We start from the raw sequence: 72,089 nt of genomic DNA on the forward strand, positions 1-72,089 counted from the left end.
CCATTGTCATTTTTATTATGGATGGACAGATAGAGAAAGTCACCGCACTTATCCACACACCACAACAAACTCTCGCACACCACAATAAACTTTTCCACTCAGTTAACTGTCGCACCACAAACTATCGCACACAGAGACAAACACAGACAGTAGCCATGTAACCATGAACTATCGTACGCCACAAACTGTTGCAGCACACCACAAACTGTCGCACACCACAAACTGTCGCACACCATAAACTGTCGCACCCCACAAACTGTAGCACATCTTCAATAAAACAGTTAACAGCGCGAGTGTTCCATATGGGACATTCCTCAGCAGCTTGACATTCTTCATATCTGGCTGGAATTTAATAAACTATTTCTGTGACAATTGGAATATGACTCATTTTTTTCATTCCGATTTAATATATATTTCTTACACGGCCTGAAATATATATTTTTGGTAATTTGAAATATTTTTTTTTATGATAATTTGAATTTATAGATTTTTTTTCTGTTTTAAATATAGTTTTCCCAGAAATTGAATATATTTTTCTGTGGGTTTAAATATATTTTGGTAGTCTTATACCGTTATATATGATTTAATAGTTTGAAATATATATATATATTTTTTTTAATGGATGTATGGACAATTAAAAATATATATTGTTTTTACCAAATGCTAAGCAACCATTCCCAGTGTTTTTATTCAGTAAACTCTATAATATAGAGTTTTCACACACCGGTACTGTATATTATACAGTAACGGTGAGTGAAAATTACTCCGCTTAAGGCATTATGCTTCGTTGATTGACGGTAAGAGGCTTCGTGTTCACTGATTCACTCATCAGAGTCAACGAAACAGTCAGCAATTGAGAATTTTTAAGTCTTTAAGCCTCAGTGAAGTTTAAATATAACCTAAATATCGAGTCTTACAAAATAATAACAACATAACATTTCAGAAAGAACAAACGAGATCCTGAGCAAGATGACGTCTTAGTGAGAGCTTCAGAACCCATACAAATGTTCGAACAGGATTTTGAAACATTTAACTCGTGGTTCGTCGTGGTCTGTTCACTAAAATTGAAACTCACGTTGCACTTTTAACACAACATCGGCAGGGGAAAGACGGTAGTGAAGACCCTATATAAGTTAACTTTATTATTGTTCATGTGTGCTGTATTTTGTGAAGGTGTAATGGACAACACGACATATGACACCACTGATGAGGTAAAGTCGTACAGTTCCTTTGATATTGACAATTGAGTTTATTTTTACGGGTATGTTCGTTCTGCTTCTCGTTGTCAGATGTCAACAAAGACTTAACCAGGACATGACTATGTGTTAAATCTTATTACAAGGAGAATTAAGTAGTATTGTTACTGTGGAGTACTAGGGATATATGTATAATTTCTTAGGCCTATTATTTTGATGATCTGGTATGTAAATAAATCATAGTTGGTTGTTTAAATATTTCGTTAGGTTGAGTTTACGTTGACTTGGATGGGGTTGTTTATGTGAATTTAAGTAAGGTTACGTTTGTAGAGGCCCTTGGTTAGTCTAGGTTATGTTTCGTTAGGTATGGTTTGGTTAGGTTAATCTAGGTTAGGTTTGGTTAGGTTATGCTAGGTTAGTCTAGGACTCTATGTTATGTTTGGTTAGGTTATGTTTGATTAGGTTTGGTTAGGTTATGCTCGGTTAGTCTAGGTTATGTTCGGTTAGTCTAGGTTAGATTAGTATGATGGGTCAGATCAAGCCCCCAAAACTATATTATCGACTTAAATTATAACATCACGGGGTCAAAGGTGTCTAGTAAAAATCTTCACTGAACTACGTCTTAAGAGGAAGGAACCACTGATTGCTGCCGGGCTGGGTATACATCCCCCAACTGTGTGTCTGCTAATTCAATGGTTCGTTTTTATTCCGCCCAGTTGGTGTAGGGGAAACAGTTGATAGTTTTTGTTTTGTCTTGTAACGTTTAACGAATTCCGATTTCTAAAACTATGTAGTACTAAATAACTTTGTATATAGTAACAATGCTGTAAAGTTAATAGAGTTAGGGGAGACCTTTAGAAGTTTTACTATTTATGACAGTCTCCATATCAAGCGTCACTAACCTCGTAAAAAAAAAATTAATGAGGAATGCGACGTAACTCATTTACTGCCGCACACCACACAAGCCAATTAAACGACATTTTCTTTAGTTAGCGTTTGTGTTGGACATAATGCATTATTTCCTCTCGCGGAACTCACCTTTGAAGAGTACAGATTGAACATTCTATCGGTATCCATTTGTTTTGTGTTCTGCTACCAATAACTAACCACAGTAAATCATTATCCTTAATTGTTGGTTATTTATAACTGTTTGCTGAATATTGCCATTCCAGTTCGGACTCTTCAATGTTATTATTTAAAGTGTCATTTATACTAGAGAGGTCAGTGAAACAATATTTCTTAAGCCTACCTTGAAACATATTCTATGATAGCTTTAGAGAAAATGTAAAACATTAAAGGATAAACTCATTTATAGTTCGACGCTATAGGAAGTTACAAGTGATCGCAGGCACGTTCGTGCCCTTGTGAAAGTTTGAACGCTCGTGACAGCGTGCAGCGAATGAGAGTGTGCCAAGTCCGTAGACTTGTATGGTTAATTAGGGTGCGCCAAGTCCGTAGACTTGCATCGTTTTCCATCGTAAATAAAATTGTTAACTAATGCCTTCCTAAAGAAACCATCGACATGGGACCAGGTTTGTTCCACTCTACGAATTTTTTGCGATTTTTCCGCTAAGTTTGATGAAAAAACGATTGTGCCGTTTCGGCTGCCCATAACAGACACACAAACAGACACATGCCTAGTCCTATAGAATATTAGATTATACAAGAAAGTTTAATTGATTTATTGGTCAGGATCCACCCAACTCTTTTTCACAGTAAAATTTGTATTTCCATGGTCTAAATCACACCATGACTACACACACACAGGATGCATACACACACACACACACACACACACACACACACATCCGTAAACACTGCTCTTGCACTGTCACTATGTTGAAATGAACTGTATTTTGAGCTGATCCCCATCTAAGTTACCATATGTCTTATTTGTGTCACTTATGTCACTTGTATATTATTTGTAATTCGTAACCCATTCCCCAAATATGTAACTGTATATTTTCAGCCTTCTGGCTGCCAAGCTCTTTCAATAAACCGTTAATTATTATTATTATTATTATTATTATTACACACACACACGCGCGCGCGCGCGCATTATTAAGTAGGGAGCGTAGGGGTGAGGTGCTGGGGTCGACGGCCAGAATGTACTTGTTAAGTTCACCATCATCAAGACAATGTGTGTTGTTGTGCCGCCAGTTGAAACTAAAACCTGATTATTTTTATCAAAAACACAATTATTATGTTTGAAGGTTTTTAATCTTATCGAAAACTTGGCAAAAATATTTAATTGTTCCAGCCGTGCGTACCGTGTGTGTTGGTGTACCGTGTGTGTTGGGGTACCGTGTGTGTTGGTGTACCGTGTGTGTTGGGGTACCGTGTGTGTTGGGGTACCGTGTGTGTTGGACTGTTGGGGTACCGTGTGTGTTGGGGTACCGTGTGTGTTGGAGTACCGTGTGTGGTGGGGTACTGTGTGTGTTGGGGTACCGTAGGTGGTGGGATACCGTGTGTGTTGGGGTACCATGTGTGGTGGGGTACCGTGTGTGTTGGGGTACCGTGTATGTGCGTGACTAAAAGCATCATATCATAAGTACATATAATGGAAACTCGAGGATAACACAATAGTAAAAAGACGAGAATAAACAACCAATTCTCACTGGATAAATGTTACTCTAAATTTAAATCATTATTAGTATTTTTTTATTTTTTTTTATTTTTAGCGTTAAATGTCATCTTTTTAGTAGAGACTTCAAAACAAAGTAGATTCCTGGTGGATCATCTCTAAATTGTGTTCAATGTTTTGGCAGGAGCTGACAGATGATGAGGGTCTGTCGCTGGTGTGGCGTCCTCTCGTGGCCAAGTTTTCCCGAAATCCTGAGTTAATCTATTGGGTCCCTCCTCTCTACTGTTCCTCACACCCCGCCACCTACCGTCTGTGAGTAACTTCTCTTGTGAGTTACTGCTCTTGTTCCTCACCAACCCTTCGTGAGTAACCTTTCTCGTTCCTCACACACCATAACCTGCCCTTTGTGAATAGCCTCTCTCGTGAGTAACCGTTCTTGTTACTCACACACCATTACCTACCCTCTGACTCGTCTACTCCCGAGCTGTGACTTGTCCCTTCACTAGATATTTTAAAGACATAATTTAACAATGGTGGTTTGTTTCAGGTCACAGCAGACTCCTGTGCAGACGACACAACAAACTACAAAGCGGATAACTCCTTCAGACAGAGTGAAGTATCGCAATGTTGACAGTAGACGGCCTCTCACACCTGCCTTAAGCCACGAGTCTCACATCGATACTTCCGTCCCAGTTTGTGATTTAAAACAAGAGGCCTTCCACTATGAGCGAGAAAAAACACCTGAAAGACACAGACGCGGGGACAGGGCTGGACCATCCACTAGCCCGACAAGAGACCCTCAAACATTCTTCATCCCTTACAGCGCCTCCGTAGCTCACGCCAGCACTGCTGATAATACCGTCAAGTATACAGTGTTTCAGGAGTATTCCGAGGAACAAAATATTCGTCAGCGGTCCGGGAGCTGCTCCTCAACTCCTAAACACCTGAGAAGCACACCCGAGGACCATAAGATATTGTCCTCCAGCAAGCGGACAGGAAAATACACCACAATGAACGACCTCCAGCTTCGCCCCTGTCTAAGTGTTGGCAGTCTAGCTTTAACCGACTCGCCACAGATAAAAAGGTAAATAGATAAATTAGAATAACTTTTCTTTTAGATAAAGCTGTGTAGTTTCCCCATGGCATGGAAACATAGTGATTGTTGACTAGTGTTGACTTTTTGCGTTCAAGCTGCAGTCTACAGTATGATTCTTCCTTAAATAGTACAACTTCCATTTCGTATATAACAGCGACATCAACCTTTCTTCGTCATTACCAAAGCAGAAAGCAAGACAAAGGCACTTAACACAGAGATAATATTTCCAGCAATTTAATTAATCTCTTTTACATTATACTCATTCAACACTTTTTTCTATGTGACGTAATTTCCAATCTCTTGACTTACAGAAAAGATGAGAAGACAGCGTTAAGACACAAGGACCCAAGGCTCTTGGAGGAGATGAGGACAGACCCACGCCCTCACGACAAAAGTGACTACGCGCGCTACAAACGTCTATGTTTCGTCTCCGTCTTCATCCTTCTGCTGCTCGGGGTGGTCGTTGTGATAGGTGAGTGTATATTGTTTGACCTGTGTGTGTGTGTGTGTGTGTGTGTGTGTGTGTTTTATGGCATCATGTGTATTTATTAACAGAGGAGTGGAGAAGGAGTGAAACATCTTTGAAAGGCTAAGCTGGGTGGAGTGCCTTCGCTGGGTGTGGTGGTTCATGGGTGGGATGGCTAAGCTGGGTGGGTGATTCATGGGTGGGGTGGTTCATGGATGGGATGGCCAAGCTGGGTGGGATGGTTAAGCTTGGCGGGTGGTTCATGGATGGAATGACTAAACTTGGTGATACTTTGTTATCGTTTCACTACAGGAATTGTTTAATGAGGCCTTATGGTGGTGGGAGTTACTGACTTGTTAAAAAAATGGGTAAAATTATATATATTGGGATATGTTTAATATAAGTGTGTGAAGGACTTCCAGGCAGCTAGCTCATTGTCATTCAGTTTGTTTTCAAAGTCGTCATCACGAAGTAACTTTCTTATCTGTGGGCCAACAAAGATACCCTCTTTGACTTTAGCATCACTGAACTGTGGTAATTTTCCCTTCAAGGACACGAACCCATCACCTTGTTTGTCCATAGCCTTCACAACATTCTTCATTAGTCACCAAGGGAGTATATTTAACGTAGCTTTTTCCTGGAACAAATTCTTCTCTCTAACCGAAAGAATTTCTATCACAGCAAATGTATTCACAACTGTGTGTACACGACTAGAGTGAGGTTAGGGACATCATTTCCTCCCACTAGCTGTTCAGTATTGCTAACCTTATATTTAATATATCCCTACCAACACAAGTACATATCCTATATTCCTACACTACATATACTCGTATATCATAAAAATGTTACGTGACTGACATTTTGTATTGCCATATTTGAAATCAGCACCATAAAATTAATAAAGTGCAGCGTATTTGATCCATGTTACCGAACCCTTGTCAACTAGTGTTATCTTCTGTTTTAGAAATAATTTGCATACCTGACTCAGTTTATTATTACCTTACTGAAGAAATCTTTAACCGGACTCCACAACCATCTGTTTCCCATGTATATTTGTCCATAAACAACGTAAGTGTTGCCTTTATATCTAACACAAAGGAAACTACACCAGTCTGGTGGATATTAATTAAATTTCTGATCAGATTTAACATGGTAATATAGTGTTTGCTTTTGTTACTCCTGGGGGGGGGTGTACCTGGCTGGGGGGACACCTGGCTGGGGACACCTGGCTGGGGGACACCTGGCTGGGGGGGACACCTGGCTGGAGGACACTGGTTAGAGGGCACCTGGCTAGAGGTCACTGCCCCTGGAGGTCTCGTGTTTATATGACTTGCAATTATTTAACCATTTCTAGGACAATCTACACACCTGTTAGACCAATTTACTCTCAGGTATATATATTAACGCCATATATTCGTCCATGAAGGTGTATACGATATAGGGTATTACGAAAAACAAATTGACTCGAGGAAAAAATCCGAAGGGGTATACAGTGTCCTCTGATATTTCCAGCTATTGCGTGTATCCAGTTCCTGTTACCTTGAGAATCGTAAGAATTGACGCCACCGCCTACCACCACACTCCACCCGCCATCTACCACTACCCACCACACACGTAACACCACACCCACCCACCCACCCCTCCACACAACACACACCCACCCACCCCACCACACCACACCACACACACCCACCCACCCACCCCACGCACATTCCTTCCTACTCTTAACACATCCCCTCCATCCTCCTTCCTCCCCCTCCCTCCTCCCTCCCTCTCGCCTCTCTCCCCTCCTCCCTCCTCTCCATCTCTCCCTTCCTCCCTCCTTATCTCTCCTTCCTCCCTCCTCCTCCTTCCTCCTCTCCTTCCTTCCTCCTCCCCCTCCCTCCTCCCTCCCTCCATCCCCTCCTCCTCCCCCCTCCCTCCATCCCCTCCCTCCTCCCCCCTCCCTCCATCCTCCCCCCTCCTTCCCCCTTCCTCCTTCTCCCGCCCTCCTTCTCCCCTTCCTCACCCTCCTTCTCCTTCCTTATCCCTGTATTCACCCTACAATACTCTGAGGTCCTGTGCAGTAAACATCAAGAATTTTTATAACATCCACATTTGTGTTAACTGAGAGTTACTGGCTTTAGGTGAGAGTTACTGGCTTTAGGTAAGAGTTACTGGCTTTAGCTAAGAGTTCCTGTCATTAACTAAGAGTTCCTGTCATTAGCTAAAAGTTCCTGTCATTAGCTAAAAGTGACTGGCTTTACCTACGACTTCACCTCTCCCATGTGCTATCAAGTCGTTCTCCAAGGTGTACCTAACTTATCTTTAAAAAAAATAATCACTATAATTTGACATAGTAATGATAACTGCGTCCATTGTATTCCACGTATCAAGTTATTAATATATTATAGAGTAAGGTTCTACTGTTTGTGTTCTTGTTGTAGTGTTATTTTGTTCTTGTTCTTTTTTGTTTGTGTTCTTGTTCTTGTATATTTGATCTTATGCCCTTTTATTTTGACGCTTTTGTTCTTGTATTTTTGTTCTTGTTCTTATGTTTTTGTTCGTGCTTTTGTTTTTGTTCTTGTTTTTGTTTTTTTTCTCTTTTTTTGCTCTTGTTTTTATGTTTTATTCTTGTTTTTGTTTTCTTGATTTTATGTTTTGTTCTTGTATTTATGTTTTGTTTTTGTTCTTGTTCTTTATTGTTCTTTTGTTCTTGTTGTGTCTTTTAACTTGTTCTCCTGTTCCTCTCTCTCTACGTGTTTTATCTTCCAGTAGTTGTCGTCTCCAGTTTGCGACATCAACAATAAAACGTGGATTTGCGCGCCTTCAGTGGGTCAATAACTCCAGTGGATTAAAACTGTGAATTAAAAGCAAAGGTGGATTAAAACTGTGGATTGAAGACTTCGGTGGATTACAAATTTCAGTGAATTGAAACTTACAGTGGATTAAGAACTCTCGGTGGATTAAAACTGTGGAATAAAAACTTCAGTGGATTAAAAATATGGCATAAAAACTTCAGTGGAATAAAAATATGGCATAAAAACTTCAGTGGAATAAAAATATGGTTTACAAATTTCAGTGGAATAAAAATATGGCTTACAAACACCTAACCCATACTGATAAAAATGTTACCTATCCATAAAAAAAAAATCCCCACCAAGCAATATCGCCCCATTACTATTTACTTGATCCTCAAACTTATAATATATGTGTCTAGGTTATTATCTCTCACCTACTAACACTATATAATACCTTAGTTAATGTAAATATATCTAAGGAGTTAACTGGTGCTATATAATGTGTCCTAGAAATTTGTCCCTCCCTCCCTCCCTCCCTCCCTGCCTGTCTGTCTGTCTGTCTGTCTGTCTGCTTCCTGGCTCCCTACCTGCTCCCTGCCTGCCTCCCTTCATCTGCACCCTCCCACCCTCCAATTCACAATGCCTCAGGTAGTAGGCAGGGGCATTTTTTTTCCGGGACAGCCTATAAACCCACACACTCTAATACCTAATATAATAATACTCCTCCTTGGTATAATAAACTGTTAACGAGTCTTATAGCCAACGAGTCTAATAGCCAGAGTGACACAGACCTTGAGGTGGAGTAGGAACTTGACTATTACGTGGTTGGGTGAGCTACAGTTCCAGTTGTTAGTTGCTAAGTGTGGGAAGTCTGGTCTTATTCACCCACCTTTCACCTTAATAGGAAAACTGCCTTTACGCACGAGTCAAGAAAATTACTGTATTAGTCTGCATGAATCAATATCGTACTTCAGGTTCATGTTGTGTGTGTCTTATGTCATGAGGGAGACTTGAAGAATGTGTCTGTAATGAAATAATTCTCTGAGAAACTTTTGTAATACACAGGCAGAAATAAATTTTTTAATTAAATTTTAGTATTGATGTGTAATCTTTCCTCTGTTCATGGATGCGAAAACAACGATTTTTTTTCATAGTATTATTGGTACTACAGTATAGTTCATCCTGTTTAATAATATAGTTCGTAATATAGTTCATCCTGTAGTCACTTCAACAGTTTTTCGCATGAGACAGAAATTACCTTCTTTATATTACTCATCATCGTCGTAAATTAATAAACTATCGTCTTCCCTAGACACTGAAGCTCCTCCAGACACAAGAGAGTTGATAACATTACTGTTCCATCTTCGCTCCTCGTCTCTACATTTCCCTATTTAAAACACGACTATTGATTCTTCGTCACTGTATCTACCTGTACACTCATCATAAACAGGTGGTCGCTGCTGGTGTGTGAGGTTAACAATGAAATACGAGAAATACTTAAGGTTTTGTCAGTTACAGGCAGGAAGGTACCGTAACTCCCTAGGGTACTGGAAGCTACAATTGGAAATACTATTAACACTCAGTGCCATAATATCCTTTTTGTTCTACCGCTCACAGGATGAGTATGGTGTACACAATAAACTAGCTGCTAAACTAGCTGCAAAATTAAAAAAAATTAAAAAATAAATAAATTAGCTGTGGTAGTGAGGGATGATCGAGCACCAGGCGGCATGTGTGACGCGACTTATTTAAGTACATTATCTCGTATGGAGAACATAACCAGTCGTTTCGTTAGAAAACACGAATATAAGCTTTCTGCAGCAGCCACCACCACCGCCAACACTACCTTCAAACTATCACTACTACAACAATCTTCATGCTGCTGCTTCTACCACCACTACTTAGCTGTGACTCGGATTCGAGTATGACGATCATCTAGCGATGACAGAATGGTGTCACCTTCGTTGGTGAGCTCTGAGGTGGCTCCAGAGACCCATATATATATATATTATATACGGGACTGGTAGGGTCGTCCTCAAAGTTGCACGTGTGGAGGGCTACAGTACACCTTATGCGGGAAGGGCGGCGACAGCGTCTTTTCAGCACTGGGATTTGTCTGCCTCGGCATGTAATCGAGTTGATTCGAAGGTATTAACACCTTCTCGTGAGGTGCGTCTCCAAACGTTACTGTTTCTCAGGTGCGGGAGTGGATCTAGCGCCTTTTTTACTCCACCATTCGTTCTTCATTTCCCAGAGTTTGTCCTGGACCATTGCCTTCTGCTGACGGAAAGTGCAGCTTTGGTCAGAGACTGAGGGATGTTTAACCAGACAATATAGGCATCAGGTTTACAAGAGAGGAGTATTGTACGTCGATTTCATAGCTATTTTTATCAAACCAACCCTGGTGTTTTCTTCTGATCTGACCGAGGGTCTCGCAGCAGGCTTTTGTTATGACAGCTTTAAGGGGACCCCATTCTGCAATCGGATTCAGGGTGTTGGTTGTTGAGCTGTTTATCATCCTCTCGTCGAGCTGCTCTCTGATAGCATGTTCCACCGCTTGATGCTCCAGTCGCTTGGTGTTGAAACTTCTTCTGGTCGCTTGTTTTTTTCGCCGTTTTGGGACGACGCGATGAAGCGATGATCTGTCTCACAGTGATCTGAGCCCCCAGGCATGGCTCTGGTGATGAGCACTTCTCGGTAGTGTCTTCACTGACAATAATGTAGTCAAGGAGATGCCAATGTTTGGATCGTGGGTGTTGTGAGGCTTCCTAAAAAAGGTATTAGTGATGGTAAGTTGTGTTTGGCACACTTTGCTGTTGGTAACTTGATATTACACTTACCCACTCCTCTTCTATCTCTGGTTCCCTGCCAAGTCAGCATATTTACCAATTCTGCTAGTCACCAACACTGCCCTCAGGCTGCCTCTACCACCACCATCTTCAGGTTATTACTGCCAACATGACCTCCATAAATCACACCGAATTATATTCTAGACGAGCCAGTATCCACCATCACGTCTCCTAAATATTTTATGGAGATCGTGTCCGGCAACTGAGTCAAACATACGACACAACATTTGGTTTATGGGCGTTTCCGGAATCCTTTTCATAAACGGGAAAAATAGAAATCATTTCACATTTCACATTTCAGTCAGTGAACAACGGACACCCGGGGAGCGTTATGTTGTATTGTGTTGACAGGATCGAGCTCTGTTGCCCCGATCAATAATGTTTCATCACTGTTCTGTAATGAATGATTTCAGTTTAAGAAATGTCCCCAACAGAGCGAACAAAAATCTCAATCTTGTAAATATACGAATTCTTTTGTTGTCATCTGCCACCGTCATAAAGATGGCCTTCCCTCAAGTGCATATCTGTCCTATGCGTCATAGGTGATCCCGTCACACCTGATGACGCCCTGCGGGTAATGTTGTGCGCTGTTATACACACGTATAGGATTATGCCTGCAGAAAATTATTAAAGATAGATAGATAGATAGATAGATAGGTGACTCGTAGCTGACAACTTGTGTATCCTAATTACTACTCAAAATCCTAGTTGACCGTAGATGGGGGCCCGAGGACGACTGTTTATTCTTGCCGGTGTTCCTGGCCCCAACATGACCACCACAATGGGTGTCGAACTAGGAAATATTCTTGTTTTATTAATACACCGGAAGGAACCTATTACATTGTCACGTCATCAATGTAACTCCCCTGAATATAGCAGCGGTGTGGCTTTGTGTTGAAGGTCTCTCTCTCTCTCTCTCTCTCTCTCTCTCTCTCATTTGTGTGTGTGTGTAAAAATAATATTATGTGGTTTATTAATAGAGTTGCAGCCGGTGGCTGAAAACATACAAACTTACATGTGATTTAGACATAATAATATACGTTGAATACATTTACAGGGCTGTACAGTACATAAATCAGGAGCTGTTTATTATTTTAACAATAGATGGGATGGTGCTGTTCTTATATCTATCGGTGCTGGCTCTTATGGGTTGAATTTTGTTGAAGTGGCGGACTGTGCGAGGTGGGCGGGGGACTGCCAGTGGCAGTAGGTGGCGATGACGAGGATGGTGCAGTAGTCCACTGCCAAACCTTGCTAGTGCGTGGTGGTGGAGGTCACTAAGGGATGGCATTTCCAGGGTGGAGAGAGCGTTGTTGTAGCTGGAGTAGTCTGCACCGAGCATGATTCTGCAGGCCCTGTTCTGTACCTTCTCTAGCTGACGTGTGTGTGTGTGTGTGTGTTAATGAAAATTTTGCTTGCATCAAATTAAGCTAATTTTTAAAACATTTTACAACCAAGTTTAATGATGTGTCAAATATTTTTTCATGCGTTCTCATTTTTGTTTTCATTCTACGTAATATTTTTGGATATAACACATCATCTTCAGTAGTAACAATAATGTCTTCTTATATAAAATGTCCCACAGGCCATCGACCCACAACGGGGCCTAGGGGGCGAAAAAAATAAGAGTAAAAAGGAATTAAAAATAGAAGAGAAAAAGATTATATTAATCAATACCACGAAGATGCCAGAAAACCAGCTTTTTAAAGTGAGACAGATTGTAAGAGTGGAAACACAGAAGAAGGCAGAGCATTCCACAGTTTGGCTGTGTGAGGAAAGAAGGATCTACTATAACGGGTTGTTCTAGTGTGACCGACATCCACAGAGAAACGGTGGGCACCGCGGGCAAGACGAGTATTACGAGCCCACGGCCTTGCCGGCGGTACACAGGATGCCAAATCCACCGAACATTGCCCGTTAAAGTACCTGTAAAAAAAAGAGTGAAGCAACATTGCGGCGAAGAGAAAGGGAAGAAAGATTATCAACTAAAGGAGGAGAGTCAATAAGACGAAATGCCTTTGATTCCACCCTATCTAATAGTTGGACAAAAGAAGAGCCACCCCAGATATGAGAGCAGCACTCCAAGTTAGGACGAATGAATCCTTTATAAACTTAAAGCAACTGCTCAGGACTGAAATAGTTACGGCATCTGTACATCATTCCCAGTTTTCGGGAGGCAGCTTTAGCAATGTTGTGGATGTGTGGCTTCCATGACATTATTAGAGGAAATGGTGAGGCCTAGCATATCTATTTTAGGTTAGGTTAGGTCAGGTCAGGTCAGATCAGGTCAGACTTAAGTTCTCAGGTTGTAGTTGGACTTCACTAATCTTACATGTCACACACACACACACACACACACACACACACACACACACACACACTACCAGCCATCACTCAAACCACCAATACGGTACAATGAAATAATTTAAGACAGGTTAAAGGTCTCTCGAATACAACAATTCTAACGTGCAAAAAAATGCTCCACCTTGCACCTCCTCCTCCCAGCCTGATGATAAGGCGACTCAGAACGATGATGACCACCTGCCATACAGTAAAACCTCCATATAACGAACTACTCTCTCCATAAAATCCGTCAGATGGGGATTTTCATATTTAATAGACCCTAAATATAACGGACTTTTATCTCTATATAGTTCGTTAGATGGACGTTTCATATTTTACAGATCCTCGATATAACGGACTTTCATTTCCATATAATCCGCTAAATAGAGGTTTTACTAGCCACCTGTCAGTACAGTCATCACTCTTGGTAATAATTGATGCCAAGTTGGTGACGCACTTGCAGCCTAAACACCAGGGAAACCCTCTAGGAAAAAAAAAAACAGGAATATCCAGAAAAATTTGTTGGACCATATTATTTGGGAAGTCCCCTATTGTGCACTGAGTGAGGTGCCGTGTGTGTGCGGGTGTATAAAGCCGGTGGCGCAGCTGATAATGTCACAACTTGCCTGACCATCGTAGCTGACACATCTACCACCACCACCACCACTACTAATATCACAACAACCTCTACTACCACCACTACTAGTATCATAACAACCTCTACTACCACCTCCCATCATGGCTCGTGTGAGTGATTCTTTCGTGATATATCGTCCTGCTTCGGTAACTAAAGTTAACACATATATTGTAGTGTTATAGATCTTTCCTGCGTTCGGATACATTAAGATGCATTTTGGCCACCTGATGAACACTGAGTAGAGGGTAAGGTGTACATGTAAGAGATGTTTACTGGCCTTACAACATCAACAACTCCACTAGTTCATGTGTATGAATGTTACAACATCCACACCATGCACATTCAGTTCGTGTGTCTATAGTCAATTGTTCATCTTGGCGTCGACGAAATATTCTCGTTTATTATTACTGTCATATTATTAGTTTCATTTGGCTTTGCTTTTACAACAATATCTTTGATTAGATGAGAGTTCACCTCCCATTGGTGTCAGAAAAACGTAGAAATATTAACCCAAACATGTTTATATTATGATCAATATTTCCCCTATTTTTTATCTCATTCTATATAATGTTAACTAGATGGGTTGACTGATGCTGTACCGTTGTTTACCATCAACAGGTATTGCTGACTGGTGGCTGTGGTCTACTGCTGCTGTTGTTGACACTCCACAGCTCCACACATATTGTGAGCGCCAAGAAAACGTGAGTTAATTGTGTTTGGTGTTTGTGATTGACTCTCTCTCTCTCTCTCTCTCTCTCAGGACATTTCAATCAAAGAAAAACTGAATCTTCCGACATCAATATCAATAAAAGACACCATTTAATGAAGCAATTCTTAACATGATTTTTTCATAAATAAGACTCATTCTGAATCATGTGAAGATTAGACACCCCAGCTTATTTTACCTGATAATCAAACACTCTAACACTAACCTAACCTAACTTAACGCTAACCTAACTTAACCTAACAATTAATAGGACATCCCTCATGCCACTGACGCCAGGTATTCATCATGCCTTCCCCAGGTGCTTCATGTCCGTGCGTCTGGCCACTAAGACGGCTGTGATTGAGAAGGATTTCAAAGACTATGTGATCAGGGGATTTCTGAAGGGCTGTGGCTCTGCTGGTCGTACCTGTCCAGGCAAGGTCATCCCGGTAAGAATTAACCTTTTGTGTCCCTGTTCAAGATTATTAACATCGTACTCAAAGGGGTTAGCATGGACTCGAGGGGTTAGCATCATACTCCAGGGGTTAGCATCATACTCCAGGGGTTAGCATCATACTCCAGGGGTTAGCATCATACTCCAGGGGTTAGCATCATACTCCAGGGGTTAGCATCATACTCCAGGGGTTATCATTATACTCCAGGGGTTAGCATCATACTCCAGGGGTTACCATTATACTTAAGAGGTTAGCATGGACTCAAGGGGTTAGCATCATACTCCAGGGGTTAGCATCATACTCCAGGGGTTAGCATCATACTCCAGGGGTTAGCATCATACTCCAGGGGTTACCATTATACTTAAGAGGTTAGCATGGACTCAAGGGGTTAGCATGGACTCAAAGGGTTAGCATGGTCTCAAAAGGTTAGCATGGACTCAAGGGGTTAGAACTTGATTTGTAAGGTTGATATTTGTATTTCATAGTGTTTTTGTCGTTGTTTTTGTTTGTTTTACATGAATTGACTTCTTTTTCTTCAGCATTTCGAGGGTACGCTGGGAGGAGGGGTGACACCCATCCGTGGCAAGGCGGCGGAACGTTTGTGTGAGATATTCAATAGAGAGATCACCCCTGAAGAGAATGGCGAGGTGTTCGGCAAGTGGCACACCGGTAGGAGTTGTGGAAAGAGCGGCTCAACAGTAAGTTATATTCTCTCTCTCTCTCATATTTGTAGCCTTATACATTAATAAAAAATGGTCATAATTATGTACCTCAGAAACATCTCCTGAATTTAGGGTCAGTAGAAACGTCAGTAAATATTATAATATCGAGTTGTTTACAGTATATCATATTAGTAACGTCTACCCACCTACCTACCTACCTACCTACCCACCTACCTACCTACCCACCCACCCACCCACCCACCCACCCACCCACCCACCCACCCACCACCCACCCACCCACCCACCCACCCACCCACCTACCAGACACTCACATGACAACCTTCTCCCCTCACAGTATCTAGGTCTGTTGTGTTGCTGGAAATATACCATAGGGAAATACGTATTCGTCGTGCCTAATGAGGGCTGTGTAGAAACCACCAAGCCTAGTGCTTAAGGCTAATGGGACCTGTCAAGTCATGTGTCATCTGTCAAGCCCTCTGTCATCTGCCAAGCCCTCTGCTATCGGTCAAATTATCTGTCAGGCCCCTGTCATCTGTTAAATCCTGTGTCACCTGCTGGATGACCCCTATTGGATGACTAGTGGATGACCTCTACTGGATGATTAGTGGATGACCTCTGCTGGGTGACCTCTACTGGATGACCTCTACTGGATGATCTCTACTGGGTATTCTCTACTGGATAACCTCTACTGGATGACCTCTACTGGATTATTTCTACTGGATGACCTCTGGTGGGTGACCTCTACTGGATTACCTCAGCCGTAAAGCAATGATCATCATTTTGATTCATATTTCTAAGTCATATTTACGTTTAGGAAATAAATTATTTAGACATATATATAAATATTCAGATATAAAAAAATATATACAGTATGATAATTATATAAGCAATTTAATTATATAACTAAGTTTTTTGTGATAATCAATAAAATATAAAATAATATAATTTATAGTGACCAAGTGAATCATTTTAATTAGACCTTTGAGAGAAAGAAAGAAAGAAAGAAAGCCAATCTTCTTCATTAGATTGACGTAAAATATATTACTGAGATGAAGGGTTCGCCAGACGCTAGTGATTGCTCATACTGGCAGCACTCACCCAACTCGATCTTTCATCAAAAAAAAATATGAAACTACTAAAGAAACTAGGATAATTTGTTGTTAGAAATAGCAATGGAAGGAGAATAGTAACAGATGTTGATGGGTAGGTGTGAAGGATAGAAGGACCAAGTGGAGGGTAGAAATTGAGATGGATGAATGATTGTTAAAAGCTATGGCCCTTGGAGAGATAAAACAGCTTGGAATGATTGGTAAAAAAATGGATAGGGAGGAGTTTAGATTCGCCAATCCTCACGACCAAAGATAAAATACCTTGATTGATTAATAAATCAATTTTATCCTTATACCGTTTATTAACTCATTCCTCTTACCGTCTATCATCACACTTACCGTCTATCATCACACTTTCCGTCCATCATCACACTTACCATCTATCATCACACTTACCGTCCATCATCACACTTACCGTCTATCATCACACTTACCGTCTATCATCACACTTACCGTCCATCATCACACTTACCGTCTGTCATCGATCATCTTACCGTCTGTCATCACACTTACCGTCTATCATCACACTTACCGTCTATCATCACACTTACCGTCAATCATCACACTTACCGTCTGTCATCGATCATCTTACCGTCTGTCATCGATCATCTTACCGTCTATCATCAACTCTATCCTCTTATTTCCGTCAGACTGGAACTATGTCGCGTGTGGTTCCCTGTATTACTCGGTCTGGTGCTGCCATTTATGAGTTGATACTACAATCAGAATCATCTCATGGTGTTATGAGTTTTTCTCGGTGTGATGTGACTGTGTGACGAGTTTCTTACCTGTATCTCTGTGGTGTTGTTTATGTCGTGAGATGATCAGGTGTTTATGGTATCGATTTAGTTAGGGTGTTATTCCTCGGTTTGTTTACGTCAGTTTAGGTGCCTCGTGTACATTTAGGTAAAAAATGTGTGGTAAATATTATTGCCTGGTGAATACTATTTCTGTGAGTGTCAGAGTGGTTACCGAATCAGTAGTTTTTATTCACGATAAAGTCAGGAACATGATGAATGAGTAAATCAATACAAGACGACTAGAGTATTAGGAAGAAAAAGTTAATATCATTGGTGTTCATCGCAAACATTGTCTCATTCGGTGTGTTATTTCAGATTCTCATCCATGGATATCCGTCAACAATTTAGTGTTCACACCGAGTCTCAACCCACCACCAACTATCTCTCGAAGAAGGAGTCAAATCTGCTAACCATTTTGTCTGAGGAGTGAGGCGACGTATACGGTTCAGGAAGGTGCAGAGGAATCCGTCTTGGTCATGGCCAAGGTAAGAGAACAAGACTTATGTTTGATTATGTTGTCTTAGCAACAAGTATATAAGTGTGGAAGGGGAGGAGGAGTAAGTATAATGAGTGTTACCTGTCCTGGGTGTTTGCCGCGTCAGGTAACAGTGCAGTCCTGAACGATTTACCTGTTTAATTGGATAAATAAACATACATTCAGTAAAATCGTCATGCAACTTTACAATGATTTAGCATGTATAGAGACAGTGCAAGTACGTATAATGTACATAGACTGTAGATATGTAATTTATGTAGACAGTACAGGTAGACAAACAATAGTAAACACTAAATCGGTTTGACCAACTGTTAGCCCAAGAAAAACTATTATATCCTTATTAACATGAAGGGTTAAACTCTCGTCCTTAAAGGGTTAAACTCTCGTCCTTCAAGGTTTAAACTCCCTTCCTTGAAGGGTTAAACTCTCGTCCTTGAAGGGTTAAACTCTCGTCCTTAAAGGATAAAACTCTTCCTTAAAGGGTTAAACTCTCGTTCTAAAGGTTTAAACTCTCGTCCTTAAAGGGTTAAACTCTCGTCCTTAAAGGTTTAAACTCTCGTCCTTAAAGGTTTAAACTCTCGTCCTTGAAGGGTTAAACTCTCGTCCTTAAAGGAGTTAAGCTCTTGTCCTTAAAGGGTTAAACTCTCGTTCTTAAAGGTTTAAACTCTCGTCCTTGAAGGGTTAAACTCTCGTCCTTAAAGGATAAAACTCTCTTCCTTAAAGGGTTAAACTCTCGTCCTTAAAGGTTTAAACTCTCGTCCTTGAAGGGTTAAACTCTCGTCCTTCAAGGATAAAACTCTCGTCCTTAAAGGGTTAAACTCTCGTCCTTGAAGGGTTAAACTCTCGTCCCCGTTTCTCACAGCCCCAGGTACTCGTGACAGCGGAAGTAACGTTACCAAACAAACACTCGGGTTTTTTTTATTCAAAGTCGTACTAAGAAAAGACACAAGTGAAAAGTTTAGTGAAGTTCATAAGGACATTATATTAGTCCCTGTGTAATGAGTTGCCGTGGGCGGCCGCACCAGCTGCCCACACAAGGTCGCTACATGTAATATCTCGCTCGTATTTGTAAGACTGTAAATAAATTATTTAAATTTAATTCTTTCCAAATACGAAGAAATACTTTGATTTTGAATTCCGAAAACAAAAATAAATGTGCACCTCCCCTTACATAAGAGCCCCCCGGAAACAAACACTGACCTGTGAGCAGCATCTTGGCCCAAAATATCTTCCACTATTTTTCAAGTCTGTAAACTTTACCTACCTGTTGAAGCTGACCTAATTATCAGACACCTAATACTCAATATTTACAATTGGAAACGAATTATTTTACGGAACATCAGTATATTTCACCTGGAGATTAACCACCCGAACGCTACCTAGGGGTTGGTTAGGATAGAATAGCTTTAGGGGGATTAACTCTCATTGAAATAAACTGGGGCGGGCAACGAATCTTCAACTGAGTCGTTTTAGAAAATAATATCACTCTACCTTAACTTTCACATATTTTTTCATACGCAGATAAACGATGCTGAAATGTTAGCGTCTGTCTTTACCCAGAGGCAAACATTTCTAAACTAAACGTCAGCTGCCAGATGCACAGTCTGTGTATATACTTTGGGTCTCAGACATAAACCAGAAGCTCACCCAAAGCGACTCTTAATAATATTGACATTTTATTAGCATTAACGTCTGATCATCCTGTTGTCAAAATATCTACAATAAATATCTTGTTACGAAAATGATCACAGTACAAAGCCAAACATTGATGGTGTGGTGGTGTATGTTTAGTGTTGACCATACCCACCCAACCACACCCAACCCAATCACACCCAACCACATCCAACCCACCACATGCGCCCAACCCAACACCACACCACATCAACACACTACACTACACCACACCAACCTAATACGTCACACCTACACACCACACAAACACACCACACCAACCTTACACATCACACCTACACACCACACCAACCTAACACATCACACCTACACACCACACTAACACACCATACCAACCTAACACGTCACACCTACACACACCAACCTTACACGTCACACCAACCTAATACGTCACACCTACACACCACACAAACACACCACACCAACCTTACACATCACACCTACACACCACACCAACCTAACACATCACACCTACACACCACACTAACACACCATACCAACCTAACACGTCACACCTACAATACACACCAACCCGGACATGTAAGTGCCCTAGGTCCTCTCAGGGGTGGTGAGGTCAAGGCTGAAATAAGCGGGAGTGGTGGGGGTGAAACACAAACTCTATGTTCAGGAAGCACTAAACACCTATAATCATTGAACCAACCTTGATCTTTCACCAGGTCACCAACCCAGAGAAAACAGAGGATACCAAGCAAGCCTAGTCACTATAAGAACATAAGAACATAAGGAGTCTGCAATAGGTCGGTTGGCCTGTGCATGGCAGCTCCTGTCGAGAGTTACTACCACTCTCTATCATCCATGAATCTATCTAGCCTCCTTTTGAAACTTTCCAGAGTTCCCGCACTTACTACAAAGTTGCTAAGCTTGTTCCACTCGTCCACCACCCTATTTGTGAACCAGTTTCTTCCTATCTCCCTCCTAAACCTAAACTTATCCAACTTGAATCCGTTGCTCCGAGTCCTATCCTGCTCGGATATTATAAGAACTTTATCTATATCCCTTTATTGATTCCTTTCACCCACTTAAATACTTCTATCATATCTCCCCGCACTCTTCGTCTTTCTAGGGAATGCAAGTTAAGTTTCTTTAACCTATCCTGATATGGAAGGTTTCTAAGTCCCGGAATCATTTTTGTCATTCTTCGCTGCACCGACTCTAGTGAATTTATATCCATTCTATAATAGGGGCACCAGAACTGAACCGCATAATCGAGGTGCGGCCTGACTAGCGCAAGATATAGCTGCAATAAGACCTCTGCACTCTTGTTACTTACACTTCTAGATATAAAACCCAATACTCTGTTTGCCTTATTTCGAACATTAACGCACTGTTTTCTAGGCCGTAGGTCCGGGCTTACAAGTACCCCTAGGTCTCTTTCACAAGTCGACTTCTCTAGGTTGATGTTGTTAAAGCTGTATACATTATAAGTATTTGTTCTTCCAATATTAAGTACGCTGCACTTGCTGGTGTTGAATTTCATTTGCCATTTTTCAGACCACCCCTGCAGTTTATTTAGATCCTCCTGCCTGTAATGCATTTGCATCCTGCCCTGAATTAATTTGCCGCCCTATGCATCCGCAAACTTGCTTATGTCACTGCTGATCCCAGTATCTAGATCGTTTATGTAGATTATGAACAAGAGTGGGCCTAGTACTGACCCCTGGGGAACCCCACTGGTTACACGGCCCCACTCAGATTTAACACCATCTACGCTGACCCTCTGCGTTCTGTCGGTGAGCCATGATTTTGTCCAATTTAAAACTTTCCCCTCGATATCATGAGCCTTAATTTTTCTCAGAAGCCTCTGATGCGGTACTCTGTCAAATGCTTTGCTAAAGTCTAAGTAAATAACATCGTAATTTTTGTCATTATCTACTACAGCGGCATGATGTGTGTGTTTAGTTGTTTCCTGTACATCTGGTGACTCGTAACAATAGGATAGGATAGAGTCAGCACCTAGAAGTTGGTTTAGTCATTATTTGTATATAGGTAGCTTATGAAATCTCGACTCATGTTTAATAATGTAGAGCTACAATTAAGTGTGTGTGTGTGTGTGTGTGTGTGTGTGTGTGTGTGTGTGTGTGTCATCCAGGTGTTGGTGGTGTAACTTGGTTAACTTAGATGTTACGAATTTCATAAGACAGATTTCATATGACCTGTAAATTCGCCCCCGCCCTACCTTACATAACTTGATGATTAAACACCTTAAAACTATCTAACCTAACGTAACTAGCCTAACTTACCCCAACTTAACCTAACTTAACCTAACCTACCCAACCCAACTCCCCAGATAGCATTTGAATATTTAACCAACAGATGAAATATCCTTAGGAAGTGACTAATCTTCAGCTAACCTCAATAACCCAAACTTTCCCGCTTCCGGTGATTGAAGAAAGAGGTGTGGACGCCGGTATCACATAACGTAGATTAATTTCATGTCAGCGAGTAGAAATTTCCGGCAACCAAAATAGGAACTTGCTCAAGGCTGGGGTGCGGCCTTAGGTAAACATCGATCCATCGTCAAACCTAAATACTTGTTATCAGTTTACTTAGTTGTTCTATGTGCTTCCCGGTAGAGAGAGAGATGAGACAGACGGAGACAATAGATAAATAGAGACAAGTGAATAGACAGACAGACAGACAGACAGATAGATAGATAGATATATAGATAGATAGACAGATAGATATAGAGAAAAAAGTGAATAGCTAGATAGATACAGACAAGTGAGTAGATAGACAGACAGACAGACAGACAGACAGACAGACAGACAAATAGATAGATTGAGAAAAGTGAATAGACAGATAGATAGATAGTGTATTTCAGGAACTTCAGTAATTGCAGTGAATGTGGGGGGGTTTTTCGTGTCAGGTATAAATATTAGGATTTGTCATGAACTTGTGAGAAAAAGTACAAATAAATATTATGAACAAGACGATTCAACATTTTAGTCTGTTATTCTCTGTGTTAAGAGTAGTACCACGACCGTGAGATTTCAATCGTTGCTCTGCTATTTCTGAGGATGTCAGGGTGTAAGGATGTCAGGGAGTGAAGGTATGAGGGTGTGTTAGAGAGTGAGGGGTGTGGGGGTAAGGGTGTGAGGGAGTGAGGGTGTGAGGGTGTGAAGGTATGAAGGTGTGTCAGGGGGTCAGGAAGTGAAGGTATGAGGGTGTGAGGGAGTGAAGGTATGAAGGTGTAGGGGTCAGGAAAGGTATGAGGGTGTGTTAGAGAGTGAGGGGTGTGGGGGGTAAGGTATGTGAGGTGAGGGTATGAAGGTGTGTCAGGGGTCAGGAGGAGGAGGGTGTGAGGGAGGAAGGTATGAAGGTGTGTCAGGGTGAGGTCAGGGTCTGTTAGAGTGTGAGGGGTGGGGGGTAGGGGTGAGGGAGTGGGGTGTGTCAGGGGGTCAGTGAAGGTATGAGGGTCAGGGTCAGGGAGTGAAGGTATGAGGGTCTGTTAGAGTGTGAGGGGTGTGGGGGTAGGGGTGTGAGGGAGTGAGGGTGTGAGGGAGTGAAGGTATGAAGGTGTGTCAGGGGGTCAGGAAGTGAAGGTATGAGGGTGTGTTAGGGTGTGAGGGGTGAGGATATCAGGAGGTGAGGGTGTCAGGGGGTCAGGAAGTGAAGGTATGAGGGTGTGTTAGGGTGTGAGGGGTGAGGATGTCAGGAGGTGAGGGTGTCAGAGGGTCAGGAAGTGAAGGTGTAAGAGGGGGATTGTGTAAAAAAAAAACCCTGTTTAAAACCTGTTTATCTCTGGTCAGTCTCGTATATAGTATAACATAACCACCAACAAACTAAGTATAGGTCAAAGTTGTGTGTATCTCCCTTACATAACCCTGATGTAACATAATACATCAGGGTGCGGTTTCCTTCCTTTGTTATGGTTTACAAGATCTCAGTGTCAACAAAGCAGTCCAGGTCCTTTGTGCAATCTGGTACACCCTCTAAAATATTCGGCACCCGTGTCATATTGTATCACGCTGTAAGGGTACCGAATAATTTTTTTAGTGGGTGTACATGTACTGTATGTATCGTGCATGTATACATATGTGTGTGTGTGTACAAGTATCATGTACAATCAAAGATAAAAGTCGTGTCATGCTTTTGTCCGAAGATTAAATATAACTCGTGAAACATTATGAGAGCCCTACCTCAAGGCAGAGCGCACATGTATACATGCACGATACATACAGTACATGTACACCCACTAAAAAATTATTCGGCACCCTTACAGAGTGATACAATATGACACGGGTGCCGAACAATTTTTTTTAGTGGGTGTACATCAGCCTCTTACTATGCGGGAAAACCAACCACACAACTACGTGATTTAAATGTACAGCTACGTGATTTAAATGTACAACTACGTGATTTAAATGTACAACTACGTGATTTAAATGTACAACTACGTGATTTAAATGTGATGCCCTGTTGTTATTTAACGGTATTTTTAGTATTTTTTTTTTAGCTATATAGGACAGCGAATATCCTCAGCAGAAATACTCGGCACGACAAGGTGTGGCTCACAGGATCTCAGTGTTAACATAATGGTTAGGTGTACATTAAGGACGTTAGTCAGTTTCAAGGGCAGTCAACCAGACGTTCAGAATTTCCCACACAAGGATGTCGAGTTTCTTAGTGATTACAGTTCATACTTTCTCCCTCTCTCCCTCATTCGCTGTTACATATTCTCTTTCCCTCATTCGTTGTGATACGTTCTCTCTCCCTCATTCGTTGTGATACGTTCTCTCTCCCCCATTCGTTGTGACACGTTCTCTCTCCCTCATTCCCTTGACACGTTCTCTCTCCCTCATTCCCTTGACACGTTCTCTCTCCCTCATTCCCTTGACACGTTCTCTCTCCCTCATTCCCTTGACACGTTCTCTCTCCCTCATTCGCTGTGATGTTTCCTATTTTTTCTCTCCATCATACAGACTTCACCCTTGAGAAACAGACGTGTGTGTGTGTGTGTGTGTGTGTGTGTGTGTGTGATGGTTAACAGTACTAAATTGATAAGTATAGCCAAAAATAATACGAATTTACATTCCTGAAATTTATTTATACATTTCAATCTCATTCAAAAGCACATGGATAAAACTTTATAATTATCATATAGTAATACATTATATATTTTGGGGGTTAATATAAACATCTGGTTACATCAAAATACCTAAATCACAGGACTTTACTTCTTGGCTGTATAATGAATGACTAATGGAAGCATGATAAGAGTACAGGTATGTGTAGTCTTGTATATATACAGGTTACATAACATATAACACAAGTAATCAAGACTTACCACGTCATGTCAAGGTAGTTAGTCAGTTAGTCAACCAGTCAGTCGAACAATAGGTAGTCAGTCAGCCAGTCAGTCAGTTAGTCAGTCAGCCAGTCAACCAGTTAGTCAAAACAGTTAGTCAGTTAGAATTACTATTTAAAGACCCTACCCAGGTAAAAATATAGCACTCCTCAAAGTAATACCATTATGTAACACACCAAATTGCATTACAAATTTTTCTTCATTACCACATAAATAAACAATAGTAACAAGAACACTGGCAACAGCTTACAGCCTTTTGACAACAGCTTACAGCCTTCTGACAACACTAACAACAGCTTAGTTGCACCATTGACTTCAGTTGAGTGTGGTTCATATTTTCCGTCTTTGGTGCATTCGGGTGACAGCAGAATTATCTAATATATTTCTTGAAGTCATGACATATCACATTCTTAAGCTTACTTATACATTTTAGTTAGTTTTCTTTACCTAACCTAACCTAACCTATTCTAAACACGAGGTAATTACTGTAGCTACATTCTTTCAACTAACTTAATCTAACTCCCTTGTTTTTAAAGAAAGCATACTTAAGAATCGAACATAAACAATTATTTTTTTCCCCAGTAATATATTTTCTTCTGTGATGATAATAGGAAAACATGTCAGGGCGAGAGGAAAAAAATAACAAAATTACAGATGAAAAATGACAAAAATATATATAAGATAAATACATTGTGGCAGTAAGAGAAATATTTATAACTTTGCACTAGAAGTATTTGTGTTTTTTGGTTATATTGTTTTCATTGTTTATATAATTATTAATAGGTAGAAGCTTGTTCAGTGTTTCATCTCTATTAGTAAACATTTGGACATGATTCACTTTGCTTCACACTGTTTCATCTCTTTTAATAAACATTTGGACATGATTCACTTTGCTTCACACTGTTTCATCTCTTTTAATAAACATTTGGACATGATTCACTTTGCTTCACACTGTTTCATCTCTTTTAATAAACATTTGGACATGATTCACTTTGCTTCACACTGTTTCATCTCTTTTAATAAACATTTGGACATGATTCACTTTGCTTTACACTGTTTCATCTCTTTTAATAAACATTTGGACATGATTCAGTTCACCTTTCAATTTTCTTTTGTTTTTATCTGTCTTCTCACCAAGGTTGTCTTTGACGTCTTGGACAGATGTAATTTGATATATCAAGAATGTAACGTTATCTTATCAGAACTTAATCACGATCGATGTTATCAGATGTAATCACACCGCTTTGATGACATTGAAAGGGTCCTTCCTGTAGTTTTCAATGGCACATGGGTTTAAAATTCAGAAGACAAACACAGACAGACACTCACATGGGTCTATTTACTTCAACTGAAAATTTCCTTCCCCACCTACGTGTTATTTCTAGTTCTTAGGCAAGCAATGTAGGTGTTGAACCCCAAGACTAAACTTGAGGTGTTTTAATGAGCGCCAACATATGGTAAACACACACGTCTCTTACATAATCCGACATCTCCATATATTTCCTCAAAATAAACTTGAAGCAGTGAGTTATGTGTTACGTGAGTGACTGTACTCCTTCCAGGGTTGTTTATAACCGTGAACTCTCTAAGAACACGTCACTAATGAGAGAATATCACAGCCAAATGAGCCAGGAACAATGACATGATCTATCACATTGATTACTTAACACTGTCGTTCCTGTACTCATGGTCCTGTTTAAAGTCGGAGCGAAATATTGTAACAGTCACAAGAACACAATATGCTTTCGTTGTTTTTCACGGCTTTACTTCAACACTTGTAGTAAAACCTCCAACACTTGCTTTCATTCACACTTGTAGTAAAACCCTCAACACTTGTACTAAAACCTCCAACACTTTATCTTTGGCTTCCAACACGCGAAAACAAACACTTCACTGTAACAGCTCTAAGGATTCCATAAAGAAATTAATACTGTCACGCTTTGTGGTGAGAAGGAAACTGTGGGTGACATTCACACTTACGATGAATATCTAGTTTCATCCGAGAATATTGTTTCTTATCGTCTTTAGAGTAATATACCTTGAATTGCTTCTTCTTAACAGTACCGTTCACTGGTAGGCAGCTCGAAGTCTCCTCGCCCAGAGTATCCCCACAGTAGCTGAAGGAGTTGACGCACCGCTTCACGGAAAAAACATTCGGGTATAGCTGGTAGTCGTGAAGCTTTGACTCAGGTCCTAACATATCCTTGACGTAGAACTTTTGTCGTATAGGTTGGCAACCCATCTCTTGCAGGTGTTTCACTTGCCTTTTGATGGATTTTTCTGCCAGGGTGTGGTCCTTGACTTCGAAATCCGGTACAATTGTGGCCAACGAAGCGGCCAGAACCAAAAGAAGAACCACCATGGAAGACGATGATCTCTTGACACGCATCTTGTAAGGAGTACTAATAGATAATTTTCCTTTCAACTTGTAAGAATGACAGCAAGAGAGGAGGAGCACCTTGCCCTTGATCAACTACCCCATTTTGAGGCAGGATACAGAATTCTGAGGTCGACGGTATACTGGAGCTGTCGAATCTCCTCCTCTAATGAGTGTATGCCGGAGCTGGCGTACGTGCTCCTCCAGCGACTCTCGATCAGTAACTGCGGGAAGACTAGGCCAACAGGCAGGACTCACCACGCGGAAACATTTGACGTCATGGTATCTAGACCGTAAGTGTTGACACCTTCCTTAAACTAGCATCTATTATAGGGAATAAAAACAGTTCATAGCTTTATCACACGTAACAGCCTTCGATTCAGTGAATAAAAGAACATTATGCATAGTCACGTGTTCATGAATATTTATCGCACTGTATACAAGATATTCTGAGAACGTTCTATCAAGCAAGGAAAGCTCGATGATGTCAGTGTCGGAGAATTTCCGTGTATTCGTTAAATTGTTTAGGTAATTAGCTCCAGTTTGAGTAGACAGACAGACAAACAGACAAGGACACAGATAGACACAGACAGACACAGATAGACACAGATAGACACAGACAGACAGACAGACAGACACAGATAGACAGACAGACAAAGATTGATACTTATTTATTCAGTACTTACCATACAAGTTTAGTATTAAAAACTGTTCATCAACAATAAAAGAAAATCAAGATAGATTCACTTCCTAGATGTTCAGAATTAATCTTCTGTGTAAATTATCTGAACTGGGAAATACTGGTGACATACAAAAACGTGTCATGATTGGGAACAAATGCTCGAGCGTGTTTATTCAATGACGTAATCCCTGGCAATAAATCATGATTTATCTTACTCAGTAACATTATAACAATTGTAAATTTGGTTAACTTAGGTTCGATTTAATGGTGGATTCTAAAATAGTCGTCTCGTTTAAGTTACTATTAGGGCAGTGGTTCTCAACCTGGGAGCCATGGCCCCCAAGGGAGCCACGGCAAGAATTTAGGGGAGCCACGGCGAGCTGTTATAAATTGTATATTTCCAAATAATGTTGGGACTCTGAATTAAACAAAACCTGTTACTTATTTTGACTTGGCAGAAGAGAATTTTCATTCTTTTTCTTGTCATTTTGTTTAATCATAACGACAATACAATTTTAATATTTACAAACTCTGGTGCCATTTTTTTTTTTTTTGCGGATTATTTAAGATTTCACAGGTCCAGTCCCTGTCTGTGTGACAGGCGCTGGACCGAGCTGCTGAAATGACTTGTTCAGTAGTGTCCGTGTGTCATCCCTTTGCTAGTGGTGATAGGACCGAATTATCTCAGTCTGGCCTGGGATACCATCACGAAAACAGTGGCGTGTATTGTCTCTGAACCGTATATTGTGTTTGAGCTTGACTCAAGCATAAGGTACTCCGTAATTGGTGTTACTTATTTTGTTTCATAATTCATGTGGTCGCTGCTTTACGTGGGTGAAATATTTGTACACTTCCTTTATTAATTATTTCCTTATTTATTGGTGCCATTGTTGTTCATACTCGTTCTTTACTTATATAATCCTACCATTTTTAGTGCTAAATTGGTATGACTCACTATTCTTCTCATTCTTCCAAGTTGGGCAGTGCTTGTCAAAGGAGGCGTGTTCTTGCATACAGGAAGTACACTTCAGCTTGCCAGCTTGAGTGTGAATGTTTACTTGTGTGCATGTTTGTGTATGGCTGTGTGTGTGCTTTATGTGTGAGTGCATGGGCGTGTTATGTATGTGAATGTGTGTGTGTGTGTTTGCCATTCTAACTCTTGTCCTATTTATCTGTCCTTCTTTATCATTCTTTAGTCTTTATCACTTGTCTGTTTGTCTGTTCTGGGAGAAACATGAAGGAGGCCACGAGGATGTTGAAAATTCCTCAAGGGGGGAAAGGAGTGAAAAAGGTTTAGAACCTCCAATGCGTGTATTTGGCCCTGGAACTGCCCGTCCCTGTGTCCATTTATTCAAGATTCTGTACGTCAGTGCGTCTGTCTACTGATATGATTTATGTACTGTACAGCCCTGTAAATGTATTCAACGCATATTATATCATTATGTCTAAATCAAATGTAAGTCTGTATATTTTCAGCCACCGGCTGTAACTCTATTAATAAACCGTTTATTATTATTATTAATATTATTATTATTATTAATATTATTATTATTATTATTATTATTATTATTATTATTATTATTATGTTGGATATATCAATTTAAGATGTGTGTGTGTGTGTGTGTTAATAATTTAAGACACCACAAAATAGGAATAATCGCCTAATTGAACCTTGAAACGCAACACGTTTAAGACATTTTTTTAATTACATCGTATATGGCTATATTTGATGTCCCATTTAAGGCATTGCTTACTACCATTAGCTAACCAAAGTATACCTGAATTAGGTTAGGTTAGGTAACTTAACGAGGACAAAGAATGGTAGCTAGTGATTTGTTTTGAAACTTATCATATAGAAGACAGCTAAGAGTCCCACTTGAGGTGAAGGACAAAGATGAGAGCTAGGGGTCCCACTTGAAGGTGAGTGGCAGAGAGAAAAGTGGATCATTTAATTTCGGATTTTTTATCCAGATCGTCCACGTCTTCTTCAGCAGGTCAAACAACCCTGTGTGAGAAGAAGGAAAACACGCCATGAAACATTACACACACACACACACACACACACACACACACACACACACACACACACACACACACACACACACACACACACACACACACACACACACACACTGAAACCCTAAACTTCCCTCATAACCTTGGGATCTTTCTTACCAAGGGCAATTGTCATGAAACTCTTGTCTGACGTCCTGAAGATTGGATGAGTGGGATCGTGAGTGTCTGAGAGCAAGTCTATCAGTAACTGTTGGGTGCGGGGAGCAGGACACTCTCTCTCCCTGGCGTGGCGTTGTTTACTGCTCTCTAACACAAGGGATCCCTCCTGTTCCGGAATGTCTAGGTGAAGGTATCTGTAAAAATAATGCGTTTATGGTTATTGTTGGTGGTGGTGATGATGACAGTGGTAGTGAAGGTAATGATGCTGGTAATGTTAATAATGATAATAATAATAGTAGTGAGTATTAAAAATGATTATCTTCACATTATTATTATCATTATCACAATTTAAAAACATTAAATTCACTACATTGTTTATACGACCCCGAGATGCACACAAGCTAGGAAGCGATCTTACGTGTTTGTGTGGAGGAGGTGATCCCCAGTGTTGAGGACCTGCACAGAGAACTGACTGCATCTGTCGCCGCGCCCCGTTGTTCCTACCTCCAGATTATGAAACGTGTGGCTTCCGTCTTCACTCATCATAGCTACATTAACACTGAACCCGTCAGCAGCACCCACACCCTCGTCCTTCAGGATAGTGTGGAGGGCAGCCATGTTCTCAGCAGACAGTAGTGCCCGGCACAGGAAGTGGCGGGCTGTTGGGTGATACAGTAGCGAGTGAATCATTATACTCTGAACAGTGTCGCTAAAAATGAAGTGAATCTCTCGATACCAGTGATTCATTTACTATCTAAACGCAGTGTAAACAAATGTTTCTCTCGTAGTCACTCGGCCACCAACCTATAGTCACTTCCCCATCTCGTTTACGTTCCAGAAAACTGAAAAAATTGGTAGTAACCTGACCGTGCAGACACAACATTATCAAGTAGCTACTACCCGCAGTGAACTTAACATGTCAATCCTCAGTACAATAGGTCGGTGGAAAGTAAACCTTTTCACATATCCGTTGAGACATTGTTACATAACTATTTGACAAATTTCATAACCGAATGACAGAACACATATCGAATGACAATCTAATATAACTGTTCGTTCATGCTAACGGAAGTGAGTGACATAAGTTATGAAGTTGACAGACGTGAACAATAAACCGACAGTCTACATATAGTTTGAGAATGTAACAATTGGAGAATGACATACCACCAACAGTTATTTTAGATTGTCATTCGATATGTGTTCTGTCATTCGGTTATGAAATTTGTCAAATAGTTATGTAACAATGTCTCAACGGATATGTGAAAAGGTGTATTATCTCTCATAGACTCACGTGTCTTGCCACTAAAGATATGTTGTGGGATGAGCACGTTGACGGAATAGACGATGCCGTGATGGTTGAAGCCCATACAGTACCCGGGGAGGTGGCCGGCGTAGCAGAAGGCGGTGAAGTGTTCCTCTCGGGTACCCCATCGCCCTTGCCCCTCCTCCTCCCTCACCTGAGCGCTCACAATGTAGCTGTGGTTCAATAACTCACCTGACGCGTCTTCTGTGTGACCCAGCAACACCTGATTATGTAAAGTTAATTTTATTACTCTGAATTAAAATCTTTCTGCTATCATCATCATCATCATCATCATCATCATTATCATCTGTCTTGCATTAAGGGAAGAAGGTATGGCAGCATGACATACTGTATACATCTTCAGTCGGGAACATTCTATTAAATTCTTCCTATATATCTCACACACTAAAACTTTCTTCCTGTATTTGTCCCAGACACCTTCACTACCACTGTATAGTCCTCTAATCTAATAATAATAATAATAATAATTAACGGTTTATTGAAAGAGCTTGGCAGCCAGAAGGCTGAAAATATACAGTTACATATTTGGGGAATGGGTTTCGAATTACAAATAATATACAAGTAACATAAGTGATACAAATAAGATATATAATAACTAGATGGGGAAAAACTCAAACTACAGTGCATTTCAACATAGTGACAGTGCAAGAAGTAGTATTTACTGGGAGCGAATACACTAGTTTATTACAAGTTATTGATAATTTTTACAATGGTTGGGACTGGGCTGTTCTTATAGCGATCAGTTCGTGCACGTATGGGCTCGATGCGGTTGTGGTGTCGAACAGCAATTCTCGGGCTAGGGATCTCAGGTGGTAGTAGGAGCCGGTGTCGAGGATGGTGTAGAAGCTTCTTACCAAATTTGCAGATGAGGTCGTGGTGATGGTCAGTGAGAGTCGAAAGGGTCAGTGTGTTGAGCGCTTCTTGATATGTGGAGTAGGAAGGGGAGAGAATAATCTTGCATGCCCTCTTTTGCACTTTTTCTAGGTGTTTACGTTGTGTGGCATTTAGGGAGGAAGACCAGGTAGGGGAGGCATAGGTGAGCTTGGGAAGTATGAATGTTGAGTAAACACTGAGGAGCTTGGGTGCAGGAACTCCGAGGGACTTGAGTCGGCGGAGGAGGTGGAGACGGAAACTGGAGGATTTGACAACTTCACTGACGTGTGGTTTCCAATTTAGTTTGTTGTCTATGGTGACGCCGAGGAGCTTCGTGGAATCTACAACCTGGAGTGTGTTCGGACCTAAAGTAATGGAAGGAGGTGGGACAATGTCGGAGGAGAGGTTGATGTGCATAACCATGGTCTTGGTATGGTTGATGGTGACATGGTTGTTGGTGGCCCAGTTTTGGAGACTGTTCAATAAATCCTGAAGGGCGGTATAGTCGGGAGCAGAATTGTTGACGCTGATCCCAATGGTGGAGTCGTCGACATATTTCCAGCGAGCAGGGGTTTCTCTTAGGGCATCATTGATGAGCATAAGGAAGCAGAGTGGTCCCATCTTGGTGCCTTGGGGGACGCCACAGGTGAGTGACTGAAAGGTGGAGACAGCCCCTCGGAAGCGTACAGCTTGGCGTCGGTCACTGAGGAAGTCTGTAAGCCATGGTATAAGACTTCTCCGAAGCCCGAGGTCAATAGCTTTGTTGATGATTATATTGTGGTCGACTAGGTCGAATGCTTTAGTGAAATCAATGAAGGCGACAGCTACAGACGTTTTTCGTTTCTCGAGATGGCGGTATATGTAATCGAGAAAGCTGACAAGACAGTGAGTGGTGGAGGAAGTTTTCATATTGCCAAATTGCTGAGGGTCTACGACTCCTGCAATATCAGCATAAGCCCAGTCGAACACAAAACTTTCACAGATTAGGCTGGGTATTGGGGTGATTGCAATAGGTCGTAGCTGATTTAAGGATTGTGGGCTGGTTGACTTGGGCACTGGTGATACATAAGAGGTCTTCCAGTCAGCTGGGCATCTGGCTTGACTGAGAGAAGCATTGATGATGGAGCATAGGGGTTTAGCAAGCTCTGGGGAGAACTCCTTGAAGAATTTCATTGGTAAGTCAATGGGGGTGGTAGAGCGTTTTAATTTTAGTTTGTCCAGGCGTTTTGCTACTTCAAATTCTTCTACTAAGTCAGTGGGAAGGGGGGCTGGTAGGTAAGCAGGGAGCGTCTGGCATATAGTAGCGAAATGGTTATTTGATTGCTCAGCTGCGTCACCATTAGTGAGATGGCTAAGGAAGGGGAGGGGGTGTGTCTTATTGTTTAGTCCACAGAGTTCTTTAAGCTTACCATACCATTGACTAATGTTGGTCTGCTTCAGGTGTTGTAACTTGGTTGGGTAGTGGGGCTTCTTTGCAGTGCGTATTTCGCGGATGACTCGGTTGCGAAGGGACTTGTCGCGGATGTGGTCATTGAGATGAAAGGCTCTGTCTCTCTGTTGCATAAGTCTTTTGATCCGAGGTGTGATCCAGGGCAAGTCAGCTGGGTGAGATCTGACGGACTTCTCGGGGAAGAAGTGGTGGTGAGCTTCCGTGGTGGTGTTGGTATAATTTATCCATTTGGTTTCCACGTCATCCACGCTAAGTACTTCTGTGTATATAAATGTGTGTGTGTGTATATTACTCAGTGTGTATACGTGTCTGCGTGTGTGTATACGTGTGTCTGTGTGTGTATAACTCAATGTGTATACGTGTGTGTGTATATACACGAGGTGTGTGTGTGTATAAGTACCTCATCCTCTAGATTTAAGCTGACGGAGGAGCAGCCGAAATCCACACCACCAGCAGGAGGAGAAGGTGGGTAGTCCTGATCACCCCTTCCCAAATCGATCAAACCGGAGGCACGATTCCGCTGAGGCATATGTAGGACCATTAGCTGTTGGGACGATGTTGACGAATAATAATAGAACAATGAATAAGGAAAAAATAAATGAAACTAATAAGGCCAATTATTATGTTAGAAGTGGAATTAATTGAATATTTTAAGGAAATTGGTGTAATTTATATGAGGAGAAAGGAAATTACTGTTTTTAGGGATGTAAAGAGTAAAGGACTATCAATTATATTATAGTTGATGTTTAATGAAATATAGATAAACTTTATATTACTGGTGAATTATAGACCAAGAAAGAACTCTCTATAATCTGGAGTGTACTAAATTCTAAACATTATTTGATGAACACTCTTGACTGGTGGTAAATTATACGGATTTAGTTATAGGCTTTGATTCACTTTCAAGAAATATTAAGTTAGAGATCACAATAGACACTTCATAAATTATAATCCTGTCCAAACACCCACCCATCCTCACTCCCTCCCTCACTCACTCAGGAAAGGCATTCATAGGTCTAACTAACGCAGCTGAGTGTACTACGCAATAAACTATCCCCAAGGCTATAAAATAAATAATAAATACAGACATAAAGAACTCACGTCATAGAAGGGAAGACGCGCGCCATCAGCTGTTCCTTGAAGTTCACGGATGTAGTGTGGAAAGTTTATCTGGAGGAGGGGGAGGGCATGGTTAGTTAGGTGTAAATATACAAGGGGGGCGTGGTGGAACCAGATGTAAACATTCAATACTTGATCATACTCACAAGGAGGCGTGGGAGGGCGTGGTGGAGCCAGATGTAAACATATTCACTATTTGATTTTACTAACAAGAGGGCGTGGTGGAGCCTGATGTAAACATATTCACTATTTGATTTTACTAACAAGAGGGCGTGGTGGAGCCTGATGTAAAGATATCCACTACTTTATAATAATTACAATCTATTCCTGATATGTATAATTCACTCGCCAACAATAACCACATAATATTGAACAGTGATGTAAAGCCAATTTCACCTGATGATTAAACACCCAAACGCTACTTGAGGGGGGGGGTAGATTAGGTTAACGTTAAAGTGGTTAAATTTTAGGTGAAATAAACTAGGGGATAATCTTCTAGTGATCCAGAATTTTGTATCCGATTTAAAATTCATCTCGAATGCCTAGTCAGTCACCCTGCGTATTTATTTTTTCTTGGGGGAAATTCTCACGCTTGCTCACTCGGGTTTGTTTGCATGATTTGTCGATTTAAACTGTTTACAACACCTGAATCAGAGTAATTTACCATATATTACATTACACCTTATAAGCAGGTTCGGTCATTACGCACGCTCACAGATCTCCATGAGCCTGTACTTACCGGAGTCACCTGTACATCTTGACTCAGTATATACCTGTAGCATGGCGAGAGTAGCGTTATAAGCTGCCTTGCCCTCCCCGCTACTGAACTTAGCCAGGAGAGCTGAGTGACTCTCCTTGATGGCAGAGAGGTAGTCCTCGATCAAGCAGCGAAAAGTATGACCCTGTAATGTTTTTGTTTTTAGTTTATAAGAGAGAAGAGCACAGTAAGATACGCCTCTTGCTTAGTACAGTATATAAACCAGGGTCGAATCCACAATAAAAGATCTAAGATGTGTCTCTCCTTAGATAGATAGATAGATAGATAGATAGACAGATAGATAGATATTCATATTATTGTGAATTGTGAATCTTTCCCAGTAATGAGTCACTATTTATGGTGGTTCTTAATATTTTGAGTTGACAATACACAAGAATCATGTAAGTGAAGGTACAGTACAGTACGCCCCTATTATGTAACATCGAACTATAAATTATAATACTGTTTACAATACAAAAATCAAGTTAGGATTTGTACGTTCCCTCAATCAAATGAAAAACTAAGAGTTAATGATGACCCTCATATGCGACGTGTATACCATAGCATAATGTGTACCTGTTCCTCTCTGAGCTGAATAAAATCGTCGGCCTTAGACATAATTATAATGTACCGAAAGTGGCCATAGGGCAGTTAACGTAAATAAAATCCATTGTTATAACCCCACATCACAAAGGACAAACAAATTATTAAAGTAAACATTTTGTACCTGTTTGTGTCTTAAACCTACGTAGTATCAGTAAATACGTGTGTATACTTACCACATCGTAACCCACTTGGTAATAGGTACCCCGGGTATGAATGATGGGTAGAGTGTTACGGCGTTCTCTGCTTATATTGGTCGCCATATTGGTTTTATTTGTTGTAATAGCCGTCTTGGTGGTGCTGGTGTTGATGGACTCTGTCTTTGCCGCTCGTGGTGTTGTATTGATTCAACGCTTACACGAGATCCAGGTTTAAGTGTCTCAGTTGGTCCAAAGTTCACACAAGGGCCAGTTTCAAGTTCTATCTCAGTCGGTTAAGTTGTAACTCAGATGGTTAAAGGTTTATACAATTGCCAATTTTAAGTTGTATCTCGGTTCAAAGCTCACACAGGGGCCAGGTTCAAGTTGTATCTCAAAGAGTTTAAGGCTTACACAATGGCCAGGTTTATGTTGTAACTCAGTAGGTTCACAGGTCACAAGAAATAACCATAGGCGCGACGACACTATACTTAATGGCAGTGCACATCACCTGTCGACGAAATAAATAAAATTAGAAAACAAATATTGTCAGGTTGAGGTTCTACATATTTCCTCAGTGTGAAATTTTGTTGGCATGGGTGATGTGACTGAGGTATGGGTGATGTGACTGAGGTATGGGTGATGTGACTGAGGTATGGGTGATGTGACTGAGGTATGGGTGATGTGACTGAGGTATGGGTGATGTGACTGAGGTATGGGTGATGTGAATGAAGTATGGGTGATGTGACTGAGGCATGGGTGGTGTGAATGAAGTATGGGTGATGTGACTGAGGCATGGGTGGTGTTAATGAAGTATGGGTGATGTGACTGAGGCATGGGTGGTGTGAATGAAGTATGGGTGATGTGACTGAGGCATGGGTGGTGTGAATGAAGTATGGGTGATGTGACTGAGGCATGGGTGGTGTGAATGAAGTATGGGTGATGTGACTGAGGCATGGGTGGTGTGAATGAAGTATGGGTGATGTGACTGAGGCATGGGTGGTGTTAATGAAGTATGGGTGGTATGATTGAGGCATGGGTGGTGTAACCGCCAATCAGACGGTTAGAGGGTGAATAATACTTCTCACGTCGTACACGAACATTATAATTCGGTCAAACCTGTTGAATACAATTCATTTAGTATTTCAAATAAGTCATACATAGGCACTCTTACATTGTAATAAACATGACATGAGTTACAGCCTAACATAACATTTGTTTATGTCATCATAATTATGTACCGCTTGCGGTAACAGGTGGTATGATTGAGGCATGGGTGGTGTGACTGAGACATGGGTGGTGTGAGGCATGGGTGGTGTGATTGAGGCATGGGTGGTGTGATTGAGGCATGGGTGGTGTGATTGAGGCATGGGTGGTGTGACACAAAGGACTAAGGAGAGGGACACACAGGACTAGATAGGGGGCGTCCCAGACCTCCTGACTCCCTGGGGGCGCCTGCCGCACCCTAGACTGCCCCAAACTTCGGACGACGTCGCCCCCTTTCTCTTAAGCTCCTCGTGTGTGTTGGTGTGGGGATTAGTGGATGACATCATTATGGCCTGACCTCATGTTTAATAAGGTCACCCTGTATATTTAAGCCTCTCTCTGTCCATGTAATCCAGTTGCCTCTGAAGATGTCTTGAATAAAGACGAAAGCTAAGGTGCTCCGTTGTTTCCCTGTTCCCCCGTGTGATTTTATCTTTTTTTACTTTTACTTTTATCCTCTTCGCCACTGATCGGCTTGTTAGCCGCTTGGGCGATCGGTCACGTCTCTGATTACTTTTCCTTTCCATTTATCTTTTTCACCAAAAGATCGGCTCGCGAGCCGCCCGGGCGATCGGTCACGTCTGTCACGCACTGTTGGCAAATACTGGGCATGCACCGGCTCCTGAATGTACCTGAACCCGCTCCAGTGTTGGTCAAGTCTTGTCTTGAAAGAGCTCACACTCGGTGCCGTCACAACACTCTCTGGTAGATTGTTCCAAGAGTTTACAACTCTCACTCCGAAAAAGTTTGCCCTCACGGTTTTCTGGACTTGCGGCTTCTTCAATCTTGAGCTGTGACCCCTTGTCTTATCCACGTTTTCATTGTGGAGCTACTGTACATGGAAGAAAAAAAAAAAAAAAAAAAAAAATATATATATATATATATATATATGAATCGGCTGCTTGTCCAATTAACCAGTCCGTTCACACATATTTATATTTGGGTTTTAAGTAACGAAACCCAAACGGTAGTTCCTTTGTTTTATTATAAAAGGTTACCTATGTTATGAACAATGTTGAATTTGGATGATACTGCCCGGTAATAACAGAACAGGAACATTATTGCCAGAATTAACAGAATAGAGGGAATCGTAAGACTTGGTAGAGCAAATTCCCGTGACAGGTAAAATGGCAAGTTATTATTCAAATCAGCAAAATGTGTCTCGTTCAAGAAGCTAACACTTTTAATTTCTCTGATACTATTTGAATATCCTTGATAGTGAAATTCATTATAGGAAGTGGAATTAAAGCAGACTTGAGTTTTCGATTTAACGCAAAATGCTGAGTAGGCAAGGTCCGTAATGTACTACAAGTGATTTCACAGTAATCAGGAGCCTTGTAATGCCCTTTCACAACTAGCTGCTTAATACCATTTTGGCATTTTAAAATTACAGTAGTGAGATTTGGAAAGAACAAATACTGCACATTGTGAAGGTGAGCGTGGAACACAGTCTTTAGACTAACTGGCCTATAACTGCATTGCGCTAACGCTGTGCGTACATTTGGTTGTATGACTGCCAATTCACATATTCCATCTGCAGCAGGAATAAATGCAAACAATGTAGGCTGGACATACGTGTAGGTGTAGATAAGACGACTTACACCGTGACAGTACCTCAGAATCCTCTATTGATAACAATGAATATTCTTCATCTACTAAGAAAAGTTCTTTAGGCCTATCTAGGGTATACAGTGTGTCGATCACAAACCAGGGGAAGGGTTCTAAATGCCATGCATTAAACTCATGTTGCCCTCGCATAGGAATGTGGATCAGAATTGCATTGTGCGTGAGGGTTGACTCCAACAGTGGGTAATGATATTGAACCTCATTGTCATTGAAAATAGGAGTTAAATGATACTGCAACTTGGCTATTTTTAAAGCTTCAAGAAGCGTCTGCACAGGCACAAGCTTCGCGTCCACACGTCCTATCCCGGCATCTACAATGCTGTCTATTAGTTCATTTTTAGAGGTTACTATTTTATGAACTGAAATTTCAGCAGCATGCAAATATTCTGTGAAGTAAAGGAGCCATTCTAACGTCGGGATTGCTTTCTGTAACTTAGTAACAATCCTCGAAACTTGGTTAGACTCCATTATGATTGCATTAACCTTTGATTCTAGAGCAGTAATCGCGTGAAAGGTTTGAGAAATAACACGATTCTGTTGAGATACAGCTTGAACGACAACGTTCATGAAACTATTGTCGAATTCATCGAAGCTGTGCTGAGACCATGAAGAATGTCCAATGCTGATTGTAGTTGGCCGTCGACGTTTTCCATCTGACGCGAAAGTACGAGTTAACTTCTACTCGCAGAACGTAGTTTCATACAATAGTCATTTGGGACATTTTGCTTCTGAACAGTCTGTAAGGATGTATCAATCACATTATCATCAACTTGAGGTAAGACATTTATCTGGGTCTTCTTCAGACGATCCGCGTGCACGACATCTGCGATCTGTGCATTAGGCTTCCATATTTTGAATTTGTTGCCTGCTTCTTTTGAGATTATGCGGAATGGACCAGAAAATTTCGCCGAAAGTTTGGAGTTCCTTTCAGGTACCTGTAACATAACAGCGTCCCCAACGTTCAGTGCGATAGGTTTAGCATGTTTATGTTGTTTGATGATCATTTCGGCGCGTGACGCCGCTAGCTGTGATCGTACTTGGTTATGAATTTCTGTAAAGACATGAATTTGTTTTGCCGCAAAATCATCCGTATTATATACCGGGTATGGCGCCTCTGTAAGGATGTCGTAAGGCAGACGTTTATATGTGCCATAGACAATATAGTAGGGTGTTTTGCCCGTAGAGCTATTAACTGACCCATTAATCGACGCTGCAACCTGCGGTAACCAATCCTCCCATGCGTATTGAAAACCATTAACGATTGGACGCAGTATTTCTAGGATTTTACGATTGGTTCTTCAACAAGGCCATTAGCCTGTGGATGATAAGCTGTCACAAAAGTTTGTGTAATTCCATATTGTAAACATATATGCTCTATTAGCTCATTCTTGAACTCTGTTCCATTATCAGAGAGTAGAACTTTAGGCGTAGTATATGGACATATGAGATTCATCACTAATGCATAGGCTACTGCTTCGGCCGTTTTGCTTTTTAGTGGGACCAAGACCACGAACCTGGAAAAATGATCCACACACACTAAGACGTATCCTGATCCCTGATGACTCATTGGGAGTTGTAACACATCAACAGCGACTGTGTCAAACGGACGGTCTGGTGTAGGATATTGTAGAATCGGGGCAGGTGATCCTGTCGATCTTTTATGTTGAGCACATGCCAAACAATTAGCTATGTGTAATTCTATGTCTTTCTTCATAGTGTTCCAGAAATACTTCTTTCGTAAATCCGCTAAGCATTTATCACGACCTTGGTGACCTGCTTGTGGGACATCGTGGAACAATGTCATTACTGCTTTGCACAACGTGTCAGGTACGACTATTTGAGACACATTACCCTCAGGAGATTTTCTCGTCCTATTGAGTATGTTATGTCGTAATTCAAACTGACTTAAGGGAAGAAATAACTTGGGGAGTTTAACATCCTCGCCCGATTCGAGAGCAAAAATAACAGCTGACCAATATGGGTCGCGTCGTTGCTCATCTTCCAGCTGCGAAAGAGTGAATGTTGATACAGGCATAACTGGTGCTATATTTCTTGACAGAGCGTCGGCGACAACATTCGCCCTCCCAGGTAAATACCTAAATTCGGGGTCAAACTCTTGAATTGTCAGATACCAGCGTGCTAATCTGCCTGATAAGTTTCTGCCATGGAACAGTTCGGTGACTGCCGCATGATCAGTAAAAACAGTTATCTTGTAGCCAAAGATAATGTCTTTGAACTTCTTAAGTGCCCACACAACGGCTAACGTTTCTAAATGCGTCACCGAATAACGTGTTTCAGCATCGATTAGTTTGCGATTTGCAAATGCTATCACTCTAAACTTCCCACGCGTGTCCTCTTGCATGAGCACTGCTCCGACTCCAATTCCGGGAGCGTCAGTACAGAGAGTGAAAGGTTGAGTGTAGTCTGGGAATGCTAGAACCGGGGCATTGGTTAGCGCTGTCTTCAATGCCGTAATACTTTCCTCGTGTTCAGCATCCTATATAAACACTGCATCTTTTTTGAGCAACCTCGTTCGGGGCGATGCTAATGTTGCATAGTCCTTGATAAAGGAACGATTATAACCAGATAATCCGAGAAGGCTACGCACATGATCATTTGAGGTAGGACGCGGGAACTGAGATACAGCTTTGACTTTATCATTAACTGTGTGTATGCCCTCACCGTCAACTACATGACCAAGGAAATGGATTCTGGATTTTAAAAACTCGCACTTTGAGAGTTTTATTTTGAGTCCTGCTGTGGAAAGTTTGGCCAAAACTTCACGCAGTTTTATCAGATGGGAATCGACGTCCTTACTGACTACTATTAGATCATCCAAATAAGCGCAGACTGTGTTACCAATTAGTCCGGCAAACAGGGTGTTGATCATTCTTTGAAATGTTAGTGGGGCATTTCTGAGACCAAATGGCATTCGTAGAAACTCAAAGTGGCCTAGAGGCGTGCTAAATGCCGTGATTTCTCGTGATTTTTCATCGAGTGGTATTTGCCAATACCCACTAAGCAAATCTAAGTTGCTAAATACCGCATTATCCTTGCCTAAGGATTGCAATATGTTACTCAAGATAGGCATTGGGTACCTATCAGGGATTGTTTGATTATTTACGCGCCTGAAATCTATGACAGGGCGCCATCCACCATCCTTTTTCGGGACGAGGAATAATGGGCTATTAAAGGGGGATTTTGAGTGTCTAATGACATTCTCATCTAACATACCCTGTACCATATCTTGCACTACAGCGCGCTGGCTATGAGGTAGTCTATAAGCTGGTACGTAAATAGGGTTGGTTCCTTCCTTTAACGCTATATGATGGGATGTTAAATCTGTCTGACCTAGCGTTTCCCCTGGCAAGGCTACTATTTCTGTAGTCGGCAAGCAGCTCTAACAGGCGTGTCTTGCCCTGAGGATGATCGATCACCTTAACATGTGGCGCTATTTGATCTATCCTGGCCAGTCGAGTCTGTTGGCAATTCGCAACAATACCTCGAATTAGGAATTTATTTGGTTGCACTTCGACATTGCTGTGATATCTAGAAAATCACACACATAACATCCTTTCTTTAATTTCTTGATAATGTGAAATTGCTCCCGCAATCCCGTAGACTTGTGTGTGTGTGTCACAGTAGACACAGCTGATTCCAAGGTCCGGTGATTGGGTCAATGCTCACAAAAATCCTGAGTACAGCAAACCGCCGCTAATTGTTACACAACGTCATCCACAACACCATACCTCAGAATGCTGAGACCATCTCTCAGACCGGATGTGTCATCATCACTAGGGTGGGTGCTGGGTGCTGGTAACTGGGGGTTGTTCACGCCATACGAAAGAATTTTGTTGACAGGATGTTGATTGATGAACAGTCACAACAACTGCAGTCACGTCCTGTCACACCCTGGGCAGTGAACGAATCATTTGCAGAAACTAATGTTCACTTTAGCTCACAGGATTTTTGTTTTTGGTGAATTCCTCATTCTGGTAATGGAGAGTACTCTTCAACATTACAGGTACTATCTTCCAACTCTTGCTGCTGTAATCACGCTGGGAAGGTGTGTGGTTGAGGTCGAGATATATCTCTGACGCATGATCCGCCTTCCTCTTAATAGGATTGGTAGACAACACTTTCGTCCTAGCGGTGAGCATAGGTTCAGAATGACTCATTGCTGTGTAGGAAACACCTTTAAACGTAACACTATTATTACGTGGATGAACATCTATCATGTTCTTTCGAAGAGTTGGTAGACCAAGTAACCCGTCAGCTGGCAAATTGAACTGCTGAACTATATAAAAGTCCGCGTAGAAGGGCGTACCACGTCTTGAGAATCTGAGTGGTAACGTCACCATTCCTTTGATGCTCAGCTGAGTACCTGAAACTCCTTCGAGCTCAGCGTTACTAGGCCTCCATTTGAATTTGCGGTGAGGGAATTTACGTTGTAACTCGTGATATGATGTCAAGGCCAATACATTAGCGCAAGCACCTGTGTCTATATCAAGAGCCAATCTGGTATTATCCACTCTCACCGGTACTGACAACACTTCCACTTTTCTAAGCGCCGCTATAGAAGTGCTGTAAGGAGGGGCGGGAATTTCCCTATCTATCCCTCTCCTTGGTGTAGTGTGCGCTGGTCTTCCCCCGATGACTTGTCCTGGGGACGTTTCTGCTTGCGCCTATACGACACCTCCGTTTCACTTAGGTCCACTCCCCTAGCTTTTATTAGTATATCGCACTCATGTGAACTATGAGATGTCGATTTGTGAAGAGCGCACCATTTGCGCGCTGTCTGGGTAGGAGGAGGAGGTGCTGCTTTAGCTACCTCTCTGTTTGACCTTGAGAATGGCTTTGCACCGGGTGTGGCTTTATTTGCACTATTACCTCGGAGCTGAAAACAATCTTCCATTACGTGGCCACGTTTATTACAATGTGCGCATCGTAACGATGTTTTCTGTTTATATGTTAGGCGGGGAGGAGCGATCGGAGCTAAGTGTGTCGCATAAGGAGTCTGGGAGTGAGGCATCTGTGGCATCTGAGACTGCTGGGGTTGTGGTGACGTCACTGAGGGTTGCGCCAGTAAGGGGCCCGTAGCCTGGGGACAGAGCTTGTTTGCGTATTCCACCATATCCAAGGGTGGTTCATACTGTACTTCCTGTGCCCGGCTATATAAGGGAACACGGACGGAAAGAAGAAAACTTATTAGTTCTATCAATATTTCCACATTTTCTGGCGGCATATCACCCTATGAGTTGTACCAGCCTGATGACCGGAAGGTCGCTTGCATGTCCTGGCGAACCTCGCCCGCGATGTCAACAGCGTCAACGGGTGTTTCGTTTCGTATACCTGGAATACAGCGATCCAACCATCTGAAGATCCATTGCAGTTGGCCCAGCTGTGACCTACCCCCAAAAATCCCAATTAGCGTTCTCTTGAACTTTTCATAGTCAGGGCTTTGTAAACCAAACGCATTTAAACGACTGCCTGCATAGGAACCCTGCGTTATATGGGAACGTACATATGCTTTCTTATCTTCGTCAGTCGTTATGTGACTATTGCGCATGCTATCTTCACATGCACGAATAAAATGTGCGACCCTATAATCGTCTTGTCCCGTGAAATTTCGAACATAATCACCGCGCTGCATGATATTAATGACATTATCAGCTTTAGGTGTGGTATTAGTAATGGTGTGAGGGTTAGACGAAGCCATTTTAGTGTTAGTATTAAGCAAATTAGTATTCTTACTCTTAACAGAAGGCTGGGTTAATAAGGTTGTTACCGATTTAGCAACAGACACACCATCACCTGTAACAGGGGTAACTGCTTTAGTATACTTAGGTGAGGTACTATAGTGATTACCAGACCGTAGGGTACGACGGTTTAAGTCGTCAAATGATTCGTCTATAACTTTCTCACTACTTCCTACCGACTCATTTAACTGTGTTCCATACTCAAAATCTATGTCAGTCTGGGCTTGATCATCGATGAGTTGGTTATCAGCAAATAGTTGCGCTAGGCGTTCGATTTCATCTACATTAGACATGGGAAACTTAGAAATTATCTATTAGCCCCCTTGGGTCAATGAATACTTAACAGTAAGTAGATCACTTGCCTCTCATTTACAAGACAAATGAATATGTTTTGTAGTTAATTATTAAACTATCAATAAGTAGACAGACACTTACAAACTACTGTAAATTATAGGATTTCAATACATTAATCTTACATTCGACACTTTATCATTGAAATAATCCTATCCGACGAACCTATTGGTGTGAAGATATCTCTCGAACGTGTTCATGTGTGTAAAACTATGTAATTTAAATACCTATTTATACAGAGTAGTACGTCTGTATAGAAAATGTGATCCTTCAAGAGTTCTGAGTGGAGTGGTGGGTGTTGCCTCTTCCTAGGATGCGTGCGCCGCTGCTGGTTTCCTTGGCAACGAGATGACGCTTCTGCTTTGGTGAGAGACGAGTCCACTTGATTTAGGTGAGTTCCTCCTCCGGTGATCAGAAAACAGATGATTGGTTATCACACTGGTCGTTCGCTGGCGAAAACTGCCGTGTGCCAATTCTTCACAGACCACGTATATATGGAGATCTGTATGATGACACCGGAATTCGTAATTCGCGCTGACGACACAACAATACTGCTCAGCTGCTAGTGAAATACCAATTGAATTCCAGGTTACGAAACTGTTGTTCAACACTGCAACACTGTAATGTCTAGGGAATGCTGAGTGGAGTCTATCTCAACCGGCTCAATCTGGATATGTACCAACAGGCTGTAATATTTGTATATTACGAATTCTGCACGTATTTGTATGTGACAGAGATAAGGAGCGCTCACTACATATCGTCTCAATACGGGATATAGTTTTAAACACTCGGATTATGTAACGCGTCACTGCTGTGTGGTTTCTTGTTTTTCACAAGACACAGACGGATGATACGACTACCAGTTTGAAGAATCCGTACACACCGCTTGCCACCTATATGAATCGGCTGCTTGTCCAATTAACCAGTCCGTTCACACATATTTATATTTGGGTTTTAAGTAACGAAACCCAAACGGTAGTTCCTTTGTTTTATTATAAAAGGTTGTATATATAATTCCTGAGTGTATATCAACCGTAAGTCTCACTGTCTAGGAGTGAATGAGAAAGGGACGGCGTTTATGTATGATAAACGTTTGGTCACGTCCTTTCGATATGAGTTGAGGTGAGCTACTGAAGCTAAGGGGCATCGCAGTGCGTGCTTACAGATATGCTGAGCTGTGGGTCTCGCCCTCTTGGGTAAGTTGCCCGCTCACGTGTCAATCTCATGTCTTACTCATAGACAGTGGAAAGTTACAGGGTGGTGAATCTGAATATAATATCAGATGTATTGACCCATTTATATAATACGTTCTGTTGATGAGACAGGGGCCTATTACATATATATATATATTATATATATATATATATATATATATATATAATATATATATATATATATATATATATATATATATATATATATGTGTGTGTGTGTGTGTGTGTGTGGAAAATGGATTTGGGGAATTTTGATTCAATCTAGGAAATTTTCAACCTTAGTCCAGGGAATTCTTCATCTGAACTTGTGGGAACACTGGGGAGGGAGCAGACACTGCCATTTAATCACAGTGAGGATTAAGGAGTGCAGTTGGGTTGGTTGTCGCTTGCGCCCACTATTCTTCATATTAACGGTGTTTTACTTCCGATTCAGACCGTCAGCGGTTCGGTAATTGTGGAGGAGGGGTGTTTTTAGACAGTTTTGTACGCTGATTACTTTCGGTTCTATTATTTTCTTGGGCAAATGCTTAGTTTTCTATATATAGAGTTAACGTTCACATTCCCACAGTCGCGTCATCGTGTGGTGGCAGATGTAAACAATGCGGTCCGACTAATTACCCAAATGTAGCCAAATATAGCCTTAATGAAGTCAAATAATGGTCCTAGATGAATAAGTCGGACTGCTAATCACTTCTCGACTAGTATTTGGTGTCAGAAAGTCACAAAAAATTGGTAAACTTAATTTAATCTGAGTTAATAGATCGAGTGCATGTACCTAACCCAACCTAACCTCGACTAGTATTTGGTGTCACGAAGTCACAAAAAGTTGGTAAACTTAAATTTAATCAGAGTTAATAGATCAAGTGCATGTACCTAACCTAATCTAATCTAATCTAATCTAATCTAACCTAATCTAACCTAACCTAACCCAACCTAACCTAACCGATCGAGGTGTATAAATGGAAGTCAGGGCTAAACAAAGGTGATACAACAAAGGTACTCAAACCATCCAACCAGGAGCAAACTTGTAGCTATGGTTTTAAATTAGAAAAATTTAGATTTAGGCACGAGATAGGTAAACATTGGTTTGGAAATAGATGAGTGGAACAAGTTACCAAACATCATTAACTCCTCCATTCTTATTCTTTTTCTTGTTCTCTCTATGATATTTGTAACCATTGTGTGTCACATGCTAATTTTTGCTTCCCCAAGTGCAAAAATTATGAGATCAACACAGAAATGTTAACCCTTAAATTATCAGAATATGAGCAAGATAGTTTAAATACTAAAGAACTGTAGTGACTCGAAGCATCTATGTCCGCCAGCCAATCTGCCCTCATTTGCAAAGTTGAACAGGCTACAGTACAGAAGGTAACTTATCCCAGAATCATTATTAAAACTTCAAAATATTCATTGCAATTATTTTAGTGGCTCCATTTGAATTTAATTTTTATTTCATGCAATAATTCAGTACAAAATCAGTTTGTGTACTATCTACGTAACTTTTCTCTGTACATAAGCAGCTTTATTTTTCATTTGACAGGGTATGGCACAAGTCTTTGCTATCTAAACTTCCCTCTTATGGTTTCTCTCCCCCACTTTGTTCTCTAATTTCTAGCTTCCTTGAGAACCGATCCATGGCAGTTGTTGTCGAGGGATCGATATCTCGCTCTTTTTCTACCAATAGTGGTGTCCCACAGGGTTCTGTTTTTTCACCTTCTCTCATCCTTCTTTTTATCAATGGTTTACTGCACACTACTACTAATTCTATCCATTCTTATGCTGATGATTCTACTCTTCACTCTTCTTCACATTTTCCCCTTATCCCTAATTCTTAAACTAGATCTGTTTCTAGAGCTGATATCATTACAGCTATCAATGCGGATCTGTGCAGCATCTCTGAATGGGGAGGTAGAAACTTGGTTAAATTCAATAGTAATAAAACTCGGTACTGTATTTACCAATTACACTTTCCAAATTAGATGATCTTCCACTAATCACATTTCAGGATGCAATCATTCTGCCAAATTCTAAAATGAGACAGTGCTAGGCTTCACCATTTCCTCTAATATGTCATGGAAGCCACACATCTTCAACATTGCTAAAGCTGCCTCCCGAAAGCTAGGAATGCTGTACAGATGCCGTATTGATTTCACTCCTGAGCAGTTGCTTCAAGTATACATTAGAAGGGATTCATTCGTCCTAACTCGGAGTACAGTACTGTTCTCATATCTGGGGTGGCTCTTCTTCTGTCCAACTGTTAGATAGGGTGGAAACAAAGGGATTTCATCTTATTGACTCTCCTCCTTTAGTTGATAATCTTTCTTTCCTTTCTCTTTGCTGCAATGTTGCTTCACTCTCTCTTTTATAGGTATGTTCGATGGATTTGGCATCCTGTGTACCACCGACAAGGCCGTGGGCTCGTAACACTCGTCTTACCCGCGGTGCCCTCCGTTTCTCTCTGGATTTCGGTCACACTAGAATAACCCGTTATAGTAGATCCTTCTTTCCTCACACAGCTAAACTGTGGAATGCTCTGCCTTATTCTGTGTTTCCATACTCCTATGATCTGTCTCACTTCAAAAGCTGGTTTTCCGGCATCTTTGTGGTGTAGATTAATATAATCTTTTTCTTTTTACTCTTATTTTTTCACCCTCTAGGCCCAGTTGTGGGTCGATGACCTGTGCGCGGGTGGGCTATTCCCCATAAAAAAGAAAAAAAGAAAAAAGGCTCAAGGTTTTATATGTAACCCGACCATTGATCTAAGTACTGAACACGTGTTATAAAACTCTATTACTATTTTGTTTACAGCTGATGAATAATCTTGCATGCCCTCTTGAGCACCTCCATATGGCTGAATGAAGTGAATTAAAACAGGAAACAGCTTGATGTTCACATAGTTGTTTTTTGTTACAAAATGAGCATCCTTCAACTGTTTTATAATTTGTGACAGCAATGGTAGCAAATACATTTTTAACAATTGCTTCACACTTTGTTCTAGCGCACCTAATTTTCGTTTAAAGCATGTTTGAAATTTTTTTATACAGTTAGTATGTATATAAAAAACTTTGGTTCTCCCTGACTGTATGGTAAGCAACCACGTCTAAATCCTTATTGCTAGGCATCACACTTTTAAAAGAATCCATACTGTAGGTACTTTATGTCTGTAAATGGAGCACTGACATCCGCAGACTTATGTCTCTTTGAGCTGAGGTTCTTAGTAATGTCACTAATCCCACCATTTGCAATGTTGAAGTCTCACACCGTATGTCACTTTCAGTTGTTTCTGTAATAAATGGGTATTTAGACTGCAGATGTGCATTAAATGTATGCTTTCTTTTAGATAATTTTGTGATCACTTCCTTCACATGTGTACACACAGCACTGCCTATACTGCCTCAGCACTAAGGCTACTAAACCAGCACTTTCAATGTGCTATCCATACTTTAGATGCCATTTTACCAAATTTTCTGCCTCCAATAGTGTGAATTTTTGTTGCTTAAAAGAATGTTACCAAGAATTAGAATCACTTGTGAAGGTTTTTGTGCACAAAAACCAACCAAATATATTCTAATTGTCAATATTTTCAATGGCAACTATGGCTGCTGTCTCTGCGGCCAGTGTGTACATGTACAGTCCCAGTATGGACTGGTTATCAGACAGACAGTCAGACTCCATCTAGGGAGATCTACATTCAGTGCCAAACAATTGTTCAAGAACATAACATACCAAAAAACAAAATAAAGAAAACAAAATGTGACTGTACATAATGGCAGCAATTGTAATAAAGAGGAACATTTATAAAAGTATGCTCCAAAGGCAGGACATTGTCGTGATTACTTGACAAAACCGGACACATATCTGAAAAGCAGGACTGTCCCTCCGAAAATCTGGACGTCGTTCAGTTTATCAGTACAAAACCTTCATTGCATTAGTCAGAATCACTTGCATATAAGGACTAAGGCTACGATATAGTGGGATTTTAAACATTGTTCTGTCAGTACGGTATGCACATACACTATAGAGTATGTAGTTAGACTTCAGTATATTTTCGACTGAAGAATGTCCCTAGGAACGGAACTTGTACGTAACCTGGAGACTGCCTGCACAAATAGATCCTCAAGCCAGGGACAAAGACCAAACCAATTTAGAGAATTTTAAAATTTCCTGGGTCTTAAGGTCTCTCAAGTTACTCTATACAGTACTACATTGTTTTGCTTTAACACTTTTACTAACTTTAATGATTTTTATGCACAGTTCTTTAAAATTTAAATAAGGCCTATGTCAGATGGTCTATTTAGAGGTGATACCCTAAGAGCGAAATGTGTTTTGAAATTATTGGTTAAATTAAACTAAAGATTCAAGATACCATAACTTATGCCAAATGCTACTTACTGTGATTCCAACTAGCAGCAGCAATAATTTATGAACTCATTACTTCTGTAATGTAAACACCCACTTAATTCTTTTTTAAAACTTTGTATATACAGTACGTACTTGTAAATGAAGTAGATTTGGTGTGTGACCACCTTAGTTAAGGGCGGTCGGGTGACGGGCAAGTCGAAGGGAATGATTGAAACCCGCCTGTGACGCACTCGATATTATTGATATGGTCAAAAACCTGCAGAGAACAAAGCGTTCATTAGTATTACATGGTGATCCATCTGATATATAATTTGTTAGTCTCACACAGGGTCATAAGGTCAATCATGTGACCACTAGGTCTGCTTACTCTTAGAAGGGCATTAGGCATAAACTATTATATGTGACCTATCATATGAATTATCATAACAAGACAAAAGTGATTATAATGTTGCTAACGATCTAAACTGAAGAGACCTTGAGCAATGACCAGAGTCATGATTAAAAAAAATGCGTTGTTGCTGCAAAAAATAACACCCGTACTGTAATAATAATAATAATATGGGCGACATATAAAAATGTGTTTATAATGTTTTTATTGAACTTTGAAATGAACAAATGATGCATGTTACCACTGAATCATCTCCTGATCTTCTACTTATAATAGTAATACTGCCATAATAACCATTCAGGTACAAACCACAGCTCAGTGACATCATTACACCAATTGCTGGAAATTATTAGGAATTTATACGTAACACATTTCATGGAAAAAAAATTTTGCTCAAACACACAAGGCTTTCATGAGGTAGTGGTCCTCATTTATTGCAGGAGAAAGTGCACAAATGAATGCAGGTGCTGGAGCTACATGGTTTTTTAACATCAACACTGCTGGGGTGGTGCATGAGGTGACCGGGATATCCACTGGGGGCTCCATGAGGTGACTGGGATATCCACCGGGGGCTCCACGAGGAGGTGTTTGAGTCTTTCCCTCTGTAATCTTCTGGTGATGGCATCTTCAGTAGAGGAGTGTCACTTCTGGCCTAGATGAAAGCTTGATATGGGACTCTGTTTGAATGGAGGAGTATAGCATCTGCTGTTGGTGGAAGGCACTTCACTTTTTGAGATTTGTGGCAGAACAGTGCTTTCTGTAGGAGATTGACTTATACAGTTGGCATGGGAGCCATTGAAGAATTTTAAAGCTTTCATCCATTGCACTGATAGGGGAGAGGCCCATCATTGGGAGACTGCTCATTGTCTGCATTAATTCTTTACCAAAGTTCTGCCATGTGTTTCAAGCCATGACACTTCTTTGGAGGACCCCTGAGCTTGGGATTGTGTAATATGGTTCAGGCAATCTTGTTCCTCTTTGTATACCTTTTCAAAGACTGGCAGATTCTCTGGAATGGTGATTGGAAGCATGGGTGGTATTGCACCTCTTGTGATATCTACATCCAGCTGACAGACAAATGTATATGACTTCCGCAAACCTTCAGTCTCAACCTCCTCACATGATCCTTTCTCACAAGGAGCTCCTGGTTCATGTATTGACTTGGCCTGAAACAGGCTCATGGCTGTCCCGTGGAAAGCTTCTTTCGTTGTAGTGGACATTGGATTATGAGTGATATTATTGATCATACCCATTGTAAAGACACCTTTCTGTATATTCATTGGGCAAACCAACCCTTCTTTTGTGAATTGTTTGAAAAAGAATGAGGTCACCTGTGGTTCATGGTAGATGACTTTTTGTAGCTGTCGGAGAGTCCAAGTCTATAGAGGAAATTAACAAATATCTTATTTCTGAATTGCGAGTGACAGTATAGGCCAAGGAACAAAGTCACTGGGAGAGTAGCCCATTTCGAAACAGTGTTGAAAACCTTCAGCTGTCCAATTTTCATTGTCGGCTGGCTGGATTTAGTCTGGGGGAATGGCCTTTCCTGGGAGCCATCCTCAAACTCACAATTGAAAGACCATAATGGGTCATATTCAATCTCCCGGCAAAGAATGCCCACAATTTGCAAGGATACAAGAATCACTTTCTGCAGCATCCGCATTGATTGATTTTCTGGTGTCAAGGAACACAAAGATCACATTCTTCCCATCAGTCTCCTCTTTCAAGCCAGAAAAACAACCAATGATCAGTTCTTTCAGTTGAGTGTGATGAACATAACCTGCTTCACAGCCCCATTTTTTCAGTGTCTCAGACAGTCATTCCCTCAGTTCTCCGAGCTTGAAAGACATTTTTCCTTCACCAACTTCCCAGCTGATTTCACCATAGAGCTCCTCAAGAACCCAAAGCCATGTCTTTCTACCTTGATCTTTGGGTTTGTGTGGTGCCTCTCGTTGTTTGCTACATAATTGGTTGTCGGACACAAAATGATAAAATGCATCATCTGTCATAAGATCACCCCCATGTGGCTGTCTGGCCATGTTATCAAAGTCCTGGAGGATCTGAATTCTCATCTTAAGGTTGACATCCTGGGATGTTGTGACACACAGTGGAGGTTCTTGTCTGATTTCCCATAAATGAGACAAATGTCTATGGTAGATGGACAAGTTAGCCTTCCTGAAGTTAAAGGTCCAGTGACAGTCTGCGCGATAGCTTGTGACATTGATGGCTCGGGTAGAATCTAGATATGTTGAATGCTGGAGGGCTTTAACCTGCACACTTTGAAGAGACCTGGCTGAATCTTGGTCGTAGCACTTCTTATGCCATTTGGCCTTAGTGGTTACACATTTTCCCTGGGTTAGTTCCTTAGGATTATACAGAAAACTTTCTTGCAGTCTGCCAAACTTTCAAACTCTTTTAGTCTTACAATCACTGCTGCATAGGATTTCTCAACTACACCAAACACATTATTGTCTTTTGAGATGGTCCCTGGCACAAAAACAAACCCATGGTCCATGACGTTCAACAGTATACTGTATACACTGTATATGCATAATGTTGTTCCAAGAGTAAGCAGACTTAGCAGTCATGTGATTGACAATATGACCCTGTGTGTATGACCAGGTGACCTAGTGCCTGTGCCTTAGACACCTAAACCAGCCTTGGAGACCTTCAGGGAGTCATTTTAGGACTGTATTTAGCATCTGACCTTGATACCCCGATTGGCCTTGAAACCTTTGCCCTTTAGGACCCAAAACTTTCTAATACCACAAGCTACAACTGTACCAATTCTCGGGTTTTTGTCCACAGTTGTGGCAAAGTTAAATTTACCTTTGGTTTAAAGTTGTTTTTCATCCAAAATTTTAAAATTTGTAATTGAAAAGTAAAAATAAAGTTTTGAGAAGTTTATATGTATTGTATCATGATATGGGTTTCAACTTAAATACTGTATTTTATATATATATATATATATATATATATATATATATATATATATATATATATATATATATATATATATATATATATATATATATATATATATATATAAGTCAACCCTCGCTTTACGCGGTCCCACATTCCACGTTTCCACGTTTACGCAGTCCCACATTCCACGTTTCCACGTTTACGCGGTACCATGCCGAAACCGGAATGCTCACATTCCGCGGTGCGTGTACCCCTTTACGCGGAGAGCGGCTGGCGAGCCGCGCCATTTTTGGTTGCAAACCTCCCGCCCTCTCCTGCCATCCGCCATGTTGTGTAAGCGGCGCGAGCAGGGTGCGCACAAGGTCGCCCAGTCATCAAAACATTACCGAGTTCTTCACCCGCCACCCACCACAGCCGGCCCAAATCAGTGATAGAGATAATTATAGTGAGGATATGGACTTATATGGACTTTGAGGGGTTTGATAAAGAGGCCCTGCAAGCCTCTGTGGTGGATAGTGATACAATTGATACAAGTGATACAGGTGAGGGCCAATAATCTGCCCTCTGCCTCGGAACCAACCCCCCATCCCCGTGTGCCCAGCCATCTTTTCTACTAATGTAAGTGTTAAAAAACCTAATATTATTGATATTTCTCTTAATTATTAATTGTGTGTGCATACCATCATAAAATTAAGAAGTTATTTTTACTACAACATAGGTATTGTGTCTGAAAAAGTGGAGTTTGGGGGTCGGCCCGGTCTCTATTTCAATTAATCCCATATGTTATGTTGTTCACTTTACGCGTTTCTCACTTTCCGCTGTACCCTGTGGGTTGAATTAACCGCGTAAAGTGAGGGTTCACTGTATATATATATATATATATATATATATATATATATATATATATATATATATATATATATATATATATATATATATATACTGTATTTTATTTTATTTTTATTCCAAGATAAGTGTGTGGAGGTGCAAGAATATGGAAGGTTGTTTGACCTTGGTTGGTGCAGCACTTTATGCTCAGGTGAGAATAATTATTGTTAATGTTTTATATTCATAGGAAACTTACAAGCTCTTTAAATGAGCTGTATATTTCTATTGGAGAAGTCATAGCATAATGAGATATTTATACAGTACAGTAATAAAGTTCATTCAGTGATGAAGATATCAGAACGATGATTGTAGTACAGAAACAGTGGTGGTATTATCCTATGTAATGATGAAGGCGTAGTTAGATGCTCATTTTTTAAAAGTTCTTCGTATGGGAAGACAACTAGTATTTATGCATTTTGGTAAAATATTTAAGTAATCGTGGTGGCTTTAGCAGAGCTTTTATCCTGCCTGATATCTAAATATTGGCCCCAAGTCTGTAGCTGTTGAAGGAAAAGAAGTACAGTATTACATGTAAGGTGTTTTAGTAGTTTTACAAAGGACATATTGCAGAAATAGAAATTGGTTTCGACAAGTGTTAATATTTCAGGTTGGCCCATTGAGGTGTATGAACTACAATAGTGAAGTTAGCCCGCTAAGGGATCGACTGTAGCAGAGATGACAGGTCTTGGATGTCTGCAGCCTCCAAAGCCACGAAGAAGAATTTGTAATAGTAGAGCAATTTATAAATAAGCTACAACTTCAATGTCCTATAAATTTAACAGAATTATTTTGTGCTATGAAGCCTACAAGTGCATTAAAATTGTCATTGATCATTTCTAGTATTTATAAATAAAAAATTTTATGTACAGTTAATCATATACAGTATACTGTATATCATAATTAGTGATCAAGCTTAGTAACGGCAAGATGAGAATGGAACTGAAGTAACGGGCCATAGGGTAATGTTCTTGCAGTTAACATAAGAACATAAAGAAAATAAAGAGTCTGCAATAGGCCAGTTAGCCTGTGCATGGCAGCTCCTGTCGAGAGTTACAACCACTCTCTATCATCCATGAATCTATCTAGCCTCCTTTTGAAACTTTCCAGAATTCCAGCACTTACTACAAAGTTGCTAAGCTTGTTCCACTCGTCCACCACCCTATTTGTGAACCAGTTTCTTCCTATCTCCCTCCTAAACCTAAACTTATCCAACTTAAATCCGTTGCTCCGAGTCCTATCCTGCTCGGATATTATAAGAACTTTATCTATATCCCCTTTATTGATTCCTTTCACCCACTTAAATACTTCTACCATATCTCCCTGCACTCTTCGTCTTTCTAGGAGATGCAAGTTAAATTTCTTTAACCTATCCTGATATGGAAGGTTTCTAAGTCCAGGGAATCATTTTCGTCATTCTTCGCTGCACCGACTCTAGTGAATTGATATCCATTCTATAATAAGGGCACCAGAACTGAACCACATAATCGAGGTGCGGCCTGACTAGCGCAAGATATAGTTGTAATAAGACCTCTGCACTCTTATTACTTACACTTCTAGATATAAAACCCAATACTCTGTTTGCCTTATTTCGAACATTAACGCACTGTTTTCTAGGCCGTAGGTCCGGGCTTACAAGTACCCCTAGGTCTCTTTCACAAGTCGACTTCTCTAGGTTGATGTTGTTAAGGCTGTATACATTGTCAGTATTTGTTTTTCCAATATTAAGTACGCTGCACTTGCTGGTGTTGAATTTCTTTTGCCATTTTTCTAACCACTCCTGCAGTTTATTTAGATCCTCCTGTAATGCATTTGCATCCTGCCCTGAATTAATCTGCCGCCCTATTTTGGTGTCATCCGCAAACTTGCTTATGTCACTGCTGATCCTAGTATCTAGATCGTTTATGTAGATTATGAACAAGAGTGGGCCTAGTACTGACCCCTGGGGAACCCCACTGGTTACACGGCCCCACTCAGATTTAACACCATCTCCGCTGACCCTCTGCGTTCTATCGGTGAGCCATGATTTTATCCAATTTAAAACTCTCCCCTCGATACCATGAGCCTTAATTTTTCTGAGAAGCCTCTAATGCGGTACTCTGTCAAATGCTTTACTAAAGTCTAAGTAAATAACATCGTAATTTTCGTCATTATCTACTACTTCAAAGACTTTCCTAAAAAACGTCAGCAGATTTGTTAGACAAGATTTTCCCTTTGTAAACCCATGTTGCGAGTCGTAGATTAATTTGCTTTTCTCCAGATGCGATCAGATGCTATCTGCTATAATTGATTCAAGAAATTTCCCCACTACTGACGTCAAACTGATCGGTGTGCAAAATAAATCTTTTTCGACACGATTTATACATTTTTCTCAACCGATCCATCATTTTCTATCAGTCTCTCAAAGTTGCAAATCTCTGTTTAGTGAAGAAATAAAAGTAGTAGTAAATGTTAAATAAGAAAATATACCAAGTTGTTACCTTTGCCTGTACACGGTAATGCAAACTAAAAATTTTGAAGGCTGTATTTAATATTGAAGAAAAGTTGTAGTAAAAGGGCAATTACCGTATTTTTTGGCTTCAAAGACGCTTTTTATGATAAAAATATACAGGTTGACAATCCGAAATCCGAAATCCTTGGGGCCAGAGGCATTTCGGTTTTCAGAATGATTTTTTTTTTCCCCTCTATGTGTATTAGCCCACCCGGGCATAGATCACTGACCCACATTGGGGCCTGGGGGTCTAAAATATAATAATAATAATAATAATAATAATAATAATAATAATAATTCATAGGTCTAGGTCGTGTTTCTCACTTTTGATCTTTTTTCATTCTTGTATTTCTTTACTGTATTATTATTTTATTATTACAGTATTATTGTTATTATTATTATTATTATTATTAATTTTATTATTATATTTTATTATTATTATTAATTTTATTATTATATTTTATTATTATATTTTATTATTATTATTATTATTGTAATAATTATTATTTTATGTTGGTGTATTTTTATTAAAATTTTTATTTCCTATGAATAATAATTATTATTACTATTACATTTTCGCCCCGATGTGGGTCAGTGATCTCTGCCTGGGTGGGCTAATAATCCCTGTTAAAAAAAAAAAAAAAAAAGTCCCACAAAAAACTTGAGGTTTTTAGAGCTTTTCGGTTTTCTGATAAAGGGTTGTCAACCTGCACCTCGAAAATTACCATGTGTCTTCCAGGACACTAGTGATGAGTTTTAGCAGAGGTTTTTGAAAGCAGCCTGTAGTGGACGTCTCCCCTACAACTGCGTATCGCATTCCAATGTGCCGCCTCCCCTAGCAACCAAGCAGAGCTGTCCCCAGATGTTACCGTATCTTAGCAACGGAACTAGTCACCGGCTACTTCTCGGGTTTTCCCAACATGACTCATAGAGGACTGGCGGCTGCTGCTGGGTGTATATAAGCTCTGTCTCTCCATTGAGATTGAGTCTGACCAATCTTCTTGAACAAGCAACACCTCCTCCTCTGCCGCTACCTGGCGACCCTCGCCTTTCCTCCGCCTGCCTGGCGGTCCTCGCTCCCGCCAGCGAGCATGTCCTTCTCTGAGCTTCCTCACCAACCAACTCTCATTCTGCTCATTTTCCTGAACAAGCAACATCTCCTCCAGCAAGCTCCACGCTGTTAACATTTCATTCAACCAGGAATCCAGCAACAGGCAACATCTTCTCTAACGAAGCTCCTGCACATCTACCTCCTTCAACAAGCTACTCACCGCACGTCTCTACCAAGCAGCCCCTCACCACACGGCATCTCCAGCACCAGACTGTCTATCATATAACTTATATAATACAAGAAAACCACATTAGAGTTTCCTTCCATCCTGAGTGCTAGACAACATTAATATCTCGATACCCCTACAATGGTGACTCCCGGAGATTAGCACTCACACAGGATGGAGGAGACACTGATCACGCTCCCAGTCTTCAAGCAGACACCGGCTCCTCTTCCTGCCTCACGCACCACATTCTGACGACCCCAGCACACCCGTCCTGCCTCAGACGCCGACCCCGGCCCAGCAGTTCCTGCCGTGAGGGAAGCACACAACATCCATCGCCTCCACACCCCCTCTTTTCTCCCTCAGGTACTCCCTGCTAATGTCCTGCACCCTGCTGCTGTCGTGGACCCAGCTGCTGTCACGAGCCCTAACCCGCTTCTGCTGACCCAGCCCCTGCTCCTGATCCAGGCCCACACACACCCCAGCAGGCGCATCTGACGACCCTGTACCTGTCGTGAGGGAAGCACAACATTCATCGCCTCCACACACCCTTTTTCTCCCTTCTCCCACAGATCGTGTGTATCTAGACAGTTGTATTTCAGCGATCGGCTCATCACGCCATCGCCGTTGTCTTACATGAGGCATGCACCGCCCGGTCTTCCTCACATGTGCTAAGCAACTCTACAAACAACAAGTCTCCTACACCGCCTGGAGGGGAGGGGGAGTATTGTAGTGGACGTCTCCCCTACAACTGCCTAACTGCGTAGCCACGCCACCACCTGTTACCGTCTTCCCTAGTAACCAAGCGTATCCGCATTCCAATGCCCGCTGTATCTTAGCAACGGAACTAGTCACCGGCTACTTCTCGGGTTTTCCCACCATGACTCATAGCCGCTGCTGGGTGTATATAAGCTCTGTCTCTCCATTGAGATTCATTCTGACCATTCTTCTTGAACAAGCAACACCTCCCTCCGCCGCTGCCTGGCTGCCCCTTGCATCTCCTCGCCTGCCTGGCGGTCCTCGCTCCTGCCGGCGAGCATGGCGACCCACCAGCTGTCCTTCCCTGAGCTTCCTCACCAAGCAACTCTCATTCTGCCCATTTTCCTGAACAAGCAACATCTCCTCCAGCAAGCTCCACGCTGTTAACATTTCATTCAACCAGGAGCACTAGCGTAGCTAGGGGGGGGGGCGGTCCGCCCCGGGCGGCACTTTTGGGTCTGCTCATCACCCATATCTGCAGCTACTGGAAACGTTAATCCATCCCTTTGTATCGGCGGCAAGTTAATCCTTGTCGTGTCTGACCTAACACCTGACCCACATCATCACGGCCACGTCATGAGCTACACCCTTGCTATGAGGCCCCCCGCCACACACACAACCTGTAACCTGTTGAGGATTAAGGAAACAACTTCAAACAAGTACGCCAGTGAGCTCATGTGGTGTGGGTCAGGTGTTAGGTCAGATACGACGAGGATTAACTTGCCGCCGATACAAAGGGAAGGATTAACGTCTCCAGTAGCTGTAAAACCATGCAGTCTCGGGTCATATCAGTTCATGTACAGCCGACCAATCCACCAGTTACAAGCAATTCACTTCAGTTCTGCACAAGTCTCCATCGTGACAAGACGAGGGGAGGCTAGACGACTTTTAAGTTCTCTTGTGTTTTCGATCCAGTTATTTACTTCGTTGGAAGACATAATACTATAAGGTAAGAAATATTAAAGTATTGGTTAAAAAATATTGATGTGACTTTTGCTGCGGTACTGAGATTAAATATTAAGATTTTGTTTCACAGCATTGCGATTTTATACTAAGACACTATCCTCACTGGGGTACAGACAAAAGCCCCCCCGACAAAAGCCACCCAGACAAAAGCCCCCCAGACGAAAGCCACCCAGACAAAAGCCCCCTACTTTGATCGGGGTGGCTTTTGTCTGACAACAGTAAGGCAAACTATTTAATATATATATATATATATATATATATATATATATATATATATATATATATATATATATATATATATATATATATATATATATATATATATATATATTCATGTAAATCCACAATGAAAACGTGGATAAGATAAATCTTGATAAAATCACACGGGAAGATGGAAACAACGGAGTATCTTAGCTTTCGTCTTTATTCAAGACATCTTCAGAGGCAACAGTTGCCTCTGAAGATGTCTTGAATAAAGACGAAAGCTAAGGTACTCCGTTGTTTCCATCTTCCCGTGTGATTTTATCAAGATATATATATATAAAAGAGTGAGTCACTGTGCAATATGTATTTTTTGTAGGGTCACGGGGGAAACTAAGGGCCCCGGGCGGCACACACTCTAGCTACGCCACTGACCAGGAGGCCAGCAACAGGCAACATCTTCTCTAACGAAGCTCCTGCACATCTACCTCCTTCAACAAGCTACTCACCGCACGTCTCTACCAAGCAGCCCCTCACCACACAGCACCCCCAGCACCAGACTGTCTATCATATAACTTATATATTATACAAGAAAACCACATTAGAGTTTCCTTCCATCCTGAGTGCTAGACGACATTAATATCTCGATACCCCTACAAGCCCCTTACAAAGACTGTTACCTCATTACAATACTTAACATTTACAAGTATTCTCTATACAGTACTATAAAACTAGTTTTTTAACTATTATTGTTGATATATTGCAATAAGTAAAAATATACCTTTGCTGCTATGTGGTTTGTTTACCAGTGGCAGTGGTGCGGCAGCGCCATCTATTGAGGAATTGCTAAAGGTTGCTGGTCTCAAAGCGCAGGAATGTTTGTTTCTTTATGTGTAGGCTCTCATATTTGGACACCTATTTCCAGTAGGCTCTCATATTTGGACACCTATTTCCAGTAGGCTCTCATATTTGGACACCTATTTCCAGTAGGCTCTCATATTTGGACACCTATTTCCAGTAGGCTCTCATATTTGGACACCTATTTCCAGTAGGCTTCATATTTAGGCTCTCACACCTATTTCCAGTAGGCTCTCATATTTGGACACCTATTTCCAGTAGGCTCTCATATTTGGACACCTATTTCCAGTAGGCTCTCATATTTGGACACCTATTTCCAGTAGGCTCTCATATTTGGACACCTATTTCCAGTAGGCTCTCATATTTGGACACCTATTTCCAGTAGGCTCTCATATTTGGACACCCATTTAGACTAAAAAGCCCACTAAATTAAAATCTTCCACACACAACAACATTGGCTGTCCATATGTTTTCAACTACCACCACTGGTGGGTAGAATTTTTTTTAATTCAGAAACATTAATTAAAATATATATGAACAGTAAATAAGTGTTGCTGTCATATTCTTATGTAGAGTAATGACGATATGTATACACATGTGCTCTTTTACATACGCCATCTCAATTTTTTCTTTACACTCAAATCCGCTGACACACTCACCGAACCCACCAAACCAACCTACTGAACCCACCTACTCTCGCCCTCCACATCCCACCCTCGAATTTAAAGGGTTTAACTACTGTAATTAAGTATTTCCAGAATAACAAAAAACACCAAAATTGCACCTCAGAAACTCCTAGTTGGCTAGTAATCGGCATTGAAATAATGTACAGGGTAATTAAAATCTTCCAAGGATCATTACAACCACTAATTACCCTGCATGTGAATCGTGGATCAAAGATTCAGAATCAGCATGCTCAGGAGTATCTATACTGAGATTTCAAACAAAATCTAATTTTGGGTTGAAACTGCCAGTATACAGGAAAGCCTCCAATAACAACAGTCACGTCTCTGTTACACACTGTTGGCAACTACTGGGCATGCACTGGCTCCTGAATGTACCCGAACCTGCTCCAGTGCTTGTCAAGTCTGGTCTTGAAAGAACTCGCACTCGGTGCCGTCACAACACTCTCTGGCAGATAGTACCAAGAGTTCACAACTCTCACTCCGAAAAAGCTAACCCTCACAGTTTTCTGGACTTGCGGCTTCTTCAACCTCGAGCTGTGACCCCTTGTGGGGCGAGCATCCATCAGCTCTAGGTAAGGGTATTCGACTGAATGGTGCCCTTTGAGATGTTTATACACCTCAATTAGGTCGCCTTTTGCCCGTCTGTAGTCTAAGCTAGGCAATTTCAGGTGCTCTAATCTCTCAGGGTAGCTAAGGTTTCGAAGTGCAGGCACCAGTCTGGTGGCCTTCCTTTGGATATTTTCAATCAACTGATAGTCCCTAGCATATCACGGGGACCAAAGGGGTGAAAGTACTCTAGATGGGGAAGCACCTCACTCTTGAAGATCATTACAAGGTATGAACCGTCTAGATATCTGAATGATCTCATAAGATCTAATAATTTAGTTTCCCTGATTTACCTTCTTGCAATGGCCCGAGAACTTCAGCTTATTGTCAACATACACACCTTGGTCCTTTTCACATTCAGTCTCAATTAATGCAGTTTCTTCATCCCGTTAGGACATATGATATGCCTCCTTACCATTGGTATGTCCCAGTTGCAGCCTCTTACACTATGTGACATTGAATCTTAGCCGTCATTTCTTCGACCATTCTTGAAGCTCACAGAGATCCTTCTGCAGCTCTTCACAGTCCACTTTGTTCTTAATTTCCCAAAATAACTTGACTTCATCTGCAAACATTAGTATGGAGGAATGTATAACATCAGGCATATCATTTATGAAGCAAGCAAACAAACAGCAGCAGGCCCAATACACTGCCCTGTGGTACCCCGCTTGTGATGGGTACACATGATGATTTCATGCCATTAATCACCATACTGCTTGCGGCCATGGAGAAAGTCTCCGATCAACACTAGGACATTTCCCCGAATCCCATACCCATCCAGTTTAATTTTCAGCCTTTCATGGGGTATGCTGTCAAAGCCTTGGCAAAATCTAGGTACAGTATATATTGTCAATATTACCTCCCTGTTCCAGAATTTGGGTACAAACATCCAGTACAGTACCTTAAGTAATTGTGTTAATTAGGAGCGACCCGGCATAAAACTGTGTTGGCAATCCTTTACAAGGTTGTTTTGTAGTAGATGTTCCATCATGGCATTTCTAATAATGCTCTCAGTTACTTTACATACTATGCTGGTCAGGATCACCGTTTTCTTGGGCAGAATCCTACAGTCTTTTAGGGCGAAATCCTACCGCCTTCTGGGGGCGGAATCCTATCGTTTTCTAGCGCAGAATCCTATCATATTCTTGGGCGGAATCCTACCATCTTCTGGGGCAGGATCCTACCATATTCTGGAACAGAATCCTGTCGTATATTGGGTGGAATCCTACCGTTTTCTAGGGCGAAATCCTGCCCTAGGGATTGTCATATTCACTTCATCTTTTTCTGTTTTTTTTCATTTATTGGGCATCCCCCTACATTCTTGTGTAAGGTGAAGCGCAGAAGCGTTTACAGCTCCCAACAGGGAAGCATGCTAAGTTTATGCTTGCCTTTATATCTCATGAGTTAAGGGCATAGAAGCCTGAAGAGTCAATGGTTTATGTCTAAGCAAGTTATTGGAAGCTCCAACAACTTGTCCCTGAATACGAATTCGCATCTTTCGATTTACAGCAGGTACTTACATTGCTGCTAGGTGAACAGGGATCAAGGGAGGCTGGGAAGTGTGTCCGAACAACTTTCCACCGGCCCGGGAATCGAACCCATGACATCTCGCTTGAGAGGCAAGAGCAGTACCGTTCTACCAACAGGCGCATTCATCTTTTGAGGAACAATAGTGAGATAGGGGAACTCGTCCTTAAAAGTTCAATTAAAATATATTAATAATAAATTGGTGTTTTATTTTATCATTAATAATCAGATTTTAAGGTCATTGGTTAGTTACGTCAAGATTGGCTATTCTTCATTCCCTGGTTATTAAACATCCCAAACTTCCTACAGTTTAATTGATCATCGGGATGTTTAAAGTTTGTGTGAGGTAATGGCGAGAGGTACTCAACACCCTTTTCATGTCTCTGGCCAACAGGACATGAACCTAGGATGTAATTTATGAGATATTCATCATTCAAGAATTATTATATATTAATACGATGATTAGTATTTAATCATTATGAATTTGTATGTGAAATTTAATTAATTTTTAATAATTATTGCTCAATAATTGTTTAGTTTGAGAGTAATAATTATTATTTAGTTATATATTTAATATGGCAAGTTTAATATGTCATTATGACTTATAAATAGTATCATAATATTAATAAATTATAACTAAATAGACTTTAAATAGCCAAAAGAAAAACGTCTTATTTTATTTTACTTTGGTGAATTTGTAAATGCTCTCAAATTATTTGGTTCTCTGGCTATTGACTTAAGTTTAGTTTAATATTAATATATTACCATTAGGGGGAATTTAATCAATAATTTAACATTATAATAAAAGTATATTTTATTTGTGATGTAAATTTTCTTAGTAAGATACTTTTATTACAGTAATTATAATGAAAACTTGTAATTACTGAAACATAAGACAGAATCGGACAAGGTGTATCAGGACGCCAACAACTGACATTGTTGTGGGCGTATTTGTTGATTTTGTGAACAAAATGTTAATTTGTGGGCCTTCTTCCCTCTCTTGTGGTAAGTTAACATTATGTGTGTGTGTATGTATGTATGTATGACCGTGTTAAGGTAATAACTAAGACACAGTACAACTAATGTGGTCGTCTTGTGTATTTTTGTTAATGTGTGGGCCTTCCTTCCTCCCTCGTGGTAAGTTAACATTATGTCTGTCCTTGTTAACTAGACACAGTGCAGTAAGACAAAGCTGATCACTTTAGTTTATCTTTATTTACCTTATATTATAGTACTGGTATAGGTTAATATTCGTCCATTGGCTGTCTGCAGGTTCCCAATATAACAGACACAAAGACTGATTATATTAATACAGTATCACAAATTTCAAGGCTTAAATTTATGTTCCTGCTATGTTGCCTGAGTCACGTTTATCGTCCTGTCTTCATTTATATAAGATAATACTGTACTGGTATATTTCATATAAGATAATACTGTACTGGTATATTTTATATACGTTAATATTAAGAATATTTTATGGTAATTATTGACGACTGACACGCAGCCGATTTTTCATAGGAAGCGATTATAAAGATGCTGCAATTTCGCTGTGTTATATAGTGGACACTGTTGTAATTTGTGCAAATGTGTTAAAAAGTGGTTATTTCTAAAGTAAACTTAACCTAACCTAACCTCCCCAAGTTTTTATAGTAAATATAATGTTTTGTTTGTTACAGGAGATGTTACAACAAAGCTTTGGGAGATTGAACTGCTCTATAACAGCTGAAAATGATAAGGAGCATGGAACAAAAGCTTCCACCAGCACTGCCACCATCACTACTAGCACCACCACCTATGGCAAGGTAAACTATAGGAACAGCTCTCATAGTCTATACAGGAAATCTTTGTGCTCGTCAAACTCTTAAGACAAGTTGTTGTAAATATGCTCCTGTTAGTCATTTGTCTGTCTGTCTGTCTGTTTTTCATTTTTATATCTTTCTATATATTTAACAGTCAGTGGTTCCCAGCCTGTTGACCATGGGGGTAATTTAAACCATGTGAGTTCATAATAAAACTCCTAACAGAGTGCCAGAGTTTAAACGAGGGGTCTGCAACCCTCATATTTGTGGCCGGCATTATAGCATCCATAATATGTGACGAGCGGCCGGCTAAGTTTATAAGTAAGATATGGATGTTGGAACACTTCATGACCTTATGTGATACTCTTTGTTAAACTGGTAAATTATACCTGACAATGCTAGTACCTGTAACAATTACTGTTGAAAAGCTGCTTCACCTCCTTTTGTTTTTAAGCAGACGTGGACAGTCATTGTCAGCCATATATTGACGAGGTTAAAGGTAATATTCAGACAATTTGACCAAGGACAGCTGACAAAGCCATGAGACACTTATTTTCAGTAGTCTTTATGCCAGCAGCATGTGGTGTTCTCAGGGCCAGGCAGTCACCCATCTAAGTACTAACTTTGCTTAACTTTGCAATACTGACAAGAAGTGGATCCAGGAGGGTCCACACCCCTCCCTTTTCATCAGAAAATTCCAATACTTTTTCTTTAATGCAGTACAGTGGTCCCTTGGTTAACGAGATTTCGGTTAACGATTTACCTTCCATAAGATTCTTAACTTCGGTTAACGAGCAATCCCTCGATTAACGAGTTTTTTATGAGCCGACTTCAACATGTTTTCGCTTGCATTTGGCGGTCCACCAGCTGTAGTATTAGTCCGCCAATACAGTAATCGGTTTTAGGGCTTAAATTCCTTACTATTTTAGTAAATATCAAGAAGTTTATACTATTCAATAATTTTAAAAGTTTAATATTAACTTTTTTAGTCATTTTAACAATTATTGAACATAATTGAAGGTAAAGAAACTAGTTTCTGGCGTGCCATCCAGCCTGTTAACACACCAGACAGGCGTTAGTCTCTCTCTGTTTTCAGTGGAGGTAACATCTTGCTTGAGACTCTCTTCAACTAAATGCTTTTTTTCTGTGTTTCCAAGCAAATTATTGGTCATTTTGAAATATATTTTACATATTGACAATATATAATGCAGTGCAGTGTTGATTTAAAGAAAATAATTTGAAATACACCAAGAGAACTAAAATTTTATGGGTGAAATGGTGCCATGGGGTGACTTCTCTTCCACCCCAATGCCTTCTCTTCTTCCTTCTCCTCCACCCCCATTCTAATTCCCATCATCATCATCATTATCATCCAGGAGCCTTCTACATGCACACCTCAAAGTAAGTGAACTTTTCTACCTTTTTTGTTGAATTTAGGCAATTTTCGGTGAGCTGGAACCAATTACCCAAAAACCCATTGAAACAATGGTTTCGGTTAACGAGCAACCTGCTGGAACGAATTGTGCTCGTTAACCGAGGGACCACTGTATTGTACTCAGGTGTGTTTGTATAGTAAAAAGTAATTACTATTGACCTCAGAATATCTCCTAATATCAAGAGCACATGGCTTCAAAATGGCCTCACCCATTCCTACCGGAGTCTGACCTAACCGTTCCCAGGTGACCTCACCTTCTTGGACCCCCCCTTTTGGTATTCCTGGATCTGCCCCTGAGCTATAGCTCTTGGACCTGCAGATTAATATCCTGAAACATATTCACAAAACCACAAGAGTCATTGTTAGACTTTGGAGAAAAGAAACGTGAATCAGGTAACACAGTAGACTTGTGTAAATAGCAAGTACTGTACTGTACTTTACTGTACCACTTAAAGTTCACTACTATCATTAGAAAGGCAATTGTGGTAACAGCTTTTACTGAATTTAAACCAGATTTAAAAAAAATTGGAGAGGATATTCTATTATGTCGAATTGAATGGGCTTTGTACAGTAGTAACTCTATGTGAAAGATGGCCTCCACTGTGCCCTGACTGTGACTAAACCACTGATGCCACTATTGGTGACAAAAAGCAATGTCATCCAACCCACTAAGTTTTAATTAACTTTATGAATGTGCGTAAATTATACGCACATGCACAGCGTCCAATGTTTTGATTACCCGAGTTGTTGTGGACTTGAATTTATTTATGTGACATTATAATACACAACATTTACTGCAGACTCAACAGAGGTTTATATTGTTCACATATACGTACTATCCATGACTTGGAATCTTTTATTGTGTGGCGGTTCTATATTATAAGAACATAAGAACATAAGGAGTCTGCAAAGGCCAGTTGGCCTGTGCATGGCAGCTCCTGTCGAGAGTTACAACCACTCTTTATCGTCCATGAATCTATCTAGCCTCCCTTTAAAACTTTCCAATGTCCCAGCACTTACAACAAAGTTGCTAAGCTTGTTCCACTTGTCCACCACCCTATTTGTGAACCAGTTTCTTCCTATCTCCCTCCTAAACCTAGACTTATCCAACTTAAATCCGTTGCTACGAGTCCTATCCTGCTTGGATTTTATAAGAACTTTATCTATATCTCCTTTATTGATTCTTTTTACCCACTTAAATACTTCTTTAATCTATCTTGATAGGGAAGGTTTCTAAGTCCCGGAATCATTTTTGTCATTCTTCGCTGCACCGACTCCAGTGAGTTGATATCCATTCTATAATAAGGGTACCAGAACTGAACAGCATAATCGAGGTGCGGCCTGATTAGCGCAAGATATAGTTGCAATATGACCTCCTCACTCTTATTACTTACACTTCCAGATATGAAACCTAATACTCTGTTTTCCTTATTTCGAACATTAACGCACTGTTTTCCAGGCTGAAGGTCTGGGCTTCGATGTTGTTAAGGCTTTATACGTTTACAGTGTTTGTTCTACCAATATTAAGTATGCTGCACTTGCTGGTGTTGAATTTCATTTGCCATTTTTCTGACCACTCCTGCAGTTTATTTAAATCCTCCTGTAGCGCATTTGCATCCTGCCCTGAATTTATTTGCCGCCCTATTTTGGTGTCAACCGCAAACTTGGTTATGTCACTGCTGATCCAGTATCTAGATTGTTTATGTAGATTATGAACAAGAGTGGGTCCAGTACTGACCCCTGGGGAACCCCACTAGTTACACAGCCCCACTAAAATTTAAAACCATCTACGCTGACCCTCTGTGTTCTATCGGTGAGCCATGATTTTCCAAATTAAAACTTTCCCCTTGATACCATGAGCCTTAACTGACTTTAAATGCCCCACTTTGTCCTTGACTTTTGTCCTATATACTTGGAAAAATCCCTTGGGATTTGCCTTGGATTCTCTTGCTATCCTGATTTTGTAGTCCCTCTTTGCCTTCCTTACATTTTTCTTAACATTCCTAGATAGTTCGTTATACAGCCACTCCTCGACTTACGACCTACTCGACTTACGATCACCTGGACATACGACCGCCCCAGTCGTACCAAATTTTTTTCAAATTACGTATTTTCGAGTCCCGACGTCAGTGATTGCGCTGTGTACTGACAAAATTTTAGTTTGTAATTCCCTTTAAAATGGCTGGTAAGCTTAAAAGTGAGAGTTTTGTGGTGCTGAGAAGAAAAAGAGACACCCATTTTAGATTTTCTATGTATTACAGTATTTTTGCATTTTTGCCTTACGGCCTGGAATTGGGTCCCTAACCCCGTCGTAAGTCGGGGACTGCCTGTACCTTTCTCTGAGATGCTCCTCCCCTCCCTTTAATTTCATATAAATTCCTTTCTTTATTCCTATGTTATGTTTAAGTTTTTTGGTCATCCACCTTGGCTCATTCTTATTTGACCTAATTATTCTGAATGGTATATTTTGTTCCTGTGCTTTACGTAGTATACTAGTAGATTTAGCATAGTCATGATCAACAATTCCGTTGCTGGTGACCTCACCTATTACTACCGGAGATTGACCTGACTGTTACCAGGTGACCTCACCTAGGTACCTTCTTAACCCCTCATAATCCGCCAATTGAAAGTCATATCCAACTGCTCATTCCAGTGACGTTTAGTTTGTTTCATCGAAGAATGACTTAGGCTGAGACAACAGTAGTTATCATATCTTGTATGAGGGTCACAGAACGGAAGAGGTTGGGAACCACTGAACTAACTGCTTATGTATGTCTGTGTGTCTGTCTTTCTGTGCCTTTCAGTATATCTATCAATTTATCTATCTATTATCTACCTTTATCTAGTTATCAATACCAATCTCAGTCAGTTTTATCTATAAAGGTATTTGTCAATCTATTTATCAATACAGTACAGTAGAATTCCAAAAATCCGGACTGCTTGGGGATTGGGTCGGTCCGGATTTTCGGATTTTCCGGATTCTCAGGCAGTACTTTTAAAATTAAAATTTAAGAAGGAATAAAGAAGAGATGAAAAGGTACATTTTGATAGTTTATTCATTAGCAAATATAGCATGCTTCATTTATCAAAATGAGCAGTTTTAAAGAAAAATAAAGTCAACACTAGACAAAAATGTAAACAAACTGTCTAATACCATGACGAGTCTTGAAATTCCTAAGCCATCCAACACTAAATGCGCACTCTGATTCAATGTTCATTTGCTCCTTAAAAGACTTTGCTTTGGCAATAAGCATCGGCCCAGAAATTGCCATACCTTCTGATCGTTTTAACAAAAACCATTCGTGCAACACTTTATCAAGATTTTCTAATTTGGGCCAATGTAAACTTTTTCTTTCAGCAATTTTAATGTAAGGCTGAAAAAAGCTGTGAATTCTAGAATTTTATTCTTCGCCTTTTTTAGATCATAAATTGTAGACTTTCCAATGTCATATGTTTCCATTAGAACAGCATTGCTCACGCCACATTCTAGTTTCTTAATTATTTCAAGTTTGTCACTCAATTTCAATGTGTTCTTCTTTCTCTTCACACAACGAAGTTTATCTACTTTAGGGGCCATTATTATGGGCTTGTACTCTGTACATGGAAAGAGTAGGACTTAAAATTACATACGTTGTCACAGTTTGATTGCTTGTTTTAAAGTGGCGATCGCGTGGTCGTTTGTTGTCGCTGTGCAGCTGTGGCATTCACGCATGCACACATACACACAAAAGATTTATAGTGCCTCAAATTTTACATTTCAGTTCAAGCTAATTACAAAGCTAACAAAATTAGCTACCTATAATTTACATTTACTTTTATTATTAGAATTATGTAAATTAATTTTTTAAAGCAACTCCATTCATTCATGTAACCCCCCAAAAGCCCGCTAAATTTAAAAAGTTTGAGTTTTCGAAAAGTCCGGATTCTCGGGTGGTCCGGATTTTTGGACTTTTACTGTACAAGTATTTGTCAGTCTGTCATTCTACTGTA

The 72,089-nt window shown here is 40.7% G+C and overlaps 2 protein-coding genes and 2 long non-coding RNA genes across 7 annotated transcripts in view; 3 read left to right on the forward strand and 1 right to left on the reverse strand.

The window, feature by feature from the left end:
* Positions 1-13,910: 13,910 nt before the first annotated feature.
* Positions 13,911-17,197, forward strand: LOC121858031. Its single transcript, XM_042354270.1, has 5 exons — positions 13,911-14,061; positions 14,570-14,652; positions 14,977-15,106; positions 15,652-15,810; positions 16,130-17,197. Exons 1-5 carry the CDS (start codon positions 14,053-14,055, stop codon positions 16,226-16,228), a joined length of 480 nt encoding a protein of 159 aa, XP_042210204.1. The 5' UTR covers positions 13,911-14,052; the 3' UTR covers positions 16,229-17,197.
* A 738-nt stretch (positions 17,198-17,935) lies between these two features.
* LOC121858034 lies at positions 17,936-56,333 on the forward strand. The gene is made up of 3 exons (XR_006087325.1): positions 17,936-18,189; positions 55,583-55,651; positions 56,108-56,333. It is a non-coding gene; the product is annotated as an uncharacterized LOC121858034 (long non-coding RNA).
* On the reverse strand, positions 29,968-46,787 carry LOC121858032. Of its 4 annotated transcripts, none has more exons than XM_042354273.1 (9): positions 46,766-46,787; positions 36,758-37,229; positions 35,995-36,123; positions 35,204-35,272; positions 34,503-34,646; positions 31,747-31,981; positions 30,874-31,114; positions 30,456-30,649; positions 29,968-30,285 (listed from the first exon to the last, which is right to left on the reverse strand). In XM_042354273.1, the coding sequence occupies exons 2-9, from the start codon at positions 36,842-36,844 to the stop codon at positions 30,182-30,184; spliced, it is 1,203 nt and encodes a 400-aa protein (XP_042210207.1). In that variant the 5' UTR covers positions 36,845-37,229; positions 46,766-46,787; the 3' UTR covers positions 29,968-30,181. The 4 variants fall into 4 exon arrangements, with proteins under 4 accessions (XP_042210207.1, XP_042210205.1, XP_042210206.1 ...); XM_042354271.1 differs by lacking the exon at positions 46,766-46,787 and adding an exon at positions 45,948-46,008; XM_042354272.1 differs by lacking the exon at positions 46,766-46,787 and adding an exon at positions 38,617-38,639.
* Positions 56,334-65,651: 9,318 nt separating the features above from the next.
* Positions 65,652-72,089, forward strand: part of LOC121858033 — a 7,685-nt gene continuing 1,247 nt past the window's right edge. The window contains exons 1-2 of the long non-coding RNA XR_006087324.1: positions 65,652-65,870; positions 66,542-66,667. This is a non-coding gene — a long non-coding RNA (uncharacterized LOC121858033). The remainder of the gene's footprint in view (positions 65,871-66,541; positions 66,668-72,089) is intronic.

Source organism: Homarus americanus, unplaced genomic scaffold, assembly GCF_018991925.1.
Source record: "Homarus americanus isolate GMGI-L3 unplaced genomic scaffold, GMGI_Hamer_2.0 scaffold37448, whole genome shotgun sequence".
Lineage (NCBI taxonomy): Eukaryota > Metazoa > Arthropoda > Malacostraca > Decapoda > Nephropidae > Homarus > Homarus americanus.

Coding starts and splice junctions, on each gene's coding strand:
- LOC121858031 (XM_042354270.1), top strand. Junction 15,107..15,651: donor GTCCAGGCAAGGTCATCCCG/GTAAGAATTAAC, acceptor CTTTTTCTTCAG/CATTTCGAGGGTACGCTGGG. Junction 15,811..16,129: donor GTGGAAAGAGCGGCTCAACA/GTAAGTTATATT, acceptor CTCCCCTCACAG/TATCTAGGTCTGTTGTGTTG.
- LOC121858032 (XM_042354273.1), bottom strand. CDS start 36,844: ATGGCGACCAATATAAGCAGAGAACGCCGTAACACTCTACCCATCATT. Junction 36,124..36,757: donor ACCAAGTGGGTTACGATGTG/GTAAGTATACAC, acceptor AAAACATTACAG/GGTCATACTTTTCGCTGCTT. Junction 30,286..30,455: donor TTTCATGACAATTGCCCTTG/GTAAGAAAGATC, acceptor CTTCTCACACAG/GGTTGTTTGACCTGCTGAAG.